At 48.0% G+C, this 69569-nt stretch overlaps 8 protein-coding genes and 2 non-coding genes across 12 annotated transcripts; 3 read left to right on the plus strand and 7 right to left on the minus strand.

Moving 5' to 3' along the window:
- Positions 1–1133: 1133 nt before the first annotated feature.
- On the minus strand, positions 1134–2830 carry LOC143363004 (uncharacterized). The gene is made up of 2 exons (XM_076803580.1): positions 2819–2830; positions 1134–2588 (listed from the first exon to the last, which is right to left on the minus strand). The coding sequence occupies exons 1-2, from the start codon at positions 2828–2830 to the stop codon at positions 1134–1136; spliced, it is 1467 nt and encodes a 488-aa protein (XP_076659695.1).
- A 4408-nt stretch (positions 2831–7238) lies between these two features.
- Positions 7239–12223, minus strand: LOC143363005 (uncharacterized). The gene is given in 5 exon segments (XM_076803581.1): positions 7239–7653; positions 7726–8621; positions 8750–8941; positions 8943–8990; positions 12080–12223. Coding segments are annotated over 5 exon segments (1695 nt in total).
- A 1345-nt stretch (positions 12224–13568) lies between these two features.
- LOC143363054 (uncharacterized) lies at positions 13569–15684 on the minus strand. Its single transcript, XM_076803673.1, has 2 exons — positions 15670–15684; positions 13569–15509 (listed from the first exon to the last, which is right to left on the minus strand). The coding sequence occupies exons 1-2, from the start codon at positions 15682–15684 to the stop codon at positions 13569–13571; spliced, it is 1956 nt and encodes a 651-aa protein (XP_076659788.1).
- Positions 15685–17374: 1690 nt separating this feature from the next.
- On the minus strand, positions 17375–18329 carry LOC143362816 (uncharacterized). Its single transcript, XM_076803277.1, has 2 exons — positions 18172–18329; positions 17375–17860 (listed from the first exon to the last, which is right to left on the minus strand). The coding sequence occupies exons 1-2, from the start codon at positions 18184–18186 to the stop codon at positions 17591–17593; spliced, it is 285 nt and encodes a 94-aa protein (XP_076659392.1). The 5' UTR covers positions 18187–18329; the 3' UTR covers positions 17375–17590.
- A 2347-nt stretch (positions 18330–20676) lies between these two features.
- Positions 20677–22990, minus strand: LOC143363025 (tRNA N(3)-cytidine methyltransferase METTL6). 2 transcript variants are annotated; one of them, XM_076803604.1, is made up of 8 exons: positions 22428–22990; positions 22208–22353; positions 21985–22128; positions 21744–21916; positions 21501–21544; positions 21200–21314; positions 20942–21007; positions 20677–20760 (listed from the first exon to the last, which is right to left on the minus strand). In XM_076803604.1, the coding sequence occupies exons 1-4, from the start codon at positions 22803–22805 to the stop codon at positions 21760–21762; spliced, it is 825 nt and encodes a 274-aa protein (XP_076659719.1). In that variant the 5' UTR covers positions 22806–22990; the 3' UTR covers positions 20677–20760; positions 20942–21007; positions 21200–21314; positions 21501–21544; positions 21744–21759. The 2 variants fall into 2 exon arrangements, with proteins under 2 accessions (XP_076659719.1, XP_076659718.1); XM_076803603.1 differs by having other exon boundaries at positions 21196–21314.
- LOC143363076 (small nucleolar RNA snR60/Z15/Z230/Z193/J17) lies at positions 21380–21463 on the minus strand. Its single transcript, XR_013083727.1, has one exon. It is a non-coding gene; the product is annotated as a small nucleolar RNA snR60/Z15/Z230/Z193/J17 (small nucleolar RNA).
- LOC143363077 (small nucleolar RNA snR60/Z15/Z230/Z193/J17) lies at positions 21612–21695 on the minus strand. The gene has a single exon (XR_013083728.1). It is a non-coding gene; the product is annotated as a small nucleolar RNA snR60/Z15/Z230/Z193/J17 (small nucleolar RNA).
- Positions 22991–25638: 2648 nt separating the features above from the next.
- Positions 25639–40299, plus strand: LOC143363027 (uncharacterized). 2 transcript variants are annotated; one of them, XM_076803606.1, is made up of 6 exons: positions 25639–25976; positions 35682–35909; positions 36716–36953; positions 38778–38930; positions 39371–39578; positions 39828–40299. In XM_076803606.1, the coding sequence occupies exons 2-6, from the start codon at positions 35703–35705 to the stop codon at positions 39982–39984; spliced, it is 963 nt and encodes a 320-aa protein (XP_076659721.1). In that variant the 5' UTR covers positions 25639–25976; positions 35682–35702; the 3' UTR covers positions 39985–40299. The 2 variants fall into 2 exon arrangements, with proteins under 2 accessions (XP_076659721.1, XP_076659722.1); XM_076803607.1 differs by lacking the exon at positions 25639–25976 and adding an exon at positions 35432–35529.
- A 1045-nt stretch (positions 40300–41344) lies between these two features.
- On the plus strand, positions 41345–43698 carry Cpr11 (cuticular protein 11). Its single transcript, XM_076803223.1, has 4 exons — positions 41345–42201; positions 42585–42648; positions 42734–43015; positions 43397–43698. Exons 1-4 carry the CDS (start codon positions 42187–42189, stop codon positions 43552–43554), a joined length of 519 nt encoding a protein of 172 aa, XP_076659338.1. The 5' UTR covers positions 41345–42186; the 3' UTR covers positions 43555–43698.
- Positions 43699–48237: 4539 nt separating this feature from the next.
- Positions 48238–49836, plus strand: LOC143362811 (adult-specific cuticular protein ACP-22-like). The gene is made up of 3 exons (XM_076803265.1): positions 48238–48406; positions 48637–48871; positions 49488–49836. The coding sequence occupies exons 1-3, from the start codon at positions 48395–48397 to the stop codon at positions 49670–49672; spliced, it is 432 nt and encodes a 143-aa protein (XP_076659380.1). The 5' UTR covers positions 48238–48394; the 3' UTR covers positions 49673–49836.
- Positions 49837–69569: the final 19733 nt, after the last annotated feature.

Raw genomic sequence — 69569 nt, forward strand, 5'->3', positions numbered from 1 at the left:
GCGGGTTAAGAGCGGACGATCGTCGGAGTTTGCGGAAGTTGAACGAAGCCCGGCTTCAACGATGCGTTGAACCGGAATGTAACGAAGCTTTCAGGTCACCGTGTACGTTCGCAGATCGAAATCGTGCCCGGCTGCGAGAAAGTAAGAGGCTCCGGTTCAGCTGATTTTATTTTCGAAGATCGGCGGCAGAGGCAGGGCTTGCTGGGGCAACGCGAAAAATAAAACAGACACACGCCACTCCACTCTCTCTCTCACCTGACGCCGATCCACGGATCGCACTTCCCCTTTCCAACACCGCGCCCAAACGATCGGCGACCGGACGTTACCTTGATCCGGATCCACGTTGCTTTCGTTCCGCGATCGTTACTCTCGTCTTTCCGCGTCCGCCCCGAGCACAACCATCGCGCTTCTCCTCCTCCTCCTCCTCCTTCCCCCTACCGCCGAGCTTCGATTTTTCCCGATCGAGATCTCGTGGCTCGATCCCCGTCGAATCATGCCCGCTCGACGATCGTCCCTCGTTCGCGATCCCCTCCGCGCCGGACGATTTCGAATTGCATGTAAATCGTGGAAAAGGAGAAAGGAATCTGGGCATCGCGAAAAGAACCAACAACGATCGTTTATTAGCTAGTGACTGCAAACCGAGTACAATATTTGCATGCGGAAGCCTCGTATATGTATATCGGTGTCGCCGTGGCGGGTCGTAGGTGAGAAAGTTCAGGCGGATTCTTTCGGCTCGGAGAGAAAAAAGAAACAGCCAACGAAAGGGAACGAAAGTATTATTATCGTAGTTGCCGGATTAACCTCTACAGAGTTCGCGTTTCTCGCAATTTTCTGAAACCGTCCTCGAACCAGTTTTCCCTCCTGCGACTATAGACGGGCGGCGTGCAATCGTAACAAAAAAGAAATAGAAACTACAGGAAACAATTATAAATATAATTAGAGATCCGGCCCTTCGACTTTGATCGGAAACGCGGCACCACGGTGTGAAAGTTGATTTTCTTCTGGAAATGTCTCTGACATCCTGGTCGTCCCGGCGTCGCGAGGCTGGATTCCGTATCAGCGTCGAAGGAGCAACACATCTCCATAACAATCGAGAACTGGTGGTTCTCGTGGTTCTTACTTACTGTCCGCGTTTATCCTTTCTTCGTTTTGCTACCGAAGTTCACGTCGTCCAGGTTGTTCTTGTACTGCTGCGACTGTTGTTGACTCGACGTCCGAGACGGGTAGCTTCCGGTGTACTGGTAGCTGTATCCTTGAGGCGTTTGCACCGTCACGAAGTTCTGATTCTGATAAGACTGCTCGCCCTCGTAATTCTGCTGCTTCTCGTTCTGGCTCGCGGAGCTGTCGTAATCCTGAGATCCCTGGGACGACGAGCTTTCGTAGTTTTCGTACTCGTTCGACTCCGCTTGATCCTTCGCGGGCTTTTCGACCGCGGTGTAAACCCCGGCGATGGGCGGTGGATAAATGACGTTCTTCGGATGGGTCGTCGGCGTCTGACTAATTTGACTGGCGGCGTTAGCGATGTTCAATTTGCCGAGGATATTGGGGTTGACGACGTAAGCCAGACCAGCCTTGGCGATAACGTTCGAGACCGACACGTGTCGTTGCGAGTCCTTGTTCTGATCGTTCTGGTTGGTTTTCTGCCCTCTCTCGCCGTTCTTGCTTCCGTCGTTCGCCGGATATTGTGCGACCGGTTGCAAATTCTGGACCAACATCTTCGCCCAGGTCTGACTCATCAGGTCCTCCAGCTGCTGCGCCTTGACGTAAGGCGCTGGCAGAGGATAGTCGGGACCCACCGGTTGTCCTGCGACGCTGATCACCCTGTAGGTCGTCTTGGGTAAAGGGATCGGAATACCCTTGATCCGAATGTCGGTCACCTGTTCCAATTGGTTCTGCGGACCGCTGGTCTTGTAGGTGCTAGGCTGGCTGTCCAGGTCCTTCGAGTTTCCGGAAATATAGTTCGCTCCGTCGACGTACTGGCTGCTCGTAGAGTCTTGCTCCTCGTTGTTGTTCTTGTACCTTTTCTCGCTGCTCGGCTTCTTCCTGCTGCTCTTCTCGCCGTCTTGATCGGAATTCGAGTCGCTGGAGTAATCTGATCCGGGCGGTGGCAGCGGATGCGGTGCGTACATGGGCTGAGAATAGTAGTTCGGATAATAGTAAGGCGGCTGATAGTAGTAGTTAGGGTAGGACCCCGTGTACGGCATCCCCGAGTAAGAAGGCGGCATAGGATAAGGTGTCGAGTACGAATTGTACGCGGCGTACGCTGGGCTTGGATACCCGTACGGAAGAGAACCGTAGTACGAGTAGCCCGACGAAGTAGAGGCTTTCGGGTACGGATTGTAGCTGGGATAGTAAGGATCTCGAGGATAATTCGTGTTGTAACTGGAGCTGTAGGAATCCTTGGCGTCTAGTTTCGGAGCGTAGAGCTCCGGAGACAATTGCGCGATGGTATCCCTGTCGGCTCCTCTCTTGATCAGCTTGGGATTGTAGGGATACACCGGGAATATAGGAAGGAAGGGTTCGTCGTTAGGATCGGTGCCTTTTCCATGTCCTTGAGCGAGAATCGTGGGTAACAAAAGAATCAGCGCCTGCGACAATAAAAACAGCAGAACAAATAAGTCCAAAGAAACGGTCAAGTTCACGAATGGTCGGCATGCTCGAAACCCAATGACCAATATATCCAGCGAAGTAATCGTTTTGAGAAAAAGATACAAAACCAAAGTAAAGTACCGGCGAGCTACTCTGTTAAATATTGAATCGCGGCGGGTCGTTATCGGCCACGGAGCTTATCGGTGGTACGAAATGTGTATATACCAACCAGCATCGCCATATCAAACAGCCGTCGCGTCGCGTCGTTCAGCTCTGTCTCCGAATACGTGGCCACGGATCTACGAGTCCGTTTCTCCCTGCTGTCTCATTCGCGACTCTTGTCCACCGTTCACCGTTGATCGAGCAGATCGAACCGACACGCCGGCGCGACGTCCAATGATGTATCAGCCGACATTGAATTTCTCCTTTATACCCGGCCGGCTGAAAAATCGCGGAAACTAGTTTAACATTTCTCTGCTCTTATATGTAGATACCTGACCGAAGGCCGGCGCACCGGTTCGTTCGAACTAGCTGGTAAAACGCCTAGATCTGGTCGACTCGCGTTCTCCTCGCCGCGAGACAAACAGGTCCGCGGTGCCGCGGGTGGGATCATAGATCCACCTATAGTCACGTGCCGGTCGGATGGGTCACGAAAGGGAAACGGCTGTACGCAAGGTAAGTCCGCTCGTATCAAAGCAGGCCTCGTACCCGGCTCAGAAATGTGGCGATATATCCAGATGCCTATAACGGTTTGAAACAGTTCTTTTCGGAACCTTTTCAGTCCGGTGAAACAGAGACGAGAAAACTCCGGCCCACGTTCGCCGCGACAGCAAGCAGTTATCTTGTCGTTGCGACGCTCGTGGCTACGAGTCTCTCTGGCCCGGCACGCGATCACGGGAGAAAATCGAACGATCCCGATTTCTGCCCCGTGAAAAAAGCTGCACTGTTCGGGGCGATCATCGGTCACGGAAGCGAGCGAACAGGACCATTCCGTTTCCGCTCGGCATTCGCGCGCGGACACCCCGCTCGATTGGTCTCCGATTCGATGGACTTTCACTCGCATCCCGCATCCGCCGCGTATCTACGGAGCCACGCCTTCGATAACCACGCGATCGATACAGTCCGACCCAATAAATATAATAGAAGACGGAATCGGGCAGCAGGTATTCGAGCGCGAGCCACCGCGCCGACTTGACTCGCGCCGAGGCGACAGCCTCTCCGCGGTCAAACGCACGGTTTCGCTCGAGAAAGTGCCCCTTCGAACGCGAGACGAACGATTTTATCGGGAATCTGAAATCGCTTTGATATCCCGCACATCACTATGTTTCCGACGGGCGAAATTAGCATGCGAGATTACAGGACACGCCGCCTGTTATCTGCGATCGAGAACAACGCGACGAGCCCCCGCAACAATGAACATCGTTGATTGCCTTCGTGTCGGCTCTGGCGCCGGAGGCGTTACCGCAACACCATCGCAGCCAATTAAAAATTTCCCGCGGTAGAGACGCGTCGTGTGTCGGGAAAGTTGTGGTCGAAGAGCCAGCTAAATTGTTTCGGATACGCGCACGCGTTCCACTTGTTCGAGTGAATGTTCGAAACAGTACGTCCAAGATGCACCTTTTAGAGTCAACGCACAGAGTTGGAAATTTTGCGGGATACGACGTTTCTGTAAAAATGGGGCGTATTAGCTTGCTTTATCCTAGTAATCGTTAATTTCTTGACACGCGGTACGCGTTCGATCCGTGGATCTCGATCACGGTCGCTCGGTAGAACGTGCAAAGAGTAAGAGCGGACAGTTTTCCCTGTTTTCGCTCGAGGCACGTCTGCTACGACGGGCGTGAGAGTGAAGCGCAAGTATGTCGCCCGACCGCAAGACCAGTCGGGAAATAGTGAAACGCGGCTTTTCTATGGCGAAGACGATGCACCGGTTCCGGCGGCTGCCGAACCCCTTCGTTTTGACGAATCACGGCGATACACTCGGGCAGAATAGACGCGCGGCTTCTTCGACAAACGAGCTTCTTCGAAATCCGTTGCGCTCGCGTCGCATCGACTCGAGTCGACGAACACACGAGTGTGTTTACTCGTGCATGCGCACGTGCGATTGAAAAGTGGGTCACAGACCGGTCTACGAGAACGGCACACGGAATACTGCCCCCGTGCATCGGTGCGCTTTCTTCGGTGTGTGGGTGTCGTCCGATACTCTTTCCTTCCTGATACGGGTATCACCGGCTCGGATGCGAGTAATGATTTTCGAGGATTTCTCTGGGAGGTATTTTGATTCGTTACACGGCCCCCGCTGCTGGTCGGATATTCGCACTTTCCTCACGGCAACGAAGATTCAGCGAAAGCCGCGAATCTGAAAATAATACAGCAAATCGTTTATTCGGTTTATTAAATATGTATGTCTCCTTTTACTTCTATTTAACTGACAGATAAACAAGCTCAGTGGATATCTGAGGGAGAAAGAGAGAGAGAGAGAGAGAGAGAGAGAGAGAGAGAGAGAGAGAGAGAGAAGGAAAGGAACTGTGGAAAGTATAATTCGCTGAACAGAATTTATCGGCCGATGGTTTTATACGTTGTCGTCATTCATTGTCACGAATTGTAATTTATATCAGAAATATACGCAGCGAACACATTTTTCATCTTTCCAAATGTCTCCGTACCAACTATGAAACAAGAAATGATAGATAGTGTGAACTCACACCGCATTTCAAATATCACATTTATCTAAATTATTAATATTTAATCCAAATCCTATCCGCTTTTGAATCTGGATTCATGAACTCCGTGTTATAACTTCATGCATTATTTCCAAAGCAACTTTCAGACTCGCCATACGAAATTGAAGAGTCTCAGACGATTTTATGCAAAATAATCTCGACGCGGTAATAGCATTTATTATTTTTTAAACGATTTTTAGGCTTACCCTGTCGAGAGAAAATCCGAATTTTTGGCTACCGTTTTCAAATAATCCTGACCCAGTTGCCGAAACGGAGTTCAGCGTTAGATGATAATACGAGTTTCCCCGCCGTCGGTTACTCGACTCTTTCCGGTCCCGGCGGCCGATGTAAAGTTTTAAATATTTGCGTCCCCGGAAAAGCTTGACGAGTAAACGGCGCCTTCGAGCTCCGGCCGGGTCTACAGTGGCCCCGATGGAGCTCTTCAGTTACTCGAAAACTTCGATACTCGTCCTCGCTCGGAGAGTTCTAGATCAACACAGGGAGGCCGGAGCCCGCGCCGCGCCGTGCCGACTACCTTTTCGCGAAGACAGTAAAATTACAGGAGTTTTAGAACTAATTTAACCCCCCAGAACTTTTAATCCCGGCCGTTGCGCCCGCCGCACCCCCTGACGCCATTAATAAAGAAAGGAATGCAACAAATTACGCCACTAAGGAGCTCCGTAATTCAAAGGAGCCGTTTGTCAGGCCAAACGAAACGCGAGCAATTAGCGGCGCCGCGCCAACGTGTCGAGACCTGGAAATATCGTGATGCTGCACCGGTATCACAGTACGCTCCCAAAAAGTGGCTAAAAACGAAATAGAAAGTTAACGTAAAGTTAACATTACATACTGAAGAATTTTAGAAGAATTTTAATAACGACAATCAACGAAAATCTCTAGTATTTCGCCACTTTATGGGAGCTCCTGGGCCACCGTGCAATGTGCAGTAGCGAGCGGGTACCGTTAGCATCGTAGGAAGAAGGACAGCGGTGAAAAAGGAACAGTTCCTTTATGAATCATGTTAAACCGGTCCGCGGACGAACAGTCGCCGCGCCAGCACGCGGAGGGGTACCGACCGGCGGATACTTTCCCAAAAAGTACAAAACTTTCGAAAGGAATCCGCCTTTTTCGTCGGCGCTGGCCTTGGGGTAAAAGTGATCCTCTTTTTACTCATTATTATTACACGTGGCTACCGTTCCCGTTTACTTTTACCCACGACCAATAACTTTCACGACGAAATAATCAGCGTCGATAAAGAAAAACCGGCGAGGTCCGCGAACGTTAATCACGCCGTTCGTCGTGTCTTCTATCGCGACGTGGATCGGCAGTCTTAAAAAAAAAAAGGTCGATCGGTCCATCCGGTAAAAAGTAAGCGAATTTAACTCTCTAGGTGGCGGGGTAACTCCCGAGGCAAGTGTTTAATTGAAAGGAAGAAGGATTTATTCGCGATCGCGTTGCTATTTTACAGTATCTTTTACGATCCCTGTCGATCCTAGATAATTAACGGCGCGAACACGGCCGAGTGAAAGCTGCCGGTATCGCGAAGCCATTATAGTCTCGATGATCGTGGAGTGTCGGGCGGAAGATCGGTCGGTTATAAAAAAGAATCACTTTATTACAAAAAAAAAACAGTATAAAGCTATGTGACGCACATCACAATGTCGATGCTACGGAGCATACACAACGGAACTGCGAAGCGAGTAACAGGAATATAAATATGAAAACGATGTCTTAAATACAGAATAATTATGCTAATAACATTATTATAAATTAGTACGCTGTCCTACGGGCTGTGGACCATTCGCAGCTAAGTCGATCGTCGCGGATAACTTGTCTAAAGAGTGTGTGTCCGAAGCGAGTCTGATCGTCGATACGGAATCGTACCTGTGGCAGGATCGCGGAGGAATGCGTCTTCTCGCTTCGGGGAATTTAATATTTCCCGCTGGGACTCGAGTAGGAGATCGTGTCGTATTTGTTGCCGGAAGAGCTCAGGCCCTCGTAGCTTTTCGCGGCGGAGTATCCGACGTATCTGGGGCTGAGGCTCGAGTAGGATCCCTGAGACTCGCCGGCGGAGCTGTAGACCGCGGACGGGGCAGAATAGCCGGCGGAATAACCACCGGACGACCCAGAATAACTTGAACTAGGACTGGAGTAACTGGAACCGGAACCAGAACCGGAACCGGAACCGGAACCGGAGTAACTGGCAATAGGACTGGAATAACTAGACGCGGTACCGGAGTAGGTTACCGAAGGACCGGAATAGCCCCCGCTGGACCCTCCAGTGGCGTAGGTGACGGTTTGACTCGGATAGCTCGACGAGGACCCGCTGTAAGGACTCGAGTAGCTGGAGCTGGGAGAAGAATAGGTGACGCTGGGGCCAGAGTAGCTGGAGCTACCTCCGGAGGAGTACGAAGACGAACCGGAGGACGAAGGCAGGGAATAGCTGGCCCCGTCGGAGCTACCGGAGAGGCTCAAGTGAGCTGCCGAGGACCCGGAAGATACTGGCAAGGTGTAGCCGGCTGAGGCACCATGGGATCCAGAGGATACCGGGATGGTGTAGCTGCCGGATCCACCGCTGGACCCGGAGGAACTTTTACCGAGCGAGCTCGAGTCTACTACTAAACCTCCGCTGACAGTTTGGGACGAGCCTGGAGAGTACGACTGCAGAGACAGTCCGTGTCCCGAGGAGCCTCCCAACGAGCCCAAAGACGCTGGCAAGCTGTACGAGGCTCCGTGCGAAGATCCCAACATCGACTGCAAACTGATACCGCCCGATGATCCACCGCCGTAAGCTGATAATCCTTGAACTCCCGTCGCATACGCTGGCGACGAATAGCTGCTGGCAGCACCGCCGCCGGCTCCAAAGGTAACTGGTCCGTTCTTCGACGAAGGGGTGAACAACGCGATGCTACCACCGCCTCCGCCCCCTCCGGCAGAGTAACTCGGTGCCGAGAACGACGCTTGTCCTCCCAAGGACAGTCCCTGGAGGCCATGACCGAGGCCAGAGCTCAAGCCAAGTCCTCCGGATGATCCCAGGGAGTATCCATGTCCCAGAGAGCCTCCCAATCCTTGTAAACCCTGGATACCTGCGGATTGACCCAACGAATACCCTCCAAAGGATCCTCCACCGGAATATCCTGAGCTTACGAGAGGCGAATTATAGGAGGATCCACCTCCCGACGAGTAGCTTCCTGAATAGGCGTCGTTGGCACCTCGTTTGCCCTTCAACTGCAGCCTGAATTGCCGTTTCTCTCCTCGAGTTTCCCTGCAGGAGACTGCCGAAGCGGCGAGGACTACTAGTCCCAACAGTATCTGCAACAAATTAACTCTGGTCAAAACGTCGTCGCACAAAACGTTACCGCTGTTTACAGGCGATAAATCATGTAGAATAGAACTATAACTATCGTCGAATTCGATTACAAACGATCCGAGACACTTACAAATGACCGCATGATGCCTCGTAACGTGACTGCGCCGCTCGCTATTTCTCGTGGTCAAGCGACAACCGGGTATGCAAGTGAAATTGTGGTTTCTGATGCCATTGCTACTCAGAAGAGACCTTTTATATACAGATCCCCTCTTGCACGGCGAAAGAAAGGTCTAGGTGAAGGTGAGTCTCCCCGCACTGGTACATAGCTCACCACCACCTTCGCAGCGGCGCGCGCGCGGGCCCGTTCGTAGCTTTTCATATGTGGAAAGATGAGAACCTTACAAACGAGAGTGTGTCCTACTGGGGTAAAAGTGAGCAGATCGATATTTATCGTGTATTGTTCTTGTCTTTAGCGAGCGGCAATTTCCTTTCGGGGAAGTCTGGCCGACGCGACAACGCGCGACGGGACGCTCTCTTACGAAAGGATATAGAAGGGGCCAAGGATATCGATACCGGGGCTAAATCGATCGTGTACGTTCGTTCGCGGAACTCTTCGTTAATGCCGGGATCGCGAAATCGAGCCTTGCGACGGTTCACCGTGAAAAGCGGCCGAGAAGATACGTTCGACGACGACGTCGGTCACGTTTTCTAAAGAGGCATTCCGATTCAGGAACTACGTAATTACCGGGGTTAATTCTCGCCCAAACTTCGAACGACACACAGGCCGTCGCGTTTCACGCTGAATGTTCCTAAAAGCGTGCTCATTTCCGTGAAGCGTGTATCAATTTTTATCCACCGGGTACCCGCGTCTTTCAGCGTTATGCATTCAGTCTCCCGAAGAAAGTGCCTCGGTATCATGGAAACACACGGCGGTGGCCCTCGTTAATTAGTTTCGAAATGCCGCTGCATCCACTCTGCCTATGGTAATTAAATCTTCTTCCTGGATTATAATTGGCGCGGCGCGGCGCGGCGTTTCCCAGACGCGAGTATCTCGATGTTGCCGCACGCTCCAAATCGTCAAATCGTCTGGTAAAAGGTTATGTTCTTCGGGGAAGGCGATTCAGTTTCTTTCCCGGAAAAGGAATCTCGGGCGACCCACCGTCAGCGGCCGCAGCGCTGGCTCTTGCGAACAATTTCGTTGCCCGCAGTGTTGCTATTTGGTTTCCGAAACTCGAGAACTCTTTTGCTTCGACGAATGCATTCGACGCAACGAGTATAGATCGCTTGCCAATTACGGCGAAACCAGATTACCGGAATAAAAACTGTGTAGAAGGATGTGACACAATCGGAGCCTGCAATTACTAATGATTCCTTCGTGTAATCAGAGTATATCGATGCTCTGTTTTTGACGCACTTGTTAAAGTTCTTCGAGCTCTAGTCTCAGCTGCACGAACACGATAGCCTTAGCAAAAGTGATATAGAACTATGGAGAAGACGTGTCTGGAATATACCTACATAGATAGTATCTACATTTTCTCGCGTGGTAAACGATTTTCTTATTTTAGGTTTGATTGAATTGCAAAGCGTGCGACTTCGTCCACGAAATTCTATTCTCGGCGAGGCATCTGTCGCGAACGAAACCAGTAATTTTCCGGCCTGATTGTCAATCAAGCCCATGATGTGCCTCGATATGAAAGGCGTTGCGGAGAAGGCGTTGCGTCCGATCTGGATACGCTCCACCGTCACAACCCGCTGAAAGTAGTTTCGATCCTGGAAAGTGAAATGCGCAAGCAACCAGGCAAAAACTGGCGAAGATTTAGGCGTTCTTGCGCTCTTATTTCCGTAGCATATAATCCCTGTCGCGGGGAACTGGTCGCGAGACGCCTGTAGGATTCTGTGGAGTACGAGACGTCGGACAACGCCTTCCATCTGGCGTGTCAACGATCTGCAACGGCTGAAAATGCCGAATGATTTCGTTTTACTTTCACTCGTGGGTCGCAGGGAACTCATTGTGTCCCCCCGCCCACCTCCCTCCGCCTTTTAGGCGGCGCTCGAAGACGTGGACCGAACGAAAGTCCGAAACCTCACCCGTCACGCAACCATTTTTCTTGCACTCGAGGCGATTTGTGCTCGATCCGCTCTACCTGGAACTTTTTACCAATAGAACAGATTAAGAGTAAAACTATAGTGGGGGGAATATAAATTGTTGGATGATAACTAGACCCTAGGATGAAGCAGAATTAACAAAGATCTCATTGTTTAATATTTTCGAACATAGCATCCCTCCATGTGAAGAGATTGTACGGAGAGACGATTGTCGAAATTTCAAGGAGATATAACATTTCTTGAAGAAATCACCGTGAAATTTGTGGAAAACAAAGAGAAAGTGACGAAATTGTGCATCATTTATCCTCACGAAGCCTCCTTTCGACTGCAAACACTGAATTAGACATTTGTCCAGTGCTAAGAATTAAAATTCCATACATGAAAATATGAGAAACTTCGAAGCGATTTTTTTTTTCGCGACTATTAGCCAGAAACGTGAGATATTAATTGCCAACAATTACACATCGGTTTGCGAAATGGTCGGATAGTTGCGTGGAAAATGTAGGCTCGTTGCTGGTCTGATGAAGACTTAATTGGACGAGGATTCGATGACACAAAACGAGGGGGAACGTCGTGCATCGTTTAAATAGTAAAAGTAATAATTACGAACGCTGGAATCCCCATTCTTTGTTAAACGCTTCCGCAGGGAAACACGTTACGCCGCCTCGTACAATGACCGTGAGACCCCGTTCAAAATTAGTAGCTGTTCCGGATGAATCGCACCATTTGCATACAGAGCAGGTGTAATCCAGTTATTTACGTTTCTCGTCGACACGTTTCTCGACTCGATTTATTAAGTGACGCGATCTAACCTCTTGCTACGAGGTCAGTCAAATATTAATCGGACTTCGTATCGTGCATGGATTGCATAGGATTAGGTTAACAATTTGTGGGTGAAACGTTTGCGAAGGACCCTCGTGTCGGTCGAGATGCCATTCGAAACAGGGGAAACGGACAACCGTTATTTACGAGAAAGAAATTGGGCCTAATCGGTGGTTTTGACTCGGCCGACTAACAAATGGAAGACACGAGATCGGAGTTATTTATTTCCAGCTTATCCGACGATCTAACCGGTACCCCGAAGAAGAAATCCCGGCCGAGCGAGTACGAGGTAATACGGTAAAAGTGCACGAGCCGCGTTAAAACGAAAACAAGGATGGGATTCGGGTCAGTCGCGGAAAGTGAGTTGACAGCCTGGTTTCCTGCGTGAGGGACACACCGCACCGATGTGTCTTCTGTCCTACCAAGTCGTTTCTTCGTAACTGTCGCCCCCTTTTTTTTCTGTTCGGGCCACACGGCTCTTTACAGAAAACAGAATGGCCGGGGAGCGGTTCGCCTCCGAGGGCAGTTATACCAGTTCAGCGAGTATCCGCAGGAATCTAGTACGTTTAGCGGTATAATCGTGCAAGCTGGTTCGCCGCTTTAGTTTCTTAACTCGGTCGGCACGAGGCTTCGGCTCTGTTTCGTGGTTGCATCGCACCACGGTCTCTAGTGTCATCGACGAACAGGTCGGCAAACTGGCCCGAGTCGCGAGGGGGATGAAAACGGAGCCGTTAATCGCGACTAATTCGCGACGGAATCGCTGACGGTGCAGCTGCCGCGTCTTTCAGCCTCCGCGAGTCCCGGATCGAGGCTGTCGGGTCTAACAGACGGTTATCGATTACACCCGACCGACTGTGAAACTCGCTAAATTTCCACCGACGCGATAGGACCGTGGCCAAAGGTTGCCAAGTCGACGGAAACCTGCCGAAGACAGCCGTGTAGCGTACCCTCGGTGTTATCCGAGTAATCTGCATGCATTAGGATACCTTTAACCCTCCCTCCTTAACTCGTTTAATTCGCAAGAAAAACTTCTGCTCCTCTTTAACCGTGGTTGGAATGATTATCGTACGACTTAGGAGGTCACGATCGCGATCGAACGATCGAATCGGTGAGAGCGCCCTGGCGTTGATTTGGTCACCGGAAACGGAGACAGTCGATTTTCATACGATGAACTTTCTATGACGTGCGAGCAGACACGCTCATTACGAATTACCAGGAAGTATTGCGATGAAAAGTGAAATGCAACATGTTCAGACAGTAAAAAAATATTTATTTAACATAATAAATAGTATCGACGGTGTATATACACAACTCAATAAAATCACAACGACCTACATCGATAAAAAGTATACAAACATCGAGAAACATAGTTTACCGCTTATCCCACATCGTACGATTAAACCATAATTATCCGAACAAAAACAATTGGAAACACCATTTACCAATTCCACCAGATATCCGCAATTTCATTAGAATTTAATTCATCGGAATCATTCGAAATATGCATATATGGATATATATATATATATAAAAAGGCAAAAACAAAGAATAAAACAAGGTAACCATCGAGGATCGGAATAAAACGCGTTTCCACGTGGCCGCAGCCGCACAGCGAAACCGTTCGCACGTATGCGACACGCGAATTGTGATTCGTTCGACCAAAAGTTGGCTAACGTAAACTGGGTTTAACCGGTGGCTACGCGTTGAACGATCGTTATCGGCAAGATAACGCGAGCATCGAACGAACGGTCAAAATGTCACGGGTGTGCGATGGCCTGAGCTAATTGCACGACCAGCGATGCTTATTAAGTAGTAGCCGTGGCACCGATATCGTCGCGTCTCGTCTATCAAAAACTGTGTCATCGTGACCGCGACATTGATCCGGTGGCGCCCATTACACTTTCCTCTGGTTCCGTTTCTCTGCGTCCGCAATTTTCCACGCGGGTAGACAGTCAGTCTCGATAAAGGGGAGGTCGAGCTGCGGGAGTCGCTCGGTCGCGAACGGAACTGGATGCCGCGCGTCACTTCCATATTTGGGCCGGTTTCGCTTGCGTGGCGTAGGTCGGCGCGTAGCTCCACGGGTACGTCGGTAACGCGGGTTTATGAAGCTGGTAGGGCACGTTCGGGTAATAATAAAGCGGGTACACGGGTTTGACGGGTTTGTACAGGAACGGATTGATCACCGGTGTTGACGCCTGCACGCCGTACGTCGGGTGATGGGCCGTCGACGGCGTTTGCACCGGATGCACGTGGCCCACCGTGGCGGGCACCACCGGCTGCAAAGATGCCACCGGATGCAGCGGCGTCACCACCGGATGCAACGGTGCCGCGACGGGATGCACGGGAAGAGCCACCGTATTAACCGGCGGAGATGAAGGAGCGTCCGGACGGCCGGTAGATGGAGTCGAGGGTGTGGACGAGGGTGTAGATGACCCTGTTGCCGGTCTCTGATTCGTGGGTAGGGGTATGCCGAAATGCGTGGGCGAGGTGCCGGATGATTGGACGGACGTGACGGTGCCAGGTGCGAAAAAGCTGGGGCCGTAGGTCGGGACGTTCGATACGAAGCTTGTACCGGAGATCAGGGTTGGTACGAAGCCAGCGTAAACTGGAACCGTTGCGGTGGGTGATAAAGCGGTGGTAGGCACGATCGGAGTGGTCCCGTCCTCTTTCGAAGCCTGAGGAGGCTGCGTGTTTGTCGTTGTCGTTGTACCGGTGGTCGTTGGGGGCTGAATAGTGGTCGATACTCCGTAGCTAAGCGGTAGCCCCGGACCGAACGTGGTTCCTGGCAAAAAAGGTGATTGATTGAAAGCTGTATTTCCGGACCCGACCGTTACGGTACTTGGGTGCGCGTTTAAACCGCCGATCTTCATTCGCTGTCCAAGGGAAGCCAGAAGATCTTGACTCTGAACGAAGCTCGGCTGATTTTGAGCGTACCTTCCGGCTGCGTCCGCGTTTTGGGCCTGAGACTGGCTGGCGAGCGCTCGTTGCAACTGGACGATCAGCCGATCCTTTTCGAGGGACTGAATCTGCTCGAGAGTTTCCTGGGCGCTCAGGGTGCCGGATGCGTAAGCCGGTAGGGGACCGGGGAAGCCTAGCAGGGGGTTCTCGGAGCTGCTCTCGAGGTTTTCGAACTGACCGAGCGGAGGCGGCACTTGATTCGTTTGCCCTGGGAACGGGGCGTCGTTCGGCGCGAAGCCTTGATCGTTCGCCGGCGCGCCGTAAAGTTGCTGTATGGCTTGCGCGTTTTGAGTTAGGAAAACAGCCGCGTCCGAAAGCTGCGGCTGCGGCTGCGGCTGCACGAGACTCTGACTTTGCTCGAAACTCACGGATTGCCCCTGGCCGTTATCCACCGGATTTCGTATCGGCGAGAACGGTTGTTGCTGCGAGTAACCGGGCAGCTTCTGGTTCTGGGGCGGCAGGTAGTTCGCCGCGTGAGACGCGAAGGGTTCGTTGTTCTGACTGGCTATCGGGCTCGGCTCGACAAAGTCGACCTGTCTAATTGGACTGGGGACCCCCTGCACCTGCAAACCGCTCGGCCGGTTATCAAAGTTGTTCGATTGTTGTTGCCCGAAATGACCGCCGTGAAAGTGCAATTGATCTCGGTGCTGTTGACTCTGAGGGCCGGCCGGCTTCGACGGAGATGCATTCTGATAGCCAGGAGGCCCGTACTTCGTAACGGGACGGTTTATTTGGGCAGGATGCCTGTTCACGACACGTCCTCTGTGGCCCGAATGTCCAACTTGGAAACGAACTCTCGCGGCCGGCGCGAGCCCGCCAGGCCTCTTATAGGAGTAACCCGAGTCCCTCTTTCTTTGAAATTCCGAGTCTTTCGCATCGATATCGCTTTCTCCCTCGCCGAGATCCACCAGCTCCAGCTTCGTAATCTCCGGCTTTTCTCCGGCGTCTTCGACTCCGGTCCCAGCTTTGACAGTTGATAAGCCCATAACCAGCAGGCAACTCACCTAAACAGGAAATAAGCGAACGGGTGCGTCTGTTTAGTGCGAGAGGAAATCGTAAAATGTTCTGTTGCGACTGCCAGGTCGCGTTACGCGCGCGCCGAGAACGTTCCGCTCGGAGTTTAATTTCTATAGTTTCGATCTCGCGGTGTACGTATGTACTTACCAGAAGAAACTTCATGGTCTTGATCCGATTCGCACGCTCGTGTCACTGCACCGACGATACGCTTCCTGTCCCAGGCACTAGACTAACCGCAGGAATCCTTAGACATTTAACCGGAGCACCGGAGCAAAAAACAACTAATTCGTTCAAGGATGGACAGGCCGACTAAGACCACGGCCATACCTGCACATGTATAAATACAGTCGGGTCGCGACCATCCACGAATTACAATAGACTTTCTTGCTGGCTTTCATCGATCACACTTAGGCAATGCTGTTACGGATCGGTGATGTTACACATATCGATGTAGAGTATCGTCCTCTCGCAGCTGTTCCCGAATTTCATCGATTTGCATAGTGTGATTGCCGAAACTCATCGTCGTCCGCGAAACCTGGAACGTGTTTCACGGTACGTCGGAATTTCGACGACATAATCACGATTACGAGAGAAACTGATGGGCGAAATAGATATCTGTAGGGAGTTTCGAAGAATCTAAGAGTATTGTTCCTATTACTTTCGACTTACCGAAGTTACTAAAAGAATAAATACATTCTGTTTTTTCCTCCAACAACTTGGACAATTCTTGTGCAGGGGCTAATGAAACGCGTCGATACGCACGTTGGAATTGTAAAGCTGATAATTGAATTTTTTCGCTAAACCATGAGACGGCAGACACGTCAGACTTCCGTCGAGCTGCCGAAAGGCATTCCGCGGTTATGCGACGGTTCTATCATTCGTCTCACGTCCGTGTCCGTCAAAGTCTCAGTGAAAGTACTTAAAGTCATCAAGTCCCGGAGAATACGGAATAGGTGTTCATTTATAGTGATATATTCGTATTGTGTAATTCAGGATTACGCGTAAACCGCGTGCGCCCCTATTCGATAAAACAGTTCAAACTGGTCGGTGTTACGCGATCGCATTAGAATGCGCTCAATCGAGCAGGATTAAATAACACGGCCAACACCCGTCTTAAAGTGGAACATTTTTTCCAGGCTCGTGGAAAGTCACGGTTCGTCCTTCAAATTCGCTACGTGCCATTACTACGTGCTACGTCCGTTTAAACTTGGCTGGCCGTTGATATCGCGAAGGATTGGCCGCAGGAACTAAACACGCGGCCATCTTTATGCATGAACAGCGCACAGAAGCCAATGGATACGGACAATACGTTGAAGCCGCTACGGTGCATTATGTCTTCCCCTATGATTTCATACCGTCGCCTAAACGGATAGAAATGCACCGGTAGACTCGGTTACCGATGACGTCGTTCGTTTCTGTTCGCCGTTTTGCGACAGGAAGTGCGCGATGCTGCAATGCACCGACACTTTCCATGGCGTTCTCGTATTAAAGATGAAACTGCAGATGCATGACTAATATATCCTCGCCTATGGAACATATGGAATTTGCATATGTACTAAACGCAGATGGAATTCGATGATATCCGGTGCCGAGCGCATCTGGTCCATCGTTTCTACGATTAAACTATTGTTCGATCGCGTTCGCTACGTTATACGCTGTCCCGATACCAGTCGCTATTTTATCATCTGATATTCGTATACGGTGCATAACAGCCCTCGTCGGAATGCAATATTAAACGCTCGAGATAAATCTAATAAACCAGGAGAAACACGGATCGAAATGAGATTGACGTTTAAAGTGTTTGTCTCTTGGGATTCGCATTTGCGGAGGGTAAGAAGCATAAAAGAGGGTTAAAATGAATCACTTTCTATATTGAACATTGTGACATAAGAGAACAATAAGTTGACATGTGTGTGCACCGAAGTGCGTCGTATTTTGTTGTGATATCCTGTTCCGTTCGCTTAAGCTACATAATGTGGTTCGCTCGATCGGAAGTCCTCGCAATTGCCGGGTTCGTTTCCTAGGTCTGAAATACAAAGGCTTCTCGGTGTCGTCTCGGTTTCACTCGTTAACCGTAGATGTAGGAGCTGTAGTACGAGGGGTAGTAAGACGGGTAGGCAGCAGCACGGTAGGCGTAAGGCAGGCTGTACGCAGAGCTGTAGGCGATGGGTGCAGTGTAGGCCGAGTATGCAACCGGTGCAGCATAGTTCAACAGCACGCCTCTCTTGTCTCTAGGCGCATCCGGAGCAGCGACTGCCGCCGGAGACTCGAGTTTTTCGGCTTCGACGGGCTTCTCCTCGGCGAAAGCAACGGCGAAGAGAGCGAAAAGTACGATAGCCTGGAAACGAAAAGTAATAGTTTTACAGATCGATGATTGTCACTGTGAACAGCAAAAAACAGCGAGGCGTCTGGACCGCCTAGCCAGCAAGTTCGGCAAGAAACTGAATACTTTTGATCAAAAGTAACACGTGTATGCATAACAAAACTTTTCGGTACATAGCAACCTGTTTGCAATTTCACTGTCGAGACGAATGTTTCCGATAAAAATTTCAAATGATTTTAGCTATTAGATAAGTACTTGTTCGAGAAACTTCTCGATGAAGAGAACTGAATGCTCGATGGCTAAGAAGCGTATGTCGGTATACTTACTGCGATGCACTTCATGGTTGTTGGGTTTAGTTTGGTGGAGCTTTGGAGATCAGCTTCTGTGTTCAGCTGGAGAACTGAATGATGCTCCTGCTTTTTGGCGGATACCTTTATATACCTGGCGAACAGATCGTCCTATGCGCGTCATCCGCCGATTGATCAACGTACGAGGACGCGCGTGTTGCATGTGTGCGTCTCTCGGCTGGGAATGTGAGCGCGAGCCCGGTGGATGTTGCACGGGGTTGTTACACGTTCTATTGTTTACGGAGTCGCATACGTAATCCGTGTACGTGTGTGTACGTGTGCGTGCGTGCGTGCGCGCGCGCGTGTGTGTGTGTGTGTGTGTGTGTCGTCGACGTCGTCGCCGTGGACGACGTCGAGGTCTGCTAAGGAATCTCGTTCACGTATTCCAAAGCAGACCCGTGTACAACCTCCGATGCACGGCACGCGGGTGAAGCAAGGGACCTTGGCAATCGGCCAAATACGGGCGAAAGTGTTTTACCACATACGATGTAATACCTAGCCGTACCCGCCGTGATACAATTACAACGAGTTCCATGAACCTTCACGATGATAATCGAACGACACCTCGGACACATTACGCTGCTACACAGAGGTCCACGATGTTCGATCGAAAACAGTGGACTCTCTCGGACCACAGCCCCCAAAGATATCGTGCGGAATTGTTTAAAATCTTTGACATGCTCGATTCGCTTCTTCTGGCATACGAGTGCTAAACAATCTTCTGGACTGGATGCGGTTATGAGTAGAGGTGTGCGAGAACCCGAAAATGCCGGGTCGGGGCGGGATGACTTCTCGAAAATTTCGGGATTCTCGAATATATCGGGTTTCCCGAGAATATTAGAGATTCCCGAGCATATTCAAGTTCCCGAATCTATCGGGATTCTCGCCATTTTTCGGGTTCATTCTCGGTAATCCCGAGATATAGTAATCAAGTTTAACTTATTAGTTTTTCAATCAATTTATTGTTCTACTTATTAGTTTAGTTTATGAAGCAATGACTGCAAGTAGAATATTGGTAGAATTATATAAAAAAAAAAGGCTAAACTATTCCAAAAACTTAGCTCTGAGAATTTGCTGTTGGCAAATAAACAACAGAAGAACTCCATTTCTTTACGACTTGCGATAAAATGTGGATCTATACACCAAGAAACCTATAAAATAACATGTTCAGCCCCCAATTTCAATAATTTATTCCTCAAAAAAACGGCTCGAATTTTGATGTTCCTCATTAACATACGGTTTTAGGGAAACTGGTCGATAATATGGTTTATTTAGCACAAAGGAACAAAAAAATGGAGCTAAAACGATGTTAATTGTACCCAGACAACTTTCGCAATGTCTTCAACACTCCCGGAACTTAATAATTCATTTCATGAAACGATAACTTCAATGTTTCCACACTCTCTCGGTGCGGAACAGAGGTATCGAACGTTTGTTGCGTTTGAAGGGCGCTCCCTTGCTGCTTTGAATTTAAATTTCGGTGGGGAATTCCGGCCAATGTCTAATGCTGTCTTCGACGCATGCGCGTCACCAGTGTTAACCGTCTTGTCCGACCGACCGCTTGCATACCGATCCCGTGAATCCTTTTTTTTCTCGATTCCTGTGAATTTCCCGTGCTGTGTTCGATCCTTTATTTTGTTTATTTTCGATCCCGCAGAGCGAGGGAATCCTGAAAATCCAAATTGGCAAAAAACTCCCATCTCTCTCCCGGGTTTTCTGCATCGTCGTTGGATCGTTTATTTAGCATATACTAATGGTAACTATAAGAAATCCTGAAATTTTTCAATCGGCCCAATAAAAACTTAGTGTTTATTAGCTATCGCGTTCTATATACAACGATTATTTTTCGAATCGATAACAGAGACACAGAAGCAATCGTATATTTAAATATTCAACGAACCACTTTTTGTGGACTAAGGCTTTCAACGTTGTCCGATCCGGTTTCATCGCCAAAACGAATCGAGTTCACGGCATCTTTTGCCTAATTAATAATCTCGATGCAATTTATTCGTACCAGCGGCTTCGCTTTCAAAGCCTTCCTTGGCACGTAACATCGACATCCCATAAATATTTTCTTATAAATTTTAATGTGGTGAAGGTGACCGTTGTTAATGGAACCAGTGGCGGATTTAGGGGAGAGAGACTCGAGGTTATGGCCCAGGGCGAACAATTTTTCAAAAAACACCAAAGGCACGGGTCACAACAATAAAAACTAATAAATGATAGTACCAATGATTTTGTGTTGTTTGTACACCTATGGGGAGAAAGCGAGGAGGGAGTTGGCCCTTCAAAGGAGAACCAAGGTGTAGAGGTAGCCCCTTGGCGGCGGAAGTATAAATCTGCCACTGAATGGCTAATTGAACTTTATTCAATTTTACCAGGACTATTTAAAAAAAAAAAAGAAAATAGCAAATATTTCAAAATTTTGTTCAATATCGTTGCTACAACATTTATATTTAGGGACAATAAACTTCGTTGTAAACGTAGATTTGTAATTTTAATTTATTTATCATTCATACATAACATATACATGTGCTGCATCTTCTTCGATAGACTCCCACAGGCAATCTGTTAAAACAGAAAACAAAGTATTTCATAAAACAATTTTTTATCAATACGAAGAAAGATTAAGCACGTCGAATTTCAGATAGAGCTAATTTGAATCATGGGAATTAGAAATCATAAGACGTTTAGGATCATCATTGCTAAAACATTAATGTTTAAAGAATAGTATTTAAAATTTGATTACCTCATTTTTATATAAAGCCTTATTGATTTGATCAAATCATTTCTTGTGTTGAAGTTGCCCTTTTACCTACAAAGTAGTAGTAATTTATAGTTTATTGAATCAAAACAATAAAAATTCTTGTAGAGTATATATTTCTCTCAGAGGTAGTGACGAATATGTCTATATCATTAAATTTCAAACAAACAAACAAAATATGCATCATTGAAATTTGAAATAATAAAACTATGCAAAAAGGTTGTTTAAATAATACTCACTAACATATCTATACAAAGTGCCTGTATACTTTGAGGCTATTATTAGAACATGAGTTAATTTTCTTCCATTGTTCAAAAGTTCCTGTTTGTATTTGCTCAAACTAAGTTCACAACATTATCTGCAATAGAATGGATAGAGGTATAGATACGTGTTATTACAAACGATATAATTAATTTAGTAACATTAAATTATCAGATAGGAGCGAAAGACATTATAAGCATTCTTCAGTCTAAATCAGTTGAACTATGGACTCATCATAGAATATATGTTCGTGTAAATTCAATATGTTTTAGAAAACACTTACTTAAATTTATCGTCCGCTGTACTTTAGATTCAGTGCACAGTATTCTGTAAAACAAATGTACAGACTGTATAAGTTTCTGTTTACACACGGATTACAATAATTACTATTATACAGAATTGTCAGATAGGAGCGAAAGACATATTAAGCATTCTTCAATCTAAATCAGTTGAACTATGAAATCATCATGTAGACGTAGACTATAAACTACAAAGTATTTATTTAACACCTTTAGGTGGAACAGACCATTGCATAAATCTTGTTAAGGCTTCTCAAATTTCCCTTGAACAAAAATCCTTTCTACATCTATATTTTCCTTCACATTTATGGTGCGTCTCTTCACATAATCGCACGTTAAGGTATTGAAGCCAACAGATTCAAACAGCTCCACTACTTCCTTCGTGGTAAAATAATAACTTCTAGAATAAAGATAAAATTGAAGGCAAAGTTTAATACAATTCTAACAAGGGGTCAAACAAAACTGTACCTGGTTCCATCCTGCCTCATATAAAAATTTTCACTGATCTTGTGGCCAGGCTTAAACCTCAACTGTGCCATATCGTATCGACCATAATCTCTCAAAAGCACGACTCCTTTATTGTCAAGAATTTTGTACATATTCTCGACAACCCTGGAACAAAGTACAAACTTTGAAGTTTCCAATTGCTATGAGAAAAAAACAATAGGAGTAACCGGAAGAATATATCTACCTCCGAAATTTTTCGGGATGAATAGCTGACAAAACGAATATTAAAGTCGCCGCATTCACAGGGAAATTCACATCCGCGAAACACTCCTCTGTGGTAACATCAGCCTGGAAGATCTTCATCGTTTCTGGATCGTACGATGCGTGCGCCTGTAAAAAATAGTACCGTAAAATGAAGACCACGTGCATCCACAAGCCGAGAACGATAAACGCAATAGATATACCTTCATCAAATCCACCGCTCGGGGAGACAAATCGCAGGCAAATATTTGTTTAAACTTCAATCCATCTTCGACCAAGGGATACAGAAAATTTCCAACGCCGCAGCCGACCTCAAGAAGGACCTTGGGATCCTCCAGCGAACCCAAACCCAAAAGTTCACTGAATTCCCTGGTGGTCCAATGTCGGTCTTTGAAGAATCTTGTATCGTTCCTTTTGTAGAACAAATCCCAGTGTTTCTTGGCGTCTTTTTCCAGTTGACTGGCTCGGAATTCGGAGACCAAGCGCGAATTCTGAGAGTGCATTTTCTCGATTTCTTCCTCGGTAAGACGCTTCGCCACGTGGTCGACGTACTCACCATTCGAGTCTATTGATTCAGCCATTTTCTCGCGAACCGTAATAATAATTTCGAGAATTATAAAGCCACACTGATGCTTTACGAATATTACGGAAATTGCAAACGTGTTTTTCGATTATTGGACGACACATTTACGCGAAACGGCTATTGGAATTGCGAAGTACAGAAGAACACCTCCCACCTCAACGTCCCAAAAGGAAATGAACGAGTAGCACGTAGCGTAGCACATGCGTAGCATCGCTGTAGCCCCACCACTCTTCAAGCGATGGGGGAATACCCTAGTAACATCAGGCCTGCCATTGTTAGAAAATTGTCTGGGAAAATTTGAATCGTTCTCCGCGTTGCTTCACATATTGTAACAAGGACACAATGGAATTCATTGTAAGAGAATTGTAACGAAGCGGATTTTGTTGTGCAACTTATTATTAAAGAGGAACATTCCGCGCAACGTTCATGATGCATTGTATTTGTTTCATAAGCATGCCTGAGCACATGAAAGTCTTCTTTCCAATCTTATAGCATTAATTTTGACATTTACTTTCGCCGAGGGTGAAGCGTTTTAGAGCAACGCCCTTGAATGGTCCTGATTTGCGTATCGTTTGCTAATTGCGATCGCTTCTGATCGTCAACTTTAATGGTTGGCAAGGACAGCGAGCCTGTCATCGGTATGAATTCCACGCGCGGACTTATTCGAGACGAATTAATATGCGGTCCCCGTTCGGAATGAATATTTTCTGCCTGCGTACACCATTGTCGCACAATGACACAGTGCTGAAAGGGGTTACTCGTGACTGAAATTTAGTTGATAAGTGTTCTGCTTCGCTCGAGACCATAGTACAATTAAAATAATACACCCGAGCGTGCGGAGGGCGTTGCGCAAGCACACGTGTTTTATAATAATTCGGTGCTTCGCTATTTGTACACGGGTCCGCGAATGTTGGAGGCACGGTTCAGCTGTTCGCGCCCGTCGTTAACATATGCACCACTCGTACCTTCGAAATCTCGAGTGCAATTAGAATGCACAAGTAGAGTCAACGAAGAACTCGTTATTACAAAATTCGACACCGGCGCGGCGCGATATCGATCGGTTGTTGTCGCGTTCGTTTCGTTCGGTTCGTTCGATCGCGCGTGTGTCCGCTCCGATATATTTCGCGGACGGATGCACGGCAATCTGAAAACTTGCAAACAGAAACGGGGCCAAAGGAAAATTAATCGATCGAGTAGTATGTAGGTCATTGCGGACCACAATTTCGTCGAGAGCCTGACGGAGCCCCCGTGACGATAGATTAACCGAATGAAATGAAAAACACGTTCTGCGAGTCGCAGTCGTTAGTGCTCCCTTTAAGTAATGTATTTCGTGGGCGGTCGCCTCGCGTCATTCTGCAATTTTTCCCATCGAAAAATAATTGATCGCTTGTCGCGAAACGCGCAGTGGTGATTAGCGGCGGGTCGCGACGCGTTGCCACAAAAATAAACGACCGAAATCCGGAGAACCGTTTCGGTGTAAAAGGGACAGGGGCGGATTAGAAATAAGCTTCTTCGATTTACGTAATTCCGAGTCCCTCGGACGGTTCTCGTTAAGAGGCCCGTTGGTCCGGCTCCTTTTGCTTGCTCGCCAGGTAAAATTGATTGCGAGGAATGAGTTTTCAGAAATCCTATCGTGACGTTGCTGCCTTATGTTCGTTCGCAAATGGAGAATTGCGCGGTATATCTTCGCACGAATGGGATGCGCGCGATGAGAAATACCGTCTGGCGAGCGTGGCCGTACTCTTAAGCAAATTAAAATTAATTTTTTTTCTCCCGCGGACTGGTAAAACCATCTTGCCCGTAGATTTAGAACATTTATTACGGGTGTTCATATTCCGCCGTAACCGGGACAAATGTTTCCCGGGCTATATTTTACATTAGCGTAGAAGCTAAGAAATACCTTCAAGTTTATCATTCCTCTCGCTCTCCAGCCCGGAAAATACCGACACTACTGAATTACATCGACTTTATAATAATTCTGTTACCGTGGAAGCTTCCATTTGCATTTGCCGGGTAGCAACGTGATTAATTTTAAATATATACACGTATACAGTGCACATCTTTGCAAAAGCAATTTGTGTACCGAGAAATGATGGGCATAGATTATGAACGAAAAGACTTGCGAGAACATTTCTGTTGCTTTAAATATAAATGAGAATAAACGACGAAATTTTAAGGGAAATATCGAGTAAATATCATTCCCATGTACAAATACATTTGTACGCCACTACATATATATATATATTTTTATTAACAAACTTTTTATGCTAGCGTGGCAAAAATTTTAGGGTTTGGAGCTGATAGATTTTTCAATCCATATTGGCTTTCATCTTCAGCCACGAATTTCTCATACCATCGACAACCGGTTGATACTTTGGGTAACTATCGATTGCCGAATAAAGAATCGGAATATTGGATTTCGAAGAACATATTTAACTTTCCATCGGATGCAGACCTGTCAAAGTGATATCCTACGATTAAAATTTCTCTTTTCAATGAATAGTTAATTTTACACAAATAGTCCGCGTGTAGAGTACTAGAAAAATGAAAAATCTTCAAACAAACAAACGTTGTGTACGCTCAATTTTACGAGTAACTGTAAGCGTTTAAAAGGCCCGTTTTCGACGGCCGGCGCGAATCCGCGGGTTTCGAAAGAGTGAAACGCAGGAATTCGCTGGCGCATGGATAAGCAGCTGGAGGTTCGACTCGCGAGATGGAATCAGCCACAAATAAACGTGTAATTAGACAGTCTGGAATTTTTTAAAAGCGTTAACGTGCGGAGAGCTCGCGAAGCGGCGAAGTGCGGCCGCGGGAGCGACGGAGTCGAGCTGGTAATTGTAGGCGCGGCGAAGATGCTTCGGCCGTGCCTTTTCCATTTGCCGAGGCAGCCAGCGTCGAAGCCGAAGCATCTTATACCGTTCGTCCTCGTGGGCATTCCAAGCGGGAATTCTCGAAAGCCAGTTGTGCCGTAGAAACACGCGTCGCCGCCTGCCGTTCGCCTGCGACTTTCGAGTGCTCGTAAAACCGCCGTTTTCTCGGCTCCGTGCCGCTTTCGAGTGCACCGAATTTTCTTGCGAACTAGAAGGGCAACGGACCACCGGCCGAATACCGAAGTGCCGTAACTACTTGACCCCGACGACGACCCCCCAGGTCCTACGGTCAAATTCCGGTGAGTAGCAACTACCCGTCGAGTACCTGTTACCGTCAACCCCGGGGTCGTCTCTTTACGAGCCGGTCGTTAACGCCCGGAAAAACGTTCGTTTACTTGTCACAATTGCTTGTTCCTCTACGCCCACGTCTTCTCTCGTTGACATGATATTCCCGCCAGAAAATTCTCAGAACACGACGAAACTCTCGGTCGCGCGTCGCGTCGTCGCCAGTTCAGGCCAGTTTCGCGCGAGGTGATCGACAAGCGCAAGCGCTCGTGATAATTCGCTGCTAATCGAAACGTTCATCGAACCGACAATATTGTCAACGAGCGCGATCAGGATCGTTCGAATCAACATCTTCACAGACGTTTCACGATCAATCTCGATCGAACCTCGTCCTCTTAACTATCACCACCGACAAGTTAATTACACGCGAAGTAGAGCATGAATTAATGAGACAAGTGGCGCGTGACGCGTAGAAAAGATTACATTACACGCAGATACATGAATAGCAAACGATCATCTCGAAACCAGCGATTACTTGGACGTAGTCGATCCGCAATTAACGCACCGCTTTCGAAAGCGGACTGTACATAGAGAGTTTCTGCGCCGGCTTTTTCGAACGCTTCGAAAAACGGCATTGGCTATTGTCAATGATTTTGCGACGTTCCGCAGTCCTGTGTCAGCAACCTAACCTAAATTTGTTAATATACTTTTTTACTCGAGTACGTATTACCATAAAAATCGTACGATGCCGAATATGTGTAAGCCGTGTTTGGGGCTCGGTGGTTCTAGCGTGAAAAAGTTCCAACTCAACGTAACGAGTACAATTACTTCGACTCTTTTGAAAATAAATTCGTAAATCTGGTGAAAAATTCGTGCCACCCATGCGCGACCGGCGTGACATTTAACGTGTTAACGAAGGAGCACGAATCGACAAACAGGTTTGATTGCAACATTTGTGTGTTCGGTGTAAAAATCATATTCGAATATTTCCAAGGATTTCAATTGGCAAATATTTTGATAAAACCTGGTGATTACTAGAAACGAACCGTATCGAATATGAAAATGATAGAAAGAACGCGATCGCAACGAGGCATTACCCGGGGCCCCATCGATCGATGCTTCCCACCGAGCAGTTTCGTTCCGTTGACACGGTCCGCCAACAGCGATAATCGACGGTTTCGAAGCGGAAGCGACGATCCTCGTTTAACAGCTAATCGAAACAAAGAAGCCGTTCGTGCGATACGGCGGGGAATTACTTTCGCGAAATCTTACGGGCTCGCTGTTGGTCGCGCGAGGCTCGAAAACGATCGTGTTTCAAAGCGATCGTGAAAACCCAAACACGGTCGACGGTCGAGTAATGTTTTATGACAACAACGACAGCAACGGGAACGACCACCATGGCGCGGCGGGCTTTATCGACACCGGAGAAACTACAATGGCACGTAATTCCGTCGCGGTTCGCATTCCTGGACGAGCGTGTCGTTCTGAGCGTTCTCAGCCGGCCAGCCAGCGGCGGGAAAAGTGCTCGGCCCGAAACTTTCTAGGCTCGTATCGCAGTCCGTGACTGGGAACCCGCGTGCGAACTGGTTGCCCACGGGGTGGCGAACTGGTCAAATCGGATCTGCGCGATCGTTTGCGTAATCCGGACGAAATCGGCGCCCGTGTCAGCCCGCCCGGGTTACGCAACCGTAAACTCTAACACTCTAATCCATTCCATTTTCGTCGCAGCCGCTTTTACATACATACATACATACAAAACCCGGCGGCACCCTCGCGATATTACTTAACGCACAGCCGTACCTAACCTTTTTTCTTCTCCGGCCACATATACAGGGTGTCTCACCTGATTTTCAAATTTGGTTTTGCTTTTCGGAGTAGTGTTTCGGATTTTCTGTAAATTTGTATTGCCACTTTGCCCTACCTTTGATCAATTGGTAACGGGAATAATGTTCGATTTCAAAGGAACACCTAAAAATACAGAATCTGGTGTTGTGGTTCGGAAGGTGTTTCGCCCTGTCATGTAGCGACGATTGGTGCAAACGAAAGTGGTGAGTCCGCCTTTTTGAAGATCGTGGCGACACAGTGCGCCGTCGTCCCGGTTACTGTTATGCAAGCAACAATCGCACGTCCAGTGTTTATCTTTTGCACACGGTCACTCGCGGTCAACGGTGAGTATGTACCGTTGCCTGTTTGCCTGCTCTTGGGACGAGCATCTAGAAGCGAGCAACCGCAGCACCGATTTATCGCGGTGTGTACACGATCCATGGCGCGCTGCGAGCCCTCCACGGCTAATAATTCTTACGATTATAGAGAAAAGAACCGCGTGGATGACCAGCGAGCTCCGTTAAATCGCGAGCCGGCCTTCCTGGTTCTCTCTCTCTCTCTCTCTCTCTCTCTCTCTCTCTCTCTCTCTCTCTCTCTCTCTCTCTCTCTCTCTCAACGATCCGAGCGCGGCCTCGGTTAATTCTCTAGCGGGATAACACGCGCCCACGTAAAAATAGCGGGAACCCGTAGAGCCGCGATGTGTATAAATTACAGAACGGCTTCTGCTATTGGAAACGCGTTTCCATGTACCAAACGATAGCGAACACCAGTCGAATCGTGTCGGACATTCAGCGGTTACCGGTCTACATTCATCTAGATTCCAAATGCTACACCGAAGGAATGCCCGCCGATAAATTCCCGTCGGTGTACAAGCGTCAATGTACAGTAACGTTTCGTTAGTAGTTCGCCTCCTACTCTCTGGTAGGGATTCGCTAGCGCACGCCTCTTCTTTTCCAGAAATTCCGAATCGATTTGGTTCGGCGAGAAATTAGCTGCGAACCTCGATCGTTGATCGCTGCGGGTCTAGAACCGTGACCCACTATCGGGGTATTATATAGTCGATTTGACCTCGCATTTCTCACTTCGCTTCGGCATGCAGAATTGCATCAACGGAATGCGCCGATTAGCAAATACTAATAATCATTGCAGACGTTTCCGTACACATTCTCGCATTTGCGCCACATTTTGTGTCCCCTTTCTTTTGGGAGAAAACTACATAATAATTACAAGCTACATAATAATTATCCATAATTTGAATCGCCCGATGAAAATCACGGTCGCGATTCGTCGTTCTGCGAGCGTAAACGCTCGGGCCAGTGCGGCGGAGCCCTGCAATGTTCTAACTCGGCGGAGGAGACGTTCCGCAAGATTCGGAAACGGCAGGGCCCGGTGGATCGATACTTGCATGTTCCTGTTGGAATTAGCACGGCCGTATAAAGTCCCGCAATTCGATAACCCGACCGCGAAACGTGACTCGGCCGTGCATACCGTGCACTCGAAAGGAGGCCCGGGCCCATCCTCGGCGTTGATGCGCGCACAATGTCGCCGGCGAACGCTTGCACGTGTAATCCGTTTCACTCCTAGCATTCCAGTCGGTGCACGCGACGCGTCGCGTCGGCATAGCGCCGCGATTAATAGAGACGACATAGCTGCTTATTAGCATGGAGTCGCAATCCGCGGCCTCCGTTACGCGAACCAACCAAGACTGCGACTTTGCGCGGGAAACGCGTGCAAATCGCCAACCTCTACACGTTGACTCACTGACACCAAGCAAAAGCTTGTTACTAGACATTTAAATTTTCTGTTACAGGAGTTAATACATTTAATCGACGGAATTTTAATTAAGGATAACCACGATGAACGATTAAAATTATTTTGGCTACCAATATCCATTAAAAATTACTAGCATTTTTTTTAGTCCTGAGTGCAGTTATGCGTGTGGTTTTCGAATCTTAAAAAGCCAGAGTGAAAGTAAAGAAAATAAGCTAACTGGACACTGAAGTTCTGAAGAGCGTTGAGAAACTAGGCGTTAGCCAATACCTTATACCACCGAACGAAAGGTTTGCCATTTACACGATGCTGTACCTTGACTTTTACTTTTGGATCTTTTCCATGTTCGGTTGAAATACGATATGTTGAAACTTCGGTTTGCAGGTGAAGCGTTTACTACATGTGGAATTCAATTTAAGCTAACGGTGGTCAATGCTTCAAATGTTGACACTTAGGTACTGATAGAGTAATTGAATCGTCTCGATTTGAAAGTGCACGCGTGGCATGGAACTTCCAAAATGTAATTACACTGTTGTGACTCGATCTTCGACGAAAATTGTCGTTTTATTTCTTTTGATCGTTAATATACGCACCGTGCATTCTTTGCACGTAGTTGTTTACTTGCACGTAGGTGAACGCCATCGAGGGAAAGTCTTTTACGGGTTTACGGAGCGAACCAGTTGGCGAATAAATGTCAAAGCGACTCGCCTTTTACCACGCCGCGCGCCGTCCCGCTCGGCTGGAATCACGGAGCAAGGATGTATCAATATTAATCGTAATCCGTGCGGTTTTGTTCGTGTCGGATAAATTCGCGGGTATTTACCGTCTGCCGAATCTCGCGGTGCAAATAAAGCCTATTTCGACGAAAACTCCGCGGCTCGTACCGGGTTATTTGCGATGCAGTTTCTCGTAATCGTGCGGCCACGGCCGCGTAAAATAACAAGGCTCGCTTTCCCTTTTTTTGTGCAAGCCGATCGTGCCGATACAAATTTCGAGCGAGGTATCCCCCGGTATCGGCGAACGATCTAGACGCGTTCCGATACCTAAGCCAACGAACACAGGACTCGGCCAATTACCACCGACAATTTCATCGGTCTCATGCCCAGCGATCGTTGGCGATGAAAAAGGGAGATTCGACGAAAAACGAAATCTCGTCTACTTTTCACCGAGATTCTCATTACAGAAAAATTGCCGAGCCGTTCGCGAGATTCCAGATAAGCCTCCCATAATTTCGTGGCACCTGTCTTTCGGTTCGGTTTCTTTCCGCGCCTGCATTCCAGAGAAAGTTAGCCGCGATGATTTGGCACGCAATCGAGGCGAGCACTTGTTCGTCCGAGGTTACCTGCGTTTCCATTGCTCGGCGGCGACTGCCGTTGGCGTACAGGTGCAACCGTACAGGTTGAAATTTTTAATCTCTAGGCAACCTGAAATTCAATTTTCATTGGGTACCACCGCTCTCTTTATTACCTTTTGCAACTTTATACGTACAGGGGGAGTTCCCTTAAATCCGGATGGCACTTGATACAGGACCTTGTTCGATAAAAGCATCGATTTCTTTTACATTCGTGCAACATCCAGCGTCCTTATCGTATAAACGAGAACGGCGCATAATGGCGGAAGAGTGTTGTAGCATTCAAGTAATCTAAATGTTTCCCGCGTTTTTATCCTCTCCAGTGGTTCACTTCTAAGTGCTGCAAAACCACTACAAACGTGAGCAAAGGTCTGATTGCCGTTGAAAACGCAAAATGGTGGTCGTCACTCGATCCCGACTACCGTAGAACGATTTAGAACTCGGTAATTTCGCCGATGGTGTTCGCGTCGTATTCTCAGATGTCAAAAACATAATACGCCATGGGTAAACCCAATGGATTTGATCGAATAATTCGACCCAGCAGCTGTTGAAAATATCGTATATCGTTTGAAATCGGAGGCCATCGTCGAGAACAGCGGCGCAGGGTGGCTCGAGCGGTGGCTAACTCTCACTTCCGGCGTGTTCGCCAACTATAGCTCGTTGGATCGACGCGTGCGCGGACAGTCGCGGCCGGAAACAGGAGATTTTCACGCGACCCAGAGAGAAAAAGAATTCGAACTCTCGGTTCATTTTCGCGAATGTATATCCGACGCGTCGGGGCTCCGCTGACATGCGAATCGATCCGCGTTTAATTCAATTGCGCTCGTCGCGTCGCGCCGCGTTGCGCCGCGCCGAGCAATTCCGGTCGTTTCAAGAAAATCGTGACGGCGTTGAACGATTACTTTCAAGGAACACTTGTTCCTGTTCCCACTGTTAAATGCACGAGCGGTGCATTCGAAAATAGTTAATACTAATAACCTATTAGTATTATTATTAGAATTGACTGATAACCTACTTGTTGTGTAAAAAAATGTTTCGTTTCGTTAAGACCGTGTTTAATTTCGATTGTCCGTGCGCCGAAGGTAACTGGCGTCTGCTCGGTTGGAATCCCAGCAATCCGACATCGGAACCCGATCGCGGATCGATGATTCAATTGGCGGAGACGCGAAGGCATCGGCGGAACGCATCGCGGATTCCGTTTTTCTCGCGGAAAGTGAAGGGCGTTGGAAAGGTTCTAGCTCTCGTCGATGTGCCTCGCCTTTCTAAAGTGTATACCTGAACTCAGCGAGGCGTGGCAGCCGGAGGCCGCTCTTGTTTCACCGCGGCCAGCCGACGCTCGTCGTCACGAATTCTGCACCGATTTGCAAAATCGAACGCAATCCGTTCCCGGACGTGTCACGCCGCCGACGCGCCGCCCGCGCCGCCCGAGCCGGTGAAAATCGCTCCCGACGCTCGCCGGTTTAATATGTAGCTCGGATCACGTTTTCGTTAATGTGCTGAATCGATTAGCCAGATGCGAGCGTCACAACCGGTATAAACAGGCATTTTTCACCCGTCCGGAATATCCCGTTTTCGAATGCCTTTTCCCGTTGTCGCGCTTTTAAATAGACGATCGCTTCTTTAACCCTTAAACTGTAAAGGAGGTACTATATGAAAAAACGTTACATCGGGGTAACAGTGGTAGGAAACGTGTTTGCAGTATTTCCTCGAACGTAAAGAACAAAGTATTATTTATTCGTTAACGTGTCTACCAGATCCGATATACCGAGTTTGCGATGGAAAATTCTCTTTTTAGACGACCGTATCACGCGATGCTAATTATTTCGACGTCTTTAAAACGAAGCAGTACTATTTATAGCGAGACCTTTTTAAAATTGTAATCAGATATAATTGAGTACTAAAAGCGATATGCTATACTTAGGTCCTTCATTATTAAAAGACTTCCACGTAAACGTCAAAATATTTCAGATAGTCCGTTATTTTAGCCCAGTGTTAAATTTATTTTTCCTCGAAACGAGATGAATGCGAAAATATTTCGAAAGCGATGGCAAATGCTTTGTTAGATTTTCGTCTTTGAGTGGTACGATTGTTGAATATAAAAACAAAATCGAGGTCTGCATGAAATGATTAAATTTCAACTGCACTAGCGTGCCGGAAGTAAATCGACAATTTTGGTCTGTACATCAAAGGCGTCTCATTGATGGCGAAATTTATGCGTTCCAAATGCAATGTTCATATTCGCAACGCAATTTTGTCCGTCCCGTTTTCGCTGAAGTGCGTCCCGAGTTTATTGAAAATTCGTGTCTTTGTTTCACTGTTTTTTTCCCGGACGCACGATGACGTAGGGGAAATATTTTGACTCGGAAATGTCGTGCTCCGGTTCCCGGCGGGTTTTCAAGTGGAAATCTGCGTTCTGTCATTACACCGCGTCGGAAAGCTTTGCCGGCATCCGTCGCGCAACAGAGAAAACTTTCGCCCGAAACGTTTCCAATTTAATTTTCGGAAAAAAAAGGAAAAATGTTATCATTCGCGGACGGGCGTGCTTGTTAACAAGCTCAATTTCAGAGTGTCGAACGCACAGGGATTGCTCGAAAGGGACAAATAAATTCGACTGTGTCGTTTGTCGTCGTTTTTTAAAAAGTTACAACAACAAATCACCAAACTATGGCTAAAACAGCAAGGATATATTTGGCCACATTTTGACGAATCCGAACCATTGTGCTTCGCGACGTTAAAATTCCCGATCGGAAGAATTTGATGGGAAATGGTTCGGGGAACGAGATCTTAGAGAAAAGCGGCGGATTTATGGTCTACGGATAGAATATCATTTCACTTTTCACTGGCCGTTGGTAATCGATGAACACGTCCGGACGTTCCGCGATCCTTTATCCGAGAAAATAATGCGGATCCGTTGGCAATAAAGATACTTGATTTGTTGTACCGCCCGGGGCTCAACAATTGCCCAGTTAAATATACTATGCCTTATGGAATCATTATCGATCGATCGGCTGTCAGCGACATTCGTGTACGGAATCACGCTCCGCGGCGGATTTATACGGGTTGCGTGCATCCACCGAAAACATTGGTACAAACAGCACCGGGGCGCGGCGATAGCGTAGATCCATCGCAGAAGGACGTTGACGAGTGGTCTCCGCAATCAGGGTACGGACAGTCCCCTTTGATTCGCAGCTCAATTATCCAGGCTTATCTTGAGTTCGTCGATAATTGTTTGATTGCAATCCAACGGACCCACGTTACTTGTTACTTCCCTTCTCCGAACCGCCACACCGAACGTTCCAAGTTCAAGGAGAACTCGACTACATTTTCATGAAACTATGAACCTTCCTAATTGCTTACCAATCGAAAGAGAGTTCCAATTGGTCGGCTGAATAATTAAAAGCAGCGAATCCTGTGTACTTTCACGGTTTCGCAGTATCATCCTTTGCAACCGTTCTCCGGTGAACACGCAGCGCGTCCGAAACTCCGTTCCGATGAAAACATTGTTGGTAATTCCATTGTATCGGTGGACGCACAGCGAATACTGCCGAATACTCGGATATTGCCGATGGAAATATTGCCGGCAACAGCGAGGTAACCCGATTGATCGACAGCTTCGGTAACCTTTAATCACTTTTCCGCCGTGCTGCTCTTCGAATCGGTAATCTTGCACACGTTTACTCTTCCGACGGTTTTAACGGTTTATATGCAACTCGCGCGATATTTATCTTACCGAAGTCAAAATTAACGAACGGAGCCTGTTACGCTTTAATTCAGGAGCTCGCAAGAACGAATGCTAATGGCATACCAAGCAGATACAGCTGAAGCATCTAATCATTTCGACCATTATTTTCATGTTTCAAACCGTATCGAATATACAGTTCATCCTATTAAGTGAAATTCACGGTTCGGCTGCAACGCTAACTACAACGGAAGCTACCATCGAAAAGATACAGTCAGTCAAAAAACCACGCACCCTTTGAAGTAGAACAATTCTTCGAAACTCAAACGGTTTGTGGTTTTCGAGGCGTTAGGAGAATTAGTTTACCAGTTGATGGGGAAAAACGTTTGTTGTTGAAAAACGCTAATATTCTGCGGTTTTCTTTCTTGGAAAAGCTCGGACCAGCTCGGTCCACTTTTAAAAGTGACTCCATTAAGAAGGTTGCACCGAGAATCTTTTTTACCAACCGTGGAGAAACAGGCGTAGAAAGGCTTTCGTTGCGAGAAAGATAGTCGCAATTTGCATGGGGCGTCGTTAGTTTCGGGGTCCACGAAACCGTGAAAACAACGGGCTCGCGGAGAGCCTCGATTCGCAAAATTACACAGACATTGCGAAACTCGCGACCGTTCGCTAGAATACGATTGTCGGGACCGATTGGGGGCAATCCTGCGAAGGGGAACGATTAAAGTAGACCGGGGCGCCGGCTCGGCGTCGTCGATTGGCCGAACGAACGAATTCCGTCCAGCGGAACAACGTGGAAACCGGAAGGTAATTTTCGTCGCGATATTTGTCCTTGGATCGTGAGTGTTTTGGAGGGGACACAGACTTAACGGCACGAGTGTCCGGCGAGCGGGCATAACCCGGCCGTAGGAAACGGTGTGGCCGACTATGCGCGTGTGTACGTGTAAGTATCGGTGCGCGGAAACTTCGACGTGAAATTTAGCTGCGCCATAACGGCCGATGAGAAACTATTCCCGGCGCATTGCGGAAGTGGAAGGGCCCGTATGACCCGGGCTTGAATTGCGGCGTAATTGAGACGTAACTTCTGCTTTGCAGATTGAATATCGCCCCGAGAGGATGGACGCCGAGACCGGGGCCATTTTGGCCCTACAAATATTGGCTCTCTGTTCGATTGTCGCCGCTCTGTTGGCCTATTTGATGCGGCAATCGAGGAACGCCACCGACGAGTACGAGTCCCGTAACAAACGCCACGTGCTCGTTACCAGCTGCGATACCTGCGTGGGCTTGCAAATCGCCCTTGCACTCTACGAAGTCGGCTATAAGGTAATCGTTCTACCGTTACAACCCGCGACACCACGCGAACTGGGACAAATTCCCATTCTACGCGGCAAAAATATCAGATATTGTTTTACGTTGTTTGTACTACTTTCAAATATTATTTTAAAACTTGAAACTTCGCCTTATAATGTTTTATTATAGTGTACACATTGGACTTTTTTTGAGAATCTTTGGAATTTTCGATCTTCAGGTTCGCTTGATTTCATAGTAACAGTATTGGGTAAACTACAAATCACCGAACCCATCGTCGAAATTGATTTACCGAGACATTAAAGAGATATTATATCTCTCGCCAGCGCGCTGACTTATTAATTAGGTTATACCGAGGCAATGATTAAAGTTACGTTCTTGTGCGCGAACAGCGGTAAATGGTGCTTTGACTCGGACTACTGGCTCTCAAGAAACTCGATATTTTATGAAATTGAACACCCTTGCGCGTCAAAGAACGGTTGCATACGGGCGATACATAGTTGAAATCTCTTCTACTTTTAAGCTTAATATTTTCCGTGATACAAAATTCCGTATTACATAATGGAAATAACTGAAAAAAAAGCAAAACAGACAAAGAGATTCTAAGAGACCAATGTGCTAATGCCCAACAACTAATAAGAAGAATTGAAGTAAAAAAAAAAACCTTTTGCACTTAAAGACTATCTGTTTATATTTCCAAAAGGTGAATAGTTAATCTGAAAAAAATTCTGAAGAATCACTTATTTCCCCTGAAGGAAAAGAGAGAGATGGCGAATAACCATTGAAATCAGTATGAGAACGGTGGCGTTTGCTGTTGATAGGTGTTCGCCGGTCTGCTTGATCCCTCTGGCAGTTCACCATCGATCAAGATCTTGCGCGCGATGGAACTGCAGAAGGACAGGGACGAGGACACGGTGGACGGTACGCAAGGGAATCCGCAGGATCCGGAAGTACATGCTCGCGGGCAAATCGTGCCATTGGAGCTGGACCCGACGAGGGAGGACAGTTTACGGGCTTGTTTGGACGCAGTTAGAGCGAAACTTCCGGCCGGCGAAGACGGCAAGCAATTGTCGATTTAATGCGCACCCGAATGGCGAAGATTGAACACGCTCCGATGCGCTGCGCTCCGCCTCGCGCGATCCGCTTGTTTTCACACGCTCGAGCTCGTATACATTCGCGCTCGAGTAATTAAATTCGATTGCCGACGCACCGGGCTTAACCGGTCAGCCCCGTAACGATCAGCCGCAATATCACGGCCAGAAAATTATGATCACGGTGTGACGGAGAACAGACGCGATCGTGTTTCGTTCGAAATCATTCGAGCCACGCTTGTTCCTTTCACGGTCTCTTGCTCTTTATCGTTCCTCGTCGAAAATCACTCACGGAGCGAACCACCGTGCACGAAGAAATCCTGTCAGCCGTTAATTGTATAACATTCAAGTGCAAATCATTGAGAAAGCTTCCTTCTTATTACTGCAATTCCTAATTCGAAAAACGCATCTCATCGAACAGAGTTCCCCTTCGAAACTGCTAAACTTCCACAAAATCTATTCAAGCTATTCAATCTCTTCAAAGAATCGCCATAGCATTATTTAAACTTAATGTGTCAACCTACAAAGCCGTAATCCGATCCATGTAAAAAGATTGAAGGGAGCTTAACGAGTAGCTGCTGGTGTCTGCGACGGGTTGCTTAATTAACGAAAAATCACGGTACTGCGAGGGAACGTTAATTAAGTTTCGCGAGATCTTCGAGTTTCGTTTTCGAAAGTTCTCCCGTTCCTATCAGTCAACGGATCGGCAGGGGGTTAGCCATTTCGATCCGAAAATTGTATTATTTCGTTAATTAGGCGGAGGATCCGCAGAGTTCTCTGCCGGAAGAAGGCGATCTTTGGGAAAATCTCCCGTTGACGGCGAGAGTCGTGTTCCGAGATGCGATCGTTAATGTAGACACGGGGCCAATAATTGTTCCCCGATGATTTCGCCGAGTGGTACGCTTCGAGATATAATACCCGCCGAGTTTTATCGGTCCGTATAAATAGAACGCGAGGAAAGGGGGGGGCGAATAAGAGAAAAGCATGATAGAGAGAAATGGAGGGAGAGAGTGAGAGAGAGAGAGAGAGAGAGAGAGAGAGAGAGAGAGAGAGAGAGAGAGAGAGAGAGAGGAGAGAGTTCGGAATGGAGTTCCGAGACGCGAAGGCCGCAAAGATTCACGGATGTAAAATACCATCGGCTCCCTGGAAATTGTTCGGTTAAAACGAACAATTCCGCGGGAAGGGGTCTGATAACCGATCGTCGAATGCAATGCATTTGCTTTTATCGATTTCCTCCGTGCACCGTCGTCGATCCTGTACGGGGCAAAGCGGGTCTGTTCCGATCGGCTGTAAATTACACCCGGCGCAGTTTAATCGAAATTTTTCTTCATTCCTTCCCCCTCGTTTTTCTTTTTCTTGAAACTTTTTCGTTTCTTTTAGCCTCTCCAATTCACCTCTTTCTGAAACGCGTTCTCTACCGCGATATCTACGTGGAAGATTAACACGTTGGCTATATGCTTCAAGGATTCACATAGTTGTTACTAAAATGAGTGTGAAAGGTCTTCGAACCCCCACTTTAAGGGCTATTTTCAAGATATGGCTAACGGCTGGCCAAAGCGACTGTCGACGCGTTAAGGGCGACGAAGGGAACGTGTCAGGGAACAATGAAAGTGATCGCTCATTTCGGAACGTTAAGAAGAAATGGAGAAACCGTTTACGAATTCCTGGTTCACGTCAACTCGTTAAGAGACGCGCACTCGGCGATGCGAACTTCCATCTTCGCCGCGTCTGGCGCGTCCTTCGGAAGCGACCGCTTAAGGTACACCAAAGTTTCAACTGTACTTAATTACAGGTCTCTGGGCAGTCGTGCACACCGGCGGTCAGGCTCTTCCTGGTGTTATCGAGAGGCAGCCGAGTTCCGCGTGGGAATCCATGTTGCGACACAACTTGGTTGCACCGCTCAGGACTGCCAGGGTTTTCATTCCTCTGTTGCGCGCGAAAAGAGGTCTGTTTTACATAAGTCCGTTGCCATAAGAAATTTCATCGACGTGTTCACCTCTTTGCTTAAACTGAACTTACCGTCTTACAACTTAAAAATGAAAATGTTGCATCGAACTTAAGCAGGAAAAAACGAAGAAAAGAATTGTTCCAAATTTTATATGGAATATATTTTTGTTGCTTCCGCATAGAAAAAGGAAAATTATGTATTACGGTAAACATGTTTAAGAGCGTTTACGCTCAAAGAAAATAACGGGGAAAATTGATTTTTTCAAAGCTCGAAACCCGAATACTCGAAAGGAGCAACAACCTAAGCGATATCGCTGGAACGACGCGATACGACGCGATGCGACGCGACGCGACGTCGAGCACGATAAATACTGTTTAGACTCTGTTTTACGGTGTACAGGGTGGTGGTGTGCGCTGTAAGGAACATTTATGTTAAAGGTCGCATCGTTCTTTTGGGAGATTCCGCGACCAGCTACGGCACCAAAGCCGGGACAGGTCTGGTGGCGTACAGTGCATCCCGGAAGGCCGTGGAAGGTGCTGCGGAGGCATTAAAAAGCGAGCTTCAGTCCTCGGGAGTCGACGTCGTTCTTCTTAAACCGCCGCCCGTGAATCCTCTTATTCTTTATAGCGCGCCCGTTCTCAAGACGTAAGACTTCAAACAGTATTTCACGGACGGTTCTCCCCGGCATAGTACATAATTCGTGGCGAGTACGTTTTCGCGATACGGTTTGAATGGCAGCGGAACTCTCGTTCCGTCTGTAATTGGCATTCGTGGCTCCTTCATCCATTTCTCTCCGTGTAATAGCATTTCACCGGTTACATTCACCGATACAGATAAGCTTCCACCTGTTTAGTTTAGGCTTTAACGAGTTGAACGTATACGATGCTTTGATAGGTCCGATGTGGAATCTGGGATATTTTCGTCGGAAGGGACCTGGACGGCTCCTGTGTCAACTCATTCGGTCCAGAACTCGTTGATTCCAGCGTTAACATCCGCCTGTCCACGTGGCTCCTACGACATGGCAGCGAAATCGCGGCTCTTCTGCCGATGAACCGCTTGCCAACGATGTTGCCAGCACATGTAGCGTTCCACGCAACACTTAATTGATAGCGTGTTCGGTTACATGACAGCCAGTAATACTTTGTAAGACTAATGGAGCCTTGTTAACTTTGTGTTAATTAATCCTCGTCTGTACGAGTCGATGAACGATACGGGGCCTCCACGAGACCATTAAGACTGTGTCGTTTACCGCGACTTCGTCCTGAATAGCTTCGCTCGTAAAGCTGATGCGGCTAGAAGCTTCCAGGTGCTAAGAATCTGTACAGTTTTGTAATTAATATAACTCTCACTAAAGAATTCTAATTAAGATTGTGGTGTCTTTCTTTCGAACGGCTTCCCCGAGAACATGTCTGTAAACTCTGGCAGGTTCGCGCAACGCAGGTTAACGCAGTTTATGCTTCGCGACGGCCTTCGTGCTCGCGTAACAGCCATTCCGCACCCCGTTCATATTAATTTCGGTGGTTTCTATCGCGAGTTCCGCGGATAATTCGCTGATGTCTGGATCGCGCGTTTCCCTCCGCAACTCGCGCGCTATGCAAACAATACCGGGTTCGGGCGGCCACGAACGATATATTTCAAATTCGATGCTCGTCCACCGTACCTTCGGTTCAATTTGATTTGTTAATATAGAGTGGACGTTCGATTAACACGATTCGAGTGGTTCGCCGACCGCCACTCCCGGCGAATTCGCGATCCAAATGAACCGTAAATTAAACAAATTCCACCTTAATAGCCCGCAAACAGCACTTTAGAGAACGATACCTACGGTCGTTCTGGCAGTTTCTTCGCCAGACGAGATCGGTTGTCGCAGAATTTCCACGTCATTAACGAACCGCCGCGCCGCAAGACCCGAGCGGCAACGAAATATTCGCGGGCCCGGAAGTATTAACACTTCGACGTCGTCGTTGCGTAAAACCTTTTCTAATTACCCACCGGACCGTGCATAATCTTTTTCCAATAGTTTCGTCATGAGTAAAAAGTAGCCGCGGGAGGAGTCACCGAGTCAGAAAAACCGTACTAGCATAATCGCAGACTCGCGACGAGCGGTCACGCCAATACGTCCCAATTTCGTCGAGAGGGAATGAATAATTCCGTCTGTTTCTTTGGCGTGTCTAACATTTCTTCGAGGTTTCAAGGTTACCGATGTTTTGTTTTTCTCATATAGCTATACATATATTTTGATTACAACGACGTGACTACGATATTTTGATTACCAGTTGGCGCAAAAATTCGAGCTAAATTCGGGGGACAGAAATGGGGCGAAAGAACCCCTGATTTTTGGATCGCTCCTTCGTCCTAATGTCCAACATTACAATAGGATCGTCCCACTGTGGGGCGGGGCTCGCGCGGCAGACTATTTGACTTTCCGACGAATCGATAGATTACAATTCAGCCGAGAATGAATGTATCATGCAGGCCGGGCGGTTCGCGGAAATGCAATAAATTCAACAATAAACTGTATTGCCACGCTGGGATGCGGCCATTCAACCGACATATTGACACTCGTTCGCTCTATCGTCGAAAATGCGCAATTTATTGCTCATTAATCACGACAGTCCAATTTGCGTTCGCCGATCGAATATATGATAGGACCGTTTCTTTAATGGAATCGGGCGGGCCCGGCCCGGCCCGGCCCGGCAGGCCGAGAATAATTGTAGCCCTATAATTTTGGAATTATCGCGGGTTTCCGGGCTGATTAAAACTACTAAAGCATCGGGGATAATGCGTTCTCGCGTGTGTACGCCGTCGAGGCCCCGCGGATAGTTACGAGTACTACTTGAAATTAAAATTGCCGTTCGCTCGAGGCCACGTTAAAATTCAATTTCAGTTTCATTCCGGGCGGCGCAGGTTGATTCCGCGTGTTTGAGAAGCGATCGTTAAATTCGGATACCAATGATTTCGTGGCCTGATATTTTGTAACATGTATTTTTTCCCGTCCCGTTTTTCGTCACGCTACGACAACAATGCCAGCCGGTGTCGGTCTGTGACGAAAACTGGAGCCATTACGTCGAGCTATTAAAGAAACGATTGGCTCTCTCCCCCGCTCTATCTCGTCCAACGACAAGCTACGAAAAACAAATTAATGCTGTAACGAGAGCCGGTCCTTTCGCGGCCCGGTGTCGTTCCTATAAAACGGGATTTTCGCGAACGGTTAGGGCAGTTCGTCCGTCGTCGGTCCCACGGAGGAAACAACATGGCGCTGGTCGAGGTAAGCGTCAATTTCGTCCGAGTTTGAAACGGGATCGTCCTGTTATGGCAGTAATTTCGAAATTTTTGTTTGATCCGATCGATCGCGATCGTTCGAATTCCTAGCTGCGCGCATCGGTTCAAAGAGCGGACCGGCCTTCGCAAAATGGATCACGGGTACCGCGGCAAAGTATTACAAAGTCGTGACCATAAAGTAAGAGCGCGGCGTGTTTCAGAGGTCTTTATGCGACTGGCGGGGACGTCCGTTTCCGCCTAGCACCCGAATTCCCCTATTCGCCGAAAAATAATGGCTCTCCCTTAGCAATTTTCTGCCGCCTCAAACGAATTTCTGTCGCGTTACCGATTTTCCCAGGGAACTCGACCTCTGATCTCTCATCGTTTCAGAAAGCGATCATCCTTGCCTTGATTTCGATCACCGTCGTTCATGGTCTTTCATCCTATCTCGAAGGTAAGGTAGCGTTAGAGAAACACGCAACGAAGATAGGGGAACAAGAGTGGTTTCGATAACTTTTACAATTTTTGTTTCGATCCAGATGAGGATCAATCCGGCAGCGTAGAGAGAACAGGACATGGCGGAGGTCATGGAGATGGCGGCCACGGTGGTGGACACGGGAAAAGTGGTCATGGTGGCGGTCACGCGTACTCTTACCACCATTTTTCCGGACCAGTGTCTGGCCATCACCAAGAGGTTTCCTGGAAAGACAAACACGGACACGTTAATCATGATTTTGTGGCCCATCCAAAGTATCATTATGCTTACGGTGTCGATGATAAACACACGAAGGATTATCACGCACAGAAGGAGCATCGCGACGGTACGCACCGGGTTAGGAGCATTGATGGAGCACCGGCAAGAAAGTCTTCCGAGACTCGATCTCGTGCTCTTAATTAGAATCTCGAACTAATTGGACGGCCGGCCTTGCTCTTAATTAGAACTAGCAAATTCGCCTGTCGACGATCTTTCGGCGCGCTAACTTTGCTATTTTTATACCGGGAAATTCGTGGAAGCGCGGAGACATTTTCCTCCTCTACGTCCGCGCGGATGTTTCCACTTTTCGCGAATTTTTTGATACTTTGAAGTCTCTAGGCAAAATGTACTGTGCCTCGCAGGAAGTCTCGCCTATCCCCACCATTGACACTCCCGTAGTCCCAATGTTTAGGCTTTGACACAAACTTACGTTTTCGGAAAATTCCAGGGAAAAAGGTGGAAGGGGAGTATCATATCCACGAGCCCGGCGGCAACACGAGGAGCGTGAAATATCACTCTGACCCTCATGGTGGATTTTTCGCCGAGGTTCACAATTATGGAGGAAACGACCACTCCGGTGGAGGTCATGGCGGTCACAAGCATTAGAAAAGACAGTCGTGTCTACTTACCTTCTGAAAAGTATAATTTACAATGTTAATACCTATATTATCGTTATTTCGTTGTTTCTGGGTGGACTTTTGTCTGTGGAAGTTCCACTGTTGTTGTTATGTTATAGAACACTGAATTCGAAATAAAATAACAGTTTATGATGGTATGAAAATATCAGTTTCCGGATTATGTGTTTAAGCCTAGTGTTAAATGGAGCTTGTTAAAGGATTCCATAACGCTTTCGATACCTGCTAGACACGCTAACCGTCGAGATTTCGAGTTCGATAGGACAGCGTGGTCGTGTAGTTGCAAGAAACAGATTTGCCGGTGCTGTAAAGAGATCGTCGCGCCGGCTCGGTAGTTGACCCGTCCACGGCAATTCCGCTACCAATTTCCCATCGGCAGTAATTGCATTGCGCATACGCTTCGACAATTCCTGCTGAGTTTGCGTAGTAGATGATATTGAGTAGACACGGCTCACCGTCGGAGCACAGACAAGCCAAGCCAACTTCGCCGGCCTCCATCCGGCGAGGCTCCTTTGAGGAGTGGGCCAACAAAGATGCGCCGAGTGCTTGCTCGTCTTGAGGAACGAGTAATTAAAACGGGCTATGGCTCGCCTTTAAATATTTCTTCTTTGGTCTCTGCACGGAAACTTTCATGCGGAGTACTCGCTCTAATTAATTAGCTGAAATTCTTTCAACTTCTTCCTCGAACCTCCCCTCCCCTCCCCTCCACTCGCTCTTCTTCCCCGCTGCCTCTCGCGAACACGGCTAATTTGTAATCGCGGGGCACAAAAATATTGAAGACGCGCGAGAAAAGCGTGGAAGAAGGGGAACCCCGTGGAGAGTGCGAGAGCAGGGGAGGGAAAAAGCCGGATAGGATAATATAGAATTAAACACGGGAACGGTCCGGTGACTCTCGTCGGAATCCAGCGAAAGCTGAAGAACGCAGCCGTTGCCGAGCACGAATGCTGGCACAAACTAATTACGTACGGCTGTCGCTTCAGTGGTGAAGGGGTGGAAAGATGCGACGCGTCGAATACAAACGGCAGCATCTCTCTGCCTTTTCTCGAAAAAAAAAGAAACAAAAAAGAAAAGAAAGAAAAACACACACACACACACGGAATATATCTCTCGGATTCGACGGTGTTCGCCCGGGGCACGTGACTACCCTGTTTTCTGCGACGCTGCACCGAATGGCGTGTGCGCGACGTCTTCCGCTTCTGCACGTTGTTCTTGCATCGACGATTCCTGCGATAATCAGCTGGCATTCGAAGCTTGTTAAAGTAATTAGTCTGCTGAGTACATCATCCTCCTTACCCCGTTGTCAGCTGTGTTTGCGATACACCCACCATTTCTGCTACAGCTGGCTTTTCGTCGCAAGCTCGACACAATGATGCCGCACCCTCTGTCATCGGAAGCTCTTCACGATTTTTGTACGCTGGATGTTTCGTAATTGAGCCTCTTATCCCCACTGCGATTCAAAGCTCTTTCGTTTCTCCCTTTCACACGGTGCTATCTTGCGAGCCTTCGAATACGACTGACGTCGCGAGGAGTTTGGATTTCGGGGATTTTAATTATCGGTGCATGCTCGTGATCATTCTCGCCAAGCTCGACATTCAGGTTGTTGCATATGAAATACACAAAATATGGTATTTCGCAATTGCTTTTCTATTTTTCTATTCTGAAAATGGAACATTTACATTTTACGGAATATAATGGCGTGCAGCTAAAATCAATATTTGTAATTGCGAAATACAACAACCGCCGCTAGGGAGAGAGCCGTGATTAAACTAAAAACCTTCACAAATTTAATTGGTATGCTTTTTACGTTGTCGATAAAAAAAAGTATGTAGCGGGTGACAACGTGTGTAGTGCAACGCGTGTTGAATCGTTGTAATCTGTAGCGTTAATTAATTATTTTGAGAACGAAGATAGCCACGAAGATAGTCCACATAGTTACAAGAATGTAAGTCTGAAGAAGAATGGTAGTCTGCGCAACCATTGTCAAAAGCAAAAGCGCATCGCGCCGCTTCGTTGTTTTTCGCGCGAGGATAATTTCATGTTGTCAGAATCAATATTTACGGGGTGTCTCAGTGAATTCGTTTCGCGGTCGGTGCACAATGCCGTTCGCGCGTTACTTCATTGAAGCAATTCGGGGCGGTCGGGCCGGTTGGCCATGCACGGCTGTACAATCGCCGGACATTTATGATTTCGGCGTGTGTTTGCGGTTAGCTAATTGCGGTGTAAATATTTAGCAAATCGGCACGGCGAGGCTCGAATTCGTCGCGGACGGAAAGTGCCCACCCCTTGCAGGTTCACGCACAAATGACGCATATCCGTTCCGTGTACGAGTGCGCGGTGCAACGCGCAGCTTGGATCGATACAGTCGTTACCGAAGTAAACGGATGGATTACCAGCAGAGTGTGTGAAATAACTTTTTCATCGGTGGCTGAGAGACAGCCCGGGGAAAGTCAAGAGTCCCGAGGCTGCTCCCTCGACCGCGGTCTTCTATTGGTTGGCCCGGAGGGCAGAAAAGATCTCACCCTCCTCCCCACATCCACCGTACCGACGAGCCGCGAGTTCGTTCGGAACGAATGTACTTATTTAATTAAGAACATTATACGGGTCCCTCGTTATTTTAACAACGCTATCGTGCCCTCCCGACGCAAATTAAGCTAATTATAATTTCGTAGCGTGCACGACGAACGCACGCTCGCCGAATACCTTCGCGAGATGTTCTTCACGCATAGATGACGCCGCTTTTTCGAATGCTTCCTTTTTTTTCCCCCAGCGAGGACATTCTACTTTTTATTTCAACCCCCGCACTCAAATCCTGTTCCGCGTCGCGCGAAATCGTCGGGCTAAATACACGGCAAAGAACCCCGAGAACACTGTGTCTCATTGAACGGTCCGCAGAACCTCTGCTGAAAGAATTGTGGTGTTACACCATATGTAAACGTGTCAACAGAATTCCCTGTTTGGTTGCGTTGTCGAGCACCTTCAATTAACAAACTCTACGCCGGGTTGCGTCGTTAAATTCACGGTGTTTTCATTTGGTACCGCGCGCTCGTAATCTGCTCTATTTTTATCGACATTTGTACCGTTGCGGTCTCGAAAGAAGAGACCCGGGACGGCAAGAGGAGTAAGCTTTTCGCTCCGCCTAATCCCCACTTTGAACGCCCACGTGGCCTGCAGATGTGGCTCCAGTTATGCGAGGGCTCGGCAACGTTGCCAGAAAAAGTCTTTACACGTTCCTCTCCACTCGTCTAGCAGCGGTAGTGGGAGTAATATGACGTCACGGATCCCCTCGTGCAGAGAGTCGCTAGAGGAGAATCGTTTCGATCGAAACCGTATCTATTGCAAAACGAGGTGTCCACGATTATACGATCATTTTTAAGCAAGAGTGTTTTGCAATTCTGTTTTTGCAACCGTCTGTGCAACTTGTAATCGACGCGAAATAATCGAACGAACGAGCGTTTCGACCAACCGGGAACATTGCCTTGGATGAAACAAAGGCGGTTAGCCCGGATAAACTGTATTAATTGCGACGCTTCGAGCGAAACTTTTAATCCCGAGGCGACGGTCGAATAAGTAAAAAGTTCCGCGAGACGTAAACTTTAGTCTCGCTTTGACAATTTCGGACCTGATTAAACGTTGACTTAAAAGTTACGGCAGGTGAAACGTCGCTGGTGTAGCCGCGATCCAGCTACTTTAAGGAGTTCGGGGTGGATGACGGGGTGGTCGGCTGGAAAGCATAAGTACTTCGAAAGCCCTCGTGAAAGTTCAAAATCCTTAAAAGGTTCCTCGGGACCGTTGGCCGTAATGTCAAAGAACCGGATCCGGGAATGTGGACCGCAAATACATATGTCGCGAAGTACGCAATCCCCGATGTTTATTCTACGGGGCGAGTTCCGCGAGCGAGCGCGATGAGATACGACCCGCGGAGAAATGCCAACCGTTTTCCACCGCGAAGCACGGGGAACGCAATGCCAGCTAACATTTAATATTTAAACGTTAATAGAGAGTCGGATTTTCTGACGGATGTGTTCAAAACGTTGGAGGAAAAAAAAAAGAAATAATAAAATTAGGCTATTCGGTTATCCTTTTCAAGAACGGGTCAGCAAAACAATGAACGATAAACGAGTTTGTTGTGTTTCGCTAACAATACGTCGCTCCGATGGAATTGTTATCGCCGGCATCGATGTCGGAATATGTCAAAGTTTCGGTATGTTCGAGCCGCGGTATTAAAATATCATAATCCCCGGAAACAAAAGCGTAATTAACAGTCGCTATCGCGGACTCTTTTCACAACGGGGCTATAACCCGCTGTCGCTCGACATTCGTTTAACTCGGATTTAAACGAATGTTGTTGTCGGCTGATCAAAACCTGGCCGAAAACACGGTGCCTTTGTGCTTGATTTGCTGGCGGTTCATCACCGTGACGTTTCGTAGGATCGTTTTTTTGCGCGGACGTATAACAAACAACGGTCCCGCGGAAAAAAACTCTTCCGTGACGGGATCAATAGAGCGGAATCGACAGCCGTTTCAGTGAAAACGCGCGCGCGGTCTGCGGGACCATGTGCGTGAACGGTTTCGCCGGTTATGCTAAACGCTGTCAAAGAAACGCAACGTTTCGCAGAAAACCGAGCCGGCACGTGCACCCCTTTTTTTGCCGAGGGCTGTGTAACGATCGACCGTACGGTTGCATCGACGTTGAATAAGAATATCGCGGCGAAATCCGGCCTGCCAAAAACTGTCGGGTCTCGACAGGTATAAAAGCTCCGGGACGGTCCGTGGAGGTATCATTCCATTACTATCTTGCGAACGCTAGCAACATGGTATTCAAGGTAGGATACGAGAAGCATTTTTATTTTAATTTTCGTAATTTTTCGTTCTCACGGTTTTGAGAGCGTAGTTAGGGGTTTTAATTGTTAGAGCAGCAACTTCGATACCTCGAATTTCGCAAGATTTAATAACGCGACGATCGCTGGACGCGGAAATGTCGTTTAATCCGTGGCGGAATTAATTCGCGTGTCCGCCGAAATTTTCATTTTGTAATTTACTGTTTGGTCGACAGGTTGCTTTAATTTCCGGTGTGCTCGTTCTCGCCGCTGTCCAAAGCGGATTGGCTGGGCACGCTCACAGTTTCGCGCATTTCCACGGCCCTGTGGAAGGTCCGCACCATGAAGTTTCGCACCATGATAAACACGGACACCACGTCGACTACGTTGCCCATCCGAAATACGAGTTTTCCTACGGCGTCGACGACCATCACACCGGCGACCATCATGGACAGAAGGAGCACAGGGACGGTGAGTCGACAGCGAATACACCAGGGCTCTGGGTATAAAAGGGTTGTATACGGCATATTGATGTTTCTTCGTGCCGTTCGGTAGGGTCCCCAAAGAGAACCCTCTGTGGCACGTTTCATGCCGGTACTCCTACCACAAGGGTAGTTACAGAGTGACAATTACCGATCATCCAATTATCTTTGTTCCACGTTTAGTTTTTTCGGTCGTTGCGTAGCATTCATTCCGAAAGTTATCGGGTCAGTTTAAGACGTAAATCTCTCGCGATGTCCGGGTTTCTTATTTTCCGTAATAAGGGTGCTAGGTTATCGTCTGCCCCTAGGAAGGCCGCCGCGGAGGGAAGTAAATTATAGATGCAAATAAATTCCGCTCAACAGGTCGATATATTATATTTCTCTGGTGCTGGCAAGATCGTGTACCCTGCATACCGGGTGTCGCGATGCTAGACTGCTGGTTCCGAAAAATGGGAGCATCAATTCACAGATTATACAGGTCGAATTCTGCTGGAGTTGAAGTGCCATTGATTATTACATATAGAATCGACCCATGATTATTAGAATACAAGAAAATCTAGTATAAACAATAGGTTGCGAGATAAGTGTAACAATTTTCCACGCAGGTAAAAAGGTGGCAGGTGAATACACTGTCAAGGAACCAGGCGGCAACGTGAGGGTGGTGAAGTACCATGCCGACCCTCATGGTGGATTCTTCGCGTACGTTCACAATTCCAACGGCAATAATCACGAGGGCGGCACCTATGGCGGGCACGGGCACGGGCACGGGCACGGGCACGGGCACTATTAAAAAGACGACTGGGGACACGTCCGAAGGAAGTTAAGGGCTCGTTGATTTACGAAACAGCTCGTTACCGGAGGGCTATCTTTGTTATAATTATCGAATATTCGACGATGCGCGCCTGTGTACCAAAGAGAATTGGAAGACGCGCTGCTCCGATCGAATCTTGTTAATCACGGATTATGTTTGTTGTTGTCGTTGTTAATTCTTAAATACAGTATACTGTACCCTAGAACACCTACTGTACCCTGGAACAATTAGCCTAAAAAGTATCGCCACGTCTGCGTTTTACTCTGTCCGTTTTTCGGCGCGTTCGGTCGATGTGATTCCCGAACGCCGCGCTAGCTTTTACGACCGAAGGAATTTCCAGCTGAAGCTGAACAGTCGAATCTACAGGTACGCCGTGGCCGCCGTGAAAATATGAAAGCCGTAACAATCACGGTATCGTGGCGATAAAGTTATCTCCGCCGGCGAAATACGGGTTTCGTGATATTTTTACCGACCACCCTCGCCACCGACAGAGATCCCGTAACGTCCCCATAAAACATCTAATGCGCCGTTTATTGCACTCGGAATTTCAGCGGAGCTTCGTCATTGTCCTTGGATCTTTAACATTCCCGATTATTACCGCGAGCTTTTGTTCACCGTCGCGTTGTTCCACACCGTTTTTAGGGCACGACCACGCTGCTTAACTGTTCGTTACTCGAAATGCACTGACTTCTGCCAAACGGTTCCGCGCGCGATGCGCGAAATTTTGATCGTGGCTCTCGACGAGCCTCCTTCTTAGGAGGTCGCGCCGTTCTCCCGACAACGAATACGGAATACGATAACGCGTTTACGAATTTTTTACTGCGCCCCCCACCGATTCGGCTTAAACGAATTTTTTATCGCGAATAAAACCCGCGATAAAGTTATTTATACCGAGGTCGTTCCGCGCAGCATTTATTCGCCGGGAAATAAAATGGCGTCGCATTTTCCGCTGTCGCGACACTACGGCGTCAGTGATTTCGCCGGTAACGGCGCTCGAAAATTAGCTCGTTGAGTTTTCGGTTCCCTCTTCTTACCCTTTCAGATAGTGTCGCCAGATCAGGAACCGAATCATTTTTGCTTTTTTCCAATAGATTTCAAAACGATAGATATCGTAGCCTCCCTGGTAGGGGACAATTTTCTGCGGAGCATCCGTAAAAGAATTCCGCGAGAAGACTGGGATCGAGGTGATTCGCAGAAATTCGAGCACCTCCTCGTGCTTCTATGCACCCCTCGCGGGAAAATAGGTCCACCGGGAAAGTAGTCGGAGGCTGAATTTAGGGAATCGATCGAACTTCTCGCGAAGTACTGCCTCCGGTTCCCATTAACCCAGAAAAATGAAGCCTTAATGACCACGACCCGGTCTCGGGTCCGTCCTTTTCTATTAATACATTTAACGAGTCTCTGGCAGGGGTTCGCGGGATCCGCCTTGTAATGCGAAAATGCACGTGATTCGTGTTGCCGCTGCATAATCTCACGAGTCGCCGTTCATCCGGTTCCGTTTGGATACCGAAACGATACAATTACTTATTGAGATACCGGGCCGGCACACGCGGGATAAATAAATGGATGGATCGCGTGCATATAGGGTTTATTTAATGAGAGAGAGAGAGACGACCGTTCGAAGCCTGGCCCTACATATTCGGTCACGTATCCAAGGACGGGGGTCACGACAATCTTTGTCCACCGCGTGGGATGGCCAAAATTGATTTTGATTTACAGCGAGATAGTGTTACTTGGGATCCTTCGTCTTTGAGCCCTTAGGGAGCCGATAAGCGGGGAAACGTCGGCTTTAGCGTCCTCGGCTTTTGTGTAACTTTACACGCGCTCTGCGTCAGTCAGTCTAGTCGGAATATTTTCTGTCAGGGGTAGTAGAGAGTAAACTAACTATGCATTGTACAGGGATCGCAAGTTGCCGAGCATCTACATGCTAAACAGCATAGGGGCAAGGAAACTAGCTCTACCGAAGCTCCTCGAGGGAGCTTTATCTGCTCGATAAGGTTTATAATAATACCGATACAAGTTGCTTGTAATTGCTAGGTTAAGTTCAGATTCGTAATCAGAACCCCTGAGAGCCTCGAATCCGTCAGGTTTTCGCGAGGTTTTCGCGATTTGATGAGCATTTTGCGCTGTTGATATCGTCGGTGATAAATGAATTCGCACAGGCCCTCGCGGCGAAAGAAACAGACAATTTCGGTAGGTCGTCCGGCGCGAGGGTAATTTCGTTCGGTGGCGAGCTACTCCCGTAGACCGAGATCGACTTTTCCTTTCTCCGGAGTTTGTTTTTGTTGCTTCATGGGGCCGGAGGGGTACGGAGGGTGCCACAGGCAACACCCATCGGAGTGGGTCTGTCAAGCGTGGCCACAATCGGGCGTCGAGCAGAGAGAGTGGGTGGGTGGCCGCCGGTTGTCGGGAACAGACGACGGCAATAATGCGAGATGGACGCGATAGGGCGCGATCGATTTTCTTGATCTCCGGGGGAGTACGGTGTCCTTATTATTCCGGCGAGGAGGCAGCAAACCCGGGGGGTAGTTTCGTTATTCGATTCGAGGGAATGGGCGAACCTCATCTCGCCACGCGCTTCCTTCCGACCCTTTTATATCCGCCTTTCTTCCTCCTCTCTCCTCTCTTCTCTCTTCTCTCTTCTCCCTTCTCTCTGCTCTTCCTCAGCCTACTTCCGTGCTGGTAAAAATCCAATTCGTGCCGGCACGTTGCATAGGGAAATAAGTGGACGGGGGTTGAATTTGTGCCGGGTAACGAAGATACTCGTGCCCCCGGGCTATTGGACCTGGGCTAAGTGAACCGAGATAATCGATCGTTGGGTAGGTTCTCTTGTAAATCGAAGTGTCCGAATGGAACATCCAGGTAGACAGGATTGAATCAGAGTTCGAGATTAAACGCACTCTTGTCGGCAGCACCGTGCCCCGAATGCGATAGAACCGAATTAGCTGCGTGCGCAAACCACGAGCTCGGCGTTCGGATAAAACAAGGGAATTTCGGAAAGATATTTTCTATGCTTACTCGCGATCGAATTAGCGGAGTAACGGTACCGAAACCAACTGAATTGTACCGAATGAATAAATTGTAATTTATTTTATTCGAATACATTACGCACGATTTCGCCAATCGCAGAGGTTTCGGATCGGTTCGACAGGATCGCCGAGGCAATATTTCTACGCGATATTCATGACACGACAGGTGCGCGCGTCCGTCGAAGATACGGTCGGCGACAATGGATAGTCCGGATTCGCGAGTTCGCCGATAAGCCTCGGCGCCGATTTTTCACGCGGCCGACACGACCAGAACTCGAGGCTCTTAAACGCGCGCCACTCCCTCCCGTGGAAGTCGAAATGTCCAGCTGGTCCGAAGGAAACCCTCGAAAAGTCTCGATGCGGCGAGCGGAAAGTACGAGAGGCTCGAGGTTCTTAACGGGGGCCGCGGCTCGCAACTTTTCAAGAGTTTGCCGGGAATAAGGGCGTGTCCCGTTCAACCCGCGACTTCCGACTTTTGCCGACCGCATTTCACGAAGCGTCCATTTTCCATCGCGACTCCTGGTTCCGTATTTTCGTCTTGACTTTCGATACGAACGCTCGAACCGCTTCGATGTTTCTGTTTGCCGAGGCGGAGTATCGAGCGTCCGCTGAGAAACATTGTCCCGGGTCCTGGGTCCCGGATCCCGGATCCCGGATCCCGGGTCCCGGGTCGTCTCTCCCTCTCTCGACGATCAGAGCTTCACGCCGCACCTGATTCATCGATTTTCGAAGATAATATCGGGTTATCGGTCGGTCGCAAATTGAACGGAATGTCGGAGAAATGGCCGGGCGGATGGCACCCGGAAGAATAACCCGAGTGGGATACCGGTGAACAAGAACGGTTCTATGGAGTATCGATAGGAAAACGGATGTTCGCTTGCATCGAGCGGGCTACACGAGCATATTTCAAGCCACCGATCGCGCCCTATCGACTTGACGGCCGCCGCGAAGTGACTGAAATGGCCGAAACGCCGAAGAATTCATAGCATCGTTATCTCTGCATTACCCATTACGAAAACTATTTTCTTACAGATTCTTATTCCACGAGAAAAACGCAAAGGATTCTTCAAATAATATTACATATCGATATCTATAGGAAAATCCGGTGAAATTGCTTTCTAATCGCAATCGTATCTGCTACCTGTTGGAACCGAGTGGAGTTTTCTCATCGATGCATTTCGGTTTCTTTGAATTCATCTCCCTTATTTTCTTCATTCTCTTATGCGGCGTGCACAATTTCGATTTTGATATGCCCGTGAAAACCGGTGCCTCGTATAACCACGCTTTACTTCCCACAGCGATTTATGTATCTCGTTCGGTTGCCAATAGATTTTCGTTCGCGGTTCCGTTCAATTTGTTATGGTTTATTTCTTTTCGGTCGTACGGAAGTGCTCTCGCTCTTCCATTGCCAGTGCCAAGCACATGTAGCTTTCCATCGGGCGTGATGTTGATTAAAAAACTTTTCAGCCACGATATGTTACGAGCTGTCGATAAGAGCTATGTTGCGTGCTGTTAGGACCTTCTTTGTCAACGACCAGAGTTCTCGTACTTGATCGGCAGTCCATCGAGAGCTTGATTTTTACCATGACAACGGCTCCCGCGTAAAAATCGTCGAATTTTCGACCGATCTAAAGAGCTCCGAGGATTTCTGGCATTCCGCGGGAAGAGACTTGTCTCGCTCTTATGGCTGGCAAGGTTTACAACGGCTGCGGTCCAGTGTCCCGTAAACGACACCGCAGCCGCCATCACCATTTACTCTTTGGTAAATTTCCAAAGTTGAAACTTTCACGAGACGCGGCGCGGCGCGGCGAGCCGTGCGCACATACTGCTAACACCGCGTCTGGCTCCTTCTTCGTCATCTTACTCGCGGTCACACGCCCCGAGGCGAACAGGGAAAGTCGTTAGAATGATGCAGCACCGGGAGTTTCTAATCTCTTAAAATCCTTTTTCACCGTCTGGCCTCGTTGTACCGTCCTCCCGTTCCCTCTGAATTTCTTTATTTGAGAGAATTGTGTTCCATTTGGGGACGTTCATCGCTTCGCAAATTAGAGAGGCAAAGTAACATCTATTTCAGCGCAAAGACTTATTGCCTGCTCGTTGCTACGAGGAGTCGGAAACTTGGGAACTCTAGGCGTCGAAAATCTCTCGTTTTACCTTCGATTAATCCTCGTGCATATCCTTGTGGTATATCGAGGGGCCGGTCTCGCGAGCCACTTTCGAGCGCTTCCAGTCTACCCCGTTCCTTACAGCCGGTGCTTTCAAATTATCTGAAAAAGTTTCATCGAAGTTCCATTATCCTGGAATCGTTGATTTCTCTCGAGCAGCCTCTAGAGTAAAGACAACAGAATCAACCGGGCCCGGCCGCTAAAAAGAGTGGCAGGCAACGAGAGACCGTGGCCGGAAGGGAAACGATGTTCCGCGAATTTGAAGCATCTCCGTGAATCCCGGTGTTGAGACCCCGCTATCCGACGAAGCATCATCCACATTCTCGACGTTCTTACACGGGATGCCGTTCGTTCTACGCGGACGGCGTGCTTTCTGTATTTTGGAGAACTGCCAGGGACACGCGATTTACGAGTCGGTGAAATTTAATTGTTCGAGAATTCGGATTACCGTTCTCTCGAACTGTAATCCGATTACGGATTTTCCCGCTTCGATTACCAGTTCTCAGTCGGTGTAATTGGACCGGGGCTTGCTGACCATTACAGCTTCCGTCAGCGAGTCGGTGGACGTCCGTAAATCGTCTTGATAGGAAAACGATCTTGATCGGTCGTCGATACGCACCTCTCTGCCCGTTCCCAAAGGTATCGATAACCACGATTCGCCTCCTCGGAATGCTTGTTGCGGTACACCGAGGCAGATGCCGTTTAATTGAAACTGTTTAATCGGTGATGGAATTATTCGCATACATTGAATCCGCGCGTAGAAAATGTCGATGCCTAAATTAAGCGTAATATTCATTAATCGAAACGAGTTTCATCCGCTGAGAGGTTTATCCTTCAGAAAAAATTCTGTTTAACGTATCCTCCCGGTCGTACGAGGCGTATCCGACCGTGTCGACGAGGCAGAACATGACTCGGCATAGTTGAGCATAGGTTGACTTGTATCGTGTTTCACGCAGTTTCCGTCGCGTTCATTTTCAATTCTGCGCTCGACGTCTTCACTTTCCTATAATTACACTGGAAAGTTCAATATCCGTTCAGAAATAAATAAATAAATCGAAAGCCGCTTCGATTATCGGACGGCATACTTTGCTTCTTCCCTCGAGCTCTCTTCGAGATCCCCTCGGACTCTTATATCCGGCCATTCGCGCTTGCTCAATTCGTCGAAGATGTATCGCGGATATTCGCGTTATTTCCTCGTTTATCGGATTCGTCGGATAGAAGAGCAGCCGAGAGAAGCCGCGTATAGAAAACGCCTTAGATTTATGTAGACAGCCGAGAGAGCATGATGCCGGACGGATAAATTCTCGAGGACGAGAACGATTTCGATTTCGTCGGAGCCGAGGGCTGGCGCTTTTCGCGCTTCTCCTCGCGCGAACCGACAAATCACTTTATTCATCGATTCGCTTTATTAGCCGACAAATCACTTTAATCAATTTACTTTCGGATTAGAAGAAATTGCTTTTCGATACAGGACCGTCGTCGAGTTTTATTAATAGGCTTTTCCGTTTAAGCGTTAAGCTCAACGAATGGCCTCTGAGAATTCACAAACACCGAAGCTATCTCGAAGTTTCTGCTAAAAAATATGACGCTGCAGTATATGTACGCGAAGTCCCAGGTGTACAAGCGAAATTTCCTCCACTGTATAACCGCAGCCTAATTCAGCAGATTGCAGCTGGCTAGCGCACGCTGTCAAGATCCATACAGTGTACCTGTCGTTAGCTAGCAGCCCACCTCTGATCGACGCTCGCGGCCCACGGAGACATTCTCCGTAGATTCGTGCAGATTGGTCGAATCGAATATCGGGATTAAATTCGGCCCAGGCTTCCACCGATAAGAGAAGTTCCCCGGATAGGAATTTCACGGGGAAATCTCGGTGGCTCGTTCACCAGGCACCGAGTAGCCGCGTATAACGAACTTATGCTATCCAGCAACGCCGCGTCTACACGCGACACCAGCCCCGAGCCCCTTCCCCGTGTCGTTGAAACACTTTGATTATGCATTGGCAAGACTCTAAGTACTAATTTGGATGAAACAGCAATCAGCAATGTAAATTGTTGCGACACGCGAGACACCGTGGTAATAGACGGAAACGATGTTTATTCTTCGCGTCTCGTCTTCCGGAGCTGCCACCTTATCGGATCGTCGGATTGCCACGGGTAGAACTTGTTACGCGTCTTCGGCGCTTCTACTTTCTTGCAGGATCTCTACGGTTCTACGGAAACCAAATGAGGGATCATTTGGCGATTCGTAGTGGAAGTTGGAGCAGACGGAACGGAGTTATCTCCCGGGCTGGATTTCAAACGAGACATTACCGAAAATTGTTGGGAGAAGGGAAGTCTCTTGGCCTCGTAATTCACATGACAACGCCTGGTCGTTACCTCTGATCATTACAGAATGCAAATTGTGTGTTACAAACGCACGCGTTGATGATTCGCCACACCAATAAAATACCGTCCAATTTTGAAAGCTAACGATAAGCCAGACGTTAAGCGTTACAGCACGCGAATGTCTTTTTGCGGGGAATCCGACTATATATAATCCCTCTGGCGGAATACACATCGCAGCGGGCACAATAATGTCGTTCAGTCGGCTGCCGGCAGAAATGATAGACACGCATATCGTTTTCCGCATCTCGTTTCCGTGTATCGAGACTCGACGTATAGACCGGCGGTGTTGTTGTTCCATGGAATTGCGTGCAGGCAACGCGACGCGTCACGCTCCATCAGCCCCGGCTCAAAAGTGCACCGTTTTTCCGCTCCCTTTTACCGCCCCCGTCGAACGAGTATCGCCACACGAGGACCTTTTGCCATAGGTGTCACAGTCCGTGCACGGATTTGCATGATATGGTAATTTTTCTAGATACACGGGAGACCTCGTACCCTCCGCAGCCGCGTCGCGCGTCGCGCGTCGATCCGAGCACGCAACTATGATGCGCGTACACTGTCGACGCTGCAATCGGCCGATATCGCAGCGTGTCGTTTCGTAGTAATCGCGATTTGTAACTTCACTTCGAAAGAACGTCGATACGTTTCGTGAAGTTCGACCGCAGGTAGGAAGAGCACGGGATAATTGACACGAGCTTTACGCCTCTTTAATAGTTTGTTCGTGATTTTCCCGGTGATTCCAGAGAAAACTCAATCTCCGTGTGCAAAGGCAACGTCTCGCGTCGGGTCGCGTCGCCGAGTTTGCGTACCAAGAACAAACACGTTTCACGAGAGAAATCTTGTTAATCTTTCGACAACGGGCTCGTATAGTGGCCGAAATAATGATACGTTCACTGCACGAACTAGCTTGTTCAATCTTCTTATTTCTATTTACGTTGCGGGACGTATCTTTGCGGTCTTTGTTATCAATATAAACATTAACTTCTTAGCCGTACATTAAATTCCGAAATCTTTTTATAATAATTTCGTCGTAATAACGTCGAGATCTAATTAAGATATAATATAGCAGAGACAGGTCAACCGTTTGAGGGGTAAAGTTTTGAAACGAGAGTCTACTCGAATTCCTTTTTTCCCGTAGAATATAATTTACGAGGGCTTGATAAGTTTAATTAAGAGATTTTTGCAGACAAGCGCTGGAAAAGCAACGCCGACCGAGGATTATTAAAACTTTTTCACCGGGGCGATATTTTAATAGAACGCACGAGTGTCCAAGCGAGCATCAATCATGAAGCATCTGAGAACCCTTCGTCGGATCGGAAGCTGTTCCGTCTCCAATAATTCGAAGGGGCGGTAGTATTTGCGAACGATTTTGGTCTTCGCGCTGGGAAATAATCTGGCGCCCGGTCCAAAATCGTATTTAAATCTCACGCATGCTTTGATCGATCCCAGGACGAGGGTTGACACTCCCCCGAGATTGACTCGGGGGTTGCATCGATCAGACAGGAACGTATCCATGTGGCACAGAGCCTAGCTATACGCGTACGTATGTATCTCAGTCAATAAGCAAGTTACACCCGCCGCACAGTGGTCCCAATCGATGAATTCATTTCATTCTTGTATAAAAATACAAGCATTTACGAAGCGGCATGGTTTTATTTCATTTACATTTCGAATTATTGATGATTCAGATACACGAGCAAGTAACATATTTAAATTGTAATAATCTGTTTTACGTACTATGTTTTATTTAATACTTACACCAAACACGAGCAACGGTTTCGCTTATAATATTCTGCATTCACTCGGGAAACGTTAATGGCGAAAGGATTCAACTTCAATGCCCTTTTCCAATCGTAAAAGAGCATACAGAAGTGAACATATAAAATTATTCGCAATAAAGTTGGCTCTGTAAACAGTTAATCTGAATGTGATTTAATCATTTTTAAATACGAGACGCAAAAGCTTCGTTTTATTACGAATTTAATATTAAATCTACCGAACAGTATTTATTTAGGTTGTAAACGCGCATATACTAAAATTTTAATGCATTCGTATTAAGCTCTTCCGTATAGAGCGAGCCAATAAGAATGACCACTCGAAACGACTCATTATTTATTGACGATTTTGTCGTGATCTCTGAACAGGAGGCTTGCGTTCGAAAAGAACCTCGCGAAAGGTTTTCTATTTTCGATAAGAAACGGCGCTCTCCAATATCTGGTTCATAGAGTGGCTCGGCATCGTCGGAAAAAGCGTGGGCAACCAAAGAGACGATAATACGCGGAAATTTGGCTTAATGCGGTGGGACGTTCTCCTGCATAGTCTCCGATAAAGGAGCGTTCCGCGTACGGGGTACCGCGTTTGCATTGTGACGCCGGTGATTCGGGTGCCAAGGTCCATTTCAAAGCCCGACCGGTGCCAGCTTTCTTTAAAGGGTATGAAAGGCTTTCGAGGGGTTTATTCGATCCTCGAACGGTGAAACCGCAAAGAGATCCCTCGCCTCTTTCGCGTCGCGTCGCATAGTCGAACAGTGGATCGAGCGTATAGACGACGATTCGACATTCGTATAGTTCAACATTTCACGTCTAAATATCTCGAAAATAACGCTGTTCATTGACTTTGCTCTTTTAGAGGCACAGAGAAAATTTCGTAGATACAGAAGCGAGCGTATCACCGCCGCTTCCGTACCCATCGTCGCTCTGTCAAACATATCTATTAATTACTTTTTTGCAACACGTACCGCTAAAGCGGCCAGCAGCGTCTACGCTCGTGCATAACTAAGCGTTACCGATTTCATACGGCGTAATCAATATTAACCGAATAACAACGCGGCCTTACACAATCAATATTAACAAGACATCGGATTAATTCATGAATTCCCAGCAGCGACATACACACATATTTCCGTGGTTCCATTGTATCTATCTGTACACCGTCCCGGGCTAGTTATTCGCCTCGTTCTTCTTGGTGCCACGAAGCGAGCGGAAGCGCGCGTCTATGCGGCCAGGGTTTTTAAAAAAGCGGAGCGAGATCTGTGCAAATATTGGTTCGCCGTGTAATTTGCGAGTGGCCGCGGTCCAATTAAAAACACATCTCGAAAACCAGCGTCGCGGTTCCGACTACGGGGGGAAAAAAAAAGGTAAACAGTCGAACGCAAGGCAAACCAGATATTTCGAAAAAGCGAAACACGGGACTGGAGGATGGTCAGGAGAAGTTCCTCGAGGAAGAACCGGTCTGCGAGAAAACCGTTTCGATACGCAAACTATCTTCTTGCCGAGTAAACTCAATGTAAACTCATTCCTGGTCCATGCTACCGCTACCGCTGCTGCTGCTGCTGCCGCCGCCATCGCCGCAGCCAGCTTGTGTACAAACTTTGTTAGACGAGGAGAATTTGATAGACACGTAGGGAAAGGGCAGTCCCGATCGTGGTCTGGCTGCAAAGATTCTTTTACTCGCGAAGACCACTGCGCGCTGCCCTAGATTCGCGAAAACGAAATTTTTCGACATCTCCCGAAACTCCACGAAACTCGACGAGGCAGACGAAAGTTCGTGGAAATGATTAATTAAAATTAATCGTTTGGGGAGATTCATTGTTACCTTCGAAGTACGGTAGAACTTTTCTTCAGAAGTACAATGATTTCACAATTTCTTCTGGGCACCGAAAACTGCAACAGTGAGTTAGAAAAAAAAAAAAAAAATACGGCTACGGGACGGGGAACGATTGACGAAGCACTCGAGCGACCATGACTCAGGATTACGTCGGACATTTAAGGGAATCAAGGTTGTTTGGTGATCACGTATCTCCGAAACGCTGGGCTTAGCACTGAAAGACGTTTCAGGAACGCCGGCACGGCGAAAGGGAAGGAAACAGTTTTTCTGCGATCATTCCGGTCCGTTCTGTATCACGCACAATTCCTTTCAATTCCGACGTCCACTTTTTCCAGCCGAGAGAGCCCGGTTGTTTCATTTGTCTTCGTATTCGTGGGGGACGTGGTGACTAACGATCCAAATGGACAGTGGTTGACGTTCAAAGACCATGGACGGGGACGCTTCTGGTATATGGGCAATAATCCTCCGTGGGCCCGACAGCGACCGGGGATCGCGAACTATTTTAATATCGCGCGCTCTTGGCGAGCGTACGCAAATAGAAGTTCATTTATCGTTATTCAGAACGTGACGCGGATCAGAAGGATTTCTCGAGGAATTCACGGTTTCGAGCATCTTCGTCCGCCGACGTCGCGCCGCTCGAATCACGTTTCCGCGTCTCGCGGAACAGATAAATTCAAGATTTCTTTCCTCCGTATGCAAACAGCCGAGCATTCTTATGATTCCTGTACACCGTCGATACCAATCTTTCCGCGACGGTATCGATGCCGTCGCTTTCGGTTACCGTCGAATCTGCAACGCGTGCGAAAGAAACTCTGAAACTACCTCCTCGCCCCCTCTCCCCCGCCCCCGTGAACCAGATCCGCAGAAATGCGAACGATATTCCTAGCACCTCCAATTATAGCTTAACATTCAAATGGTGGATCACATTTTGTCCGGGTGCACGCTGAAAATTCATTCTGGGAGGCAGATTCGGTCGGTTGCTTACGATCAAAAATTCCGGCCTGTAAATCCGCGAAAAGCCCGAAACTCCCGCGGGTGTATTTATCTAGCGGGTGTGCCGACCGAATCGAACCGCGGGCGAACGAGCGAACGAGCGAACGATAGAACGATAGAACCTCGGCCTTATCTCCTCTTGAGGAATCCTCGTTGCTCGTGCCCGTGCTCCGAGGGGGCGAAGGGGTTGGCCAACGGCCAAAATGGTAATGCGAAGCCCCGCAGCCACGGCCGTACTTCGCGAATCACATTTCCCAGTATTCACTTTTCGCTTTTCCGCTCGCCTCTTTTCCTTCTGTCCTGGCATCTGGGCGGAACGATGGCGAGAAAGAGAACGAAGCGAAGGACGGATCGGAAAGAGATAAAAAGAACGGGCCTCTGTGGGTGAGGGCGAGGGTGAGAGCGCGCGCGCGCGGGAACAGGGGGCCAGCTCGAGCGGGCAAGGATAAAAAGGCACGAACGCATTCAGGAACTTCGTTCATTCGGTCCGTAGCCTGGTAAAAAGCGGCGTTTTCATCACGTTAATCATACCACGGGGAGAGACGTCTCGTAGGATTGAACTCGCGAGCGCTTTATGCGTCGCGATCGATCCACCGCGGATAGAATCGAACGTTCGCTGGTTTTGAATTTTTCGTTTTCACGTCGATCCCCTGATTTATTTTCCCACGTGCCGCGCCGTGCCGCACGGAATCTATTGGAACCGGCTCGCCGAAGTAACGGGACCGTTCTGAACGAATTAATAACGATACTGTTCGTTATTGCCATCGCGAAAACAGCAGATCGAAATTTTAAAGAAATCTTAAGATACGTTGATAAAATAAAATTCTGATTACGGACGCAGAATCGACGAAGACGTATGTAACGGCACGCGAACAACGGTAGAGAAACGAACGAAGGAGGACGCGGCGAAGAAGAAGATCGAATCAGGGCGACCATCGAGGCGGTTGGTTTCGGTTTCAGGGATGGAAGCCACGGAGGATGGGTGGCGGCGAGGCTCAAGATATACACAGAGGAATCGTGTACGTGGGTTCGGTGAGTGCTGGCAGATGTATCTTGGCACCGTACCAAAGCTCTAATGTTATCCAGCAACGAGGAGAACCGGTTGTAGACGAACGGCGAGTAAGGTATCGCGAGATGATCGTTACTCAAGAATTTAGTGACTAGCAGCAAGCTGGCAAGCACCTAGCTGGTGTCAAGGGAAAACGAATTCTTCTCGAGCTTCGCTGCTCTCTGTCCTTTACCACCATCTTGGGGAGCCATTTCGACCGATTTAACTGGTCCCGTTTTGCGCTGCTGATAATACGGGGCTGTCCACTATGCTGGGAAGAACCGTCGCGTCGGGTTTATTACAATCTGTGAGAGCTGCGTGGAAGTTTAGGATCGAAGGAGCTTTGTAGATCATTCGAAGAATCGTCAAAGAGAAATTATTAGTTCCGAGTTTGATCTCGCCTACATTTCTCGAACCAGTTCAAGGGCCGTGGTTTCCGCGGACGACGAAATCGAATAAATGAAGCGAGCGTCGAAACAAGTCGAACGCGCATCCGGTTTCGGCGAACGCCGCTCTCTTCTTTCACGGTATAAACATTTCAGGACCCGAGCAGCTTAGAATGTTTTCCACGTTTTGGTTCCGAGTCGATTCCTCTTTCTACCCGGGCTCCATTATTTTATCGTCTTCCCCCGTTGTCTCTTTACCGGTCCAGCGTCGAAACTTTTACCATGCAAGCCCTCGGCTCTCGCATCGTCTCGCGAGAATCGGCTATTTTTCTTTTCCGTGGGACGCCGTCGCGCGTCGCCGGAAGATCGAGGAAACTGTCACGGACGATCTTTCGCCGACGGAATAAGCGTGGGTTCGGTCACGGGAACGTGAGCCGCCCCTTTATCGCGGCCGAGAAAACAGATTCGTCAGTGGAGAGTTGATCGAACCGCACATCGTTCGATCTTGACACCTTCGCGGACATATTGCTTCGGTGGTCTCGACGGGAAGCGAGAGTTTCGAACCAAAATGATACTTACGCTACTAGACGAAGCTGCTAGACCGACGGTGCACTTTCTGCGAGGTTGTTTCAGGAAATTTGAGGAAACCAGAGTTTTTCGAGATCTAAATTTCAATCGATCTCTACTTTATGTGTGTGTAAAATTTAAAATTTCAAGAGGATCCACCGATGCGTTATCGAGATATCAATTTCGATTTCGTGGGATTTTTCTGGGCACTGGCTCGATGGTCGGCGCGTTGAAACGGCCATAACGCGAGCAGATATTTGAATATGAAGTAGTTATTAAAAACGGATAAAGTTAACGCGATCGAATTAATTTCCACGTCCAATAACGCGCGAAGGCCGAGAAAAAGAGCCGCGTGAATTTACCACGGTGATAACATAATGGTATTACCAGATTACTGGCGCAATGAACGCGTGGTAATGGGCGGAGTAAAACGAAAAACGCGGCCGCGAGCGTAAAGGCTGCGCGCGCGGGTATTAACAGTCCCGAGTGAATTTGTTTCAATTCCCGGCGAGGACGACAAACGTTGGGCATTCTCTTAATCGTAAGGAAGTTGCTCGGAGGATCGTTAAAGAATAATGGCCTGGTAATAAAGCGAGATCACGACTTCTCGTAGATGTTCGGAGGCGAGCCAGGTCCCGGCTGGGCGATATTAAGAGAAATTGCCGTCGAAATCGGTTACGGTGCGCGGAGAAGTTTCGGCGGACGATCGGAAAGTTTGCGCGCGGGACAGACACACTTCCGTCAGCGAGACGACGAGTATTGCGAAAGTTAAATGAGAACGAGTTAGGCTGGCAACAGGCGATAAGCTTCGAGTCTTGCCCCGCTCCCTGAACCGTGTCGATAATGATGCGCCATTGTTCCGTGGCCCTCTCGATGAAAGAACCTTATAAAACCGACCGTAGAAAGTCTCTCGGCGGATCGACCGAAGGAAGGACCCCGTGGCTAGGCCAAAACGAGGCCATCTCGGTAACCTCGGGCCGGATCGGGCCACAGACCAATATCAATTAATATTTGTTTGCTCCCACGGACGGAATCGGCTAAGCTCGAGGCCTCGAGTGGTAGGGGAACAGTGGGGATATGTCGTGGACATTTATTTATGTATACTCTACCAATTACTAAAGATCACAGAGGTTTACACGAAAAACCGCACTTCCAGCCGCTTCCTGGCCCACTCGTCGGCGTCGAAACATTTTCCGCGAGATAAAATTACGAACACGTTGGCGGCTGGTTCGATCACGTGTAATCAAACTTGGATGAAATACTAAACGTTGCGCGGAATCGCGAGCCAACGCTTCGGCGCGAGCGAAGCGGCTCGGCGGTTTATGGAACGTTTATTGAATCATTCCGACATTGATTAGGGTGGAAGGCCGAACGGTGAACTTATACCATCCGTGCCGGAAGTCTTTACGAGCGGGGAACTTTCTAATTGTAAATCGGGCGCGTCGTCGTGTCGGAGAACACGGCGAACCTTCTGCTCGAGTTCTATGTAAATATGTTTACTGGACGGGGAGAGCTGCTCCGGCGAGGAAGCGACTTTCTTTGCGCCACGGAAATACCCTTTGTTTCCCTTGATCGAATCAAAGTTCCGAACTAGTCCGCCGTGAATTTCCTTCCGGGGATAACGATCGGTCAGCAGGACTGCCGACGGTTTCCTTTGGTAACGAAATCGATTTCTAGCACTCGCCTTTCTTCGGGAACGATAGATCGATTTTTAATGGCAGAACCAATCGTCGGATCACATTTGAAATATCCGTGACATACGGTACGCGCAAAAGTGTTAGCGTGTCACCGCGTAAAAAGTAACCGAAAAATCTGGGGTTTTTCGCTCCTTTTCGCTCCCTCGAATTTAACTCTTATCGATCATTTGAAACTTACCATGGCGGTGTACCCCCTTAATTCCGAGCCGGGGAGCTGTCTCGACTCGAACCGTAAAGTTGAAGGTCCTATCGGTTCAAGTGGTCGGATAAAAGAACTATTATAAATTCCATTAATACCCAGCGACTAGTCGAAATACTCTAAACTTTAATTATCCCCGGGGACCACTCGATCCACCTTCGCCGGCAAGTAAAACGAAATGGAACGTTGAATTAACCAAGACGCGATAAAACGATCGTAAAGAATTAAAAGGCCACGGCGCGGCGCCCGTGGTGGTCGATCGCCGAGGTAATTTTTAATTTGTCCGGGATCGACCGGCCCTCTCGACCGAGTGAAAACCGTCGAGTTCCAGTCTCTGCGCACGAACAGTATTAAGAGACAGTGCAAACGATATTGTGCTGATTCGAACGAGCTTGAAAATGCTGGTGCGTGGGGTGGAGGGAACGAACGAGCTACGCGACGTACAGGAATAAAAAGATTGGGGGTGAAACGGACGATTTATACGAAGCGGACGAAACAGATCAAATCGATGACATAGGATAAATAAGTGAAGAGGATCGTAGAAATTGCGAGCAATAGAATTCAAGAACTAATATTCAATGTTTATTTGCCTTCAATGATACATAATTTTGTTACTCTTTCGTGCTTCTCGCTCCGCTTCTACAAGGTTGGTTCGATACAATTACGTTAGCAGGGCACACGTGTCGAAGAAAGTACGTAATTGCTGAAACAGATGAATTAGACGCGCCACGGGAGCCACGGCCAAGTACAGGGAAAAGTTATGCAATTTCTTCGGGAATGGCCTGTCGCCACAGTAATTTCACTGCACACGTTACCATGTTTAAAGACCCTCCGGCGGCACAGAGGACGCTCCCTTTGGGTATCTTGCAAGGATGACGGTCCCGCTGAGATGCTTGGAGATGCTCAGGATTCTTCCTCCGCTCGCTCCGGAACCAAGTTTTATCATCTCCGGTGGATGGTCCGATACTATGGCACATCGACGCCATACGCTTCCGTGCTACAGCTCGTACGACGTTGTCGTCCCGTGAATTTTCTCTTGTTAAGACGAGAATAGCGACGACGTTCAAAAGAGATTGGAACTCCGTTAATCGACTGCTGTTCGACGCGGTTGAAATCACAGCTGTGCACAGACTGCAGCTCTTTCTGCAAAACAAAAGTGTTGTCTACCTGAGATGCAAAAACTTTAAGAAATGCAAGATGTCGGATCTGATCCGGTGACTTGCTCAACTGTACGAGATTCTCGCGACCGTTGGGAAAAAATTGTTCGCGGAAGAACCATGCGGGAAAATTGGTTTTCTACTTCCGAGGATTGTGTAATGCGATTAGCGGCGGGGCCGCGACACGCAAACGCGCTCGATACATATGTACCGGATCCCGGGGAAACGACATCCACAAAATGGAACTATTTTTCACGGAACAGCGAGCCGATGTAACCGGAAGAACTTCCAGTGAAAAATTTTACGTGCCCGGCCTGAAACTGCAGTTTCACAGTTTTGATCGAAACGCGGCGATAACTCATGCCGGATTTACAATCCGTGCTTGTTTCACGGTGGCGAACCGACAGAGTCACGAGGAAAACTTCGCTACACCCCCGAATACTTCCGGGCTCTCCATTCGAGGCGAAACTAATCGAACAACGCTTCGTCATACGATAGCACTTCGGTGCTGGGAGCGCTCGAGCCGCGCGAAAAATTCGCCGAAAGTGTATCGGAATGCGACAAACAACCCTGGGACGCGGACGAATCCGATAGCTACCCTTCTCGGGTCCAGACGCTCGCTCGAAAAACACCAATGAGCACGCGAACCGTTTTACCGAACTTCGTCGATGCGATCCGTTCTCCGTTTCAATTATATGAATTTCTATACGACTGGCTCTTGCTACTTTTGGAAGTACAGCATTGTCTGTGCGACTGTCGTGGCGGAGGAGGAGATCTAATATTTTCGAAAGAAAAGATTAGGTAGGGGTATAACCGAATGAAAATGTTTTCCTAAATAATTTCTGTTACTCGTTTCACTACCGCAAAGGACGTTTTCCAAAAAATCTACTTGAACGTATCGCGTACAGTAAAACAAAATTGATACGAGTTTTCATCGAATGCTTCATTTTATGTGAAATCACGTGTCCTCTGCGATAGAAAATATTTTCAACTCGTTCGAGAGGGGACTTTGGGACTGTGCTCGTTCGAAAGAGCGATGTTACGGACTCTCGTAGTTTCAAATGGCATTTCTAATTTCAAGATAAGACGATCGTAGTTGGAGTGCCGAACTATATTCGTACCGCGGGGTAAACAGTATATTACGCAAATGCAGCCACCGATCAAACGGTGGAGCAGGCTGGCTCGCGTTCGAAGATCCAATTGAGTCGCGGTGGGATCGGGAAGGCTTAGACGGGCCCGGAAATGAAAGTAGACCCTTTGGTTACGATAAATCATACAGCCGATTACCCACGGAGAATCCACTTTGATAAGGATTTCCCTGTGTTCTATGCCCTCGTACAAACACAGAGGTTCTTGGTAGACACGGCCTCAGGATTCACGACTCTCCCTAATGCTACGCGATTAGGAAATTGGCCGTAGGTGCATCGAATGAAAGCCTGTATCAACGAACGAAAGCTCTCTGGTAGCACAATTATTGAGACTCTGCGAAATTCACTACGGCATTCCGTTCTCGGCTTTCCCCTTTACAACGACTGTTTAAAATGTTAGCTGCGGCGATCTCGTTGTCCGTTTCATAGACCAGAAACGAGGAACAAATTCTTTTGCAAAATATTTCTTGGAAAAATGAACGACGGATGGCATTTTCCGCGGTCCAACGATTAAATACCATTGAACGCGATCCCGATGTTTCGTGCGATGCCAGGATCGGTCAACGAATACACGGTTTCCCCCTTTTTGCAACGATACGTACAACGATAGAAGCGATACGAACTGGTCGGAAACTCGAATGGGATTTTCAGTCGGCTCTCTACGGTCTCTTTGATTAAAGGCAACGATACGGTGTTCGTTGTACAGAGCACTCGGGTAGAGAGACACCCGAAACTCGTCGGCCAAGAAGCGAATTTTTCGGTATAATTAGTGCCGGATGAAAAACCGAGAGGAAAATGCGGCTCACGTCCCCGAGACGAACGAGACGTTCAGGCAAGGAGGACGTGATTTCCATTTCAGGACGAGCGTTCCTTTCTATTGCGATCGTGCGGAACTTTGGTTAAATGACGTGTGTAACCGAACACCGTTCTTGCTGTAAGCTGCACCTCGCGATCGTTCTTATTGTCGCTTTGATCGTGTCACGAAAATTGTGTCTGCGAGAAACTCTGAAAAATGTAAAGATTGGAGCTTCCTCTTTCCAACGACACCTTAAACGTTCGTGTCGTTTTTCGAGAGTCGAAAACGTAGCGTCGAAATACTTTTTGAGGTGGACCATGGCGAAATGGAACCGTGGTCGGTGAATAATCGATGAAAACGTTGGCGATTCGAACTCAGCCCGGTGAACCTAATATCTTCAGGACGGTTCCAGCTGGGTATAGCAAGACAAGGGTTTAAGAAGTATGGGACAATGAATGCAGTCGGTTCCATAGGTCCGTATCTCTTATCGTCGGGGCACGACACGCGAGGGAGCTAAGGTTCGTATGAAATACGGTAGCCGACCGGTTAATCTAGCATCTGCTGCCAGCGTTCGAAGTTTAAACGCTTCCGTGACCGCCTTTCAATAACCCGGAAGATAAAGCGAATCCGCGTTTCCTCTTTACATGGAAAGTTTCCTCGATGAAACCGCGAGATTCCGCGCGCGCGGCTCGGTTGCGGGT

Source organism: Halictus rubicundus, chromosome 18 (assembly GCF_050948215.1).
Source record: "Halictus rubicundus isolate RS-2024b chromosome 18, iyHalRubi1_principal, whole genome shotgun sequence".
NCBI lineage: Eukaryota > Metazoa > Arthropoda > Insecta > Hymenoptera > Halictidae > Halictus > Halictus rubicundus.

Bases quoted from the DNA above. Each gene is read 5' to 3' on its own strand.
- LOC143363025 (XM_076803604.1), bottom strand. From the start codon at position 22,805: ATGGCTGAATCAATAGACTCGAATGGTGAGTACGTCGACCACGTGGCG. The intron at 22,354-22,427 runs GTATATCTATTG...TATTTTTTACAG, and splicing joins GAGCGGTGGATTTGATGAAG to GCGCACGCATCGTACGATCC. The intron at 22,129-22,207 runs GTAGATATATTC...ACTTTGTTCCAG, and splicing joins CATCCCGAAAAATTTCGGAG to GGTTGTCGAGAATATGTACA.
- LOC143362811 (XM_076803265.1), top strand. The intron at 48,872-49,487 runs GTGAGTCGACAG...TTTTCCACGCAG, and splicing joins ACAGAAGGAGCACAGGGACG to GTAAAAAGGTGGCAGGTGAA.
- Cpr11 (XM_076803223.1), top strand. The intron at 42,649-42,733 runs GTAAGGTAGCGT...GTTTCGATCCAG, and splicing joins TCTTTCATCCTATCTCGAAG to ATGAGGATCAATCCGGCAGC. The intron at 43,016-43,396 runs GTACGCACCGGG...GGAAAATTCCAG, and splicing joins ACAGAAGGAGCATCGCGACG to GGAAAAAGGTGGAAGGGGAG.
- LOC143363027 (XM_076803606.1), top strand. From the start codon at position 35,703: ATGGACGCCGAGACCGGGGCCATTTTGGCCCTACAAATATTGGCTCTC. The intron at 38,931-39,370 runs GTCTGTTTTACA...TTTATGTTAAAG, and splicing joins TCTGTTGCGCGCGAAAAGAG to GTCGCATCGTTCTTTTGGGA. The intron at 39,579-39,827 runs GTAAGACTTCAA...ATGCTTTGATAG, and splicing joins AGCGCGCCCGTTCTCAAGAC to GTCCGATGTGGAATCTGGGA.